Source organism: Malus domestica, chromosome 15, assembly GCF_042453785.1.
Source record: "Malus domestica chromosome 15, GDT2T_hap1".
NCBI classification, from domain to species: Eukaryota; Viridiplantae; Streptophyta; class Magnoliopsida; order Rosales; family Rosaceae; genus Malus; species Malus domestica.
In genome coordinates this window covers 6,230,516-6,298,438 of record NC_091675.1, presented here as the reverse complement: position 1 = coordinate 6,298,438, position 67,923 = coordinate 6,230,516, and the positions used below count along the sequence as shown (strand labels likewise).

At 37.4% G+C, this 67,923-nt stretch overlaps 9 protein-coding genes and 1 long non-coding RNA gene across 22 annotated transcripts; 6 read left to right on the top strand and 4 right to left on the bottom strand.

Annotated features, from left to right (window-relative positions):
• Positions 1-8,593: 8,593 nt before the first annotated feature.
• LOC103431484 (casein kinase 1-like protein HD16) lies at positions 8,594-15,039 on the top strand. Of its 5 annotated transcripts, none has more exons than XR_011576079.1 (20): positions 8,594-9,240; positions 9,760-9,870; positions 9,986-10,059; positions 10,164-10,233; positions 10,508-10,563; positions 10,703-10,774; positions 10,864-10,958; positions 11,060-11,123; positions 11,238-11,367; positions 11,448-11,666; positions 11,768-11,910; positions 12,000-12,174; positions 12,355-12,445; positions 12,567-12,724; positions 12,832-13,020; positions 13,114-13,321; positions 13,916-14,009; positions 14,086-14,154; positions 14,245-14,335; positions 14,766-15,039. XR_011576079.1 is itself a non-coding variant. In XM_029093542.2 (16 exons), the coding sequence occupies exons 1-16, from the start codon at positions 8,914-8,916 to the stop codon at positions 13,171-13,173; spliced, it is 2,034 nt and encodes a 677-aa protein (XP_028949375.1). In that variant the 5' UTR covers positions 8,594-8,913; the 3' UTR covers positions 13,174-13,729. The 5 variants fall into 5 exon arrangements, 1 of the variants encoding a protein (XP_028949375.1); XR_003768764.2 differs by having other exon boundaries at positions 14,086-14,158; XR_003768765.2 differs by having other exon boundaries at positions 13,822-14,009.
• A 279-nt stretch (positions 15,040-15,318) lies between these two features.
• On the bottom strand, positions 15,319-18,466 carry LOC103431725 (protein SAWADEE HOMEODOMAIN HOMOLOG 1-like). 2 transcript variants are annotated; one of them, XM_008369902.4, is made up of 9 exons: positions 18,234-18,466; positions 17,872-17,957; positions 17,726-17,771; positions 17,485-17,602; positions 17,096-17,162; positions 16,446-16,497; positions 16,129-16,272; positions 15,918-16,037; positions 15,319-15,835 (listed from the first exon to the last, which is right to left on the bottom strand). In XM_008369902.4, exons 1-9 carry the CDS (start codon positions 18,288-18,290, stop codon positions 15,791-15,793), a joined length of 735 nt encoding a protein of 244 aa, XP_008368124.3. In that variant the 5' UTR covers positions 18,291-18,466; the 3' UTR covers positions 15,319-15,790. The 2 variants fall into 2 exon arrangements, with proteins under 2 accessions (XP_008368124.3, XP_017186981.2); XM_017331492.3 differs by having other exon boundaries at positions 17,096-17,159.
• A 13,831-nt stretch (positions 18,467-32,297) lies between these two features.
• Positions 32,298-37,706, top strand: LOC103424699 (NADP-dependent malic enzyme). Of its 4 annotated transcripts, XM_070813630.1 has the most exons (21): positions 32,332-32,432; positions 32,663-32,819; positions 33,136-33,347; positions 34,067-34,187; positions 34,303-34,377; positions 34,501-34,652; positions 34,740-34,845; positions 35,001-35,066; positions 35,175-35,270; positions 35,394-35,465; positions 35,586-35,669; positions 35,752-35,850; positions 35,949-35,996; positions 36,092-36,145; positions 36,259-36,357; positions 36,437-36,526; positions 36,656-36,733; positions 36,857-36,931; positions 37,027-37,117; positions 37,202-37,330; positions 37,418-37,706. In XM_070813630.1, the coding sequence occupies exons 2-21, from the start codon at positions 32,790-32,792 to the stop codon at positions 37,504-37,506; spliced, it is 1,866 nt and encodes a 621-aa protein (XP_070669731.1). In that variant the 5' UTR covers positions 32,332-32,432; positions 32,663-32,789; the 3' UTR covers positions 37,507-37,706. The 4 variants fall into 4 exon arrangements, with proteins under 4 accessions (XP_008361018.2, XP_070669731.1, XP_070669733.1 ...); XM_008362796.4 differs by having other exon boundaries at positions 32,298-32,819; XM_070813632.1 differs by lacking the exons at positions 32,332-32,432; positions 32,663-32,819 and adding an exon at positions 32,908-32,984.
• A 228-nt stretch (positions 37,707-37,934) lies between these two features.
• On the bottom strand, positions 37,935-42,353 carry LOC103431314 (uncharacterized). Its single transcript, XM_008369460.4, has 10 exons — positions 42,048-42,353; positions 41,670-41,737; positions 41,497-41,574; positions 40,767-40,879; positions 40,600-40,665; positions 40,386-40,487; positions 39,722-40,274; positions 39,216-39,421; positions 38,947-39,110; positions 37,935-38,238 (listed from the first exon to the last, which is right to left on the bottom strand). The coding sequence occupies exons 1-10, from the start codon at positions 42,170-42,172 to the stop codon at positions 38,103-38,105; spliced, it is 1,611 nt and encodes a 536-aa protein (XP_008367682.2). The 5' UTR covers positions 42,173-42,353; the 3' UTR covers positions 37,935-38,102.
• A 523-nt stretch (positions 42,354-42,876) lies between these two features.
• Positions 42,877-48,279, top strand: LOC103431315 (tryptophan--tRNA ligase, chloroplastic/mitochondrial). 3 transcript variants are annotated; one of them, XM_070813629.1, is made up of 15 exons: positions 42,877-43,108; positions 43,192-43,347; positions 43,841-43,928; positions 44,027-44,068; positions 44,515-44,604; positions 44,689-44,811; positions 45,139-45,210; positions 45,405-45,517; positions 45,646-45,667; positions 45,767-45,832; positions 46,496-46,552; positions 46,681-46,727; positions 46,888-46,969; positions 47,186-47,275; positions 47,902-48,279. In XM_070813629.1, exons 1-15 carry the CDS (start codon positions 43,038-43,040, stop codon positions 47,926-47,928), a joined length of 1,146 nt encoding a protein of 381 aa, XP_070669730.1. In that variant the 5' UTR covers positions 42,877-43,037; the 3' UTR covers positions 47,929-48,279. The 3 variants fall into 3 exon arrangements, with proteins under 3 accessions (XP_070669730.1, XP_008367683.2, XP_017186678.2); XM_008369461.4 differs by having other exon boundaries at positions 42,925-43,108; positions 47,847-48,279; XM_017331189.3 differs by having other exon boundaries at positions 42,928-43,108; positions 43,189-43,347; positions 47,847-48,279.
• A 3,144-nt stretch (positions 48,280-51,423) lies between these two features.
• Positions 51,424-53,725, top strand: LOC114821633 (histidine-containing phosphotransfer protein 4-like). The gene is made up of 6 exons (XM_029094582.2): positions 51,424-51,682; positions 52,528-52,661; positions 52,772-52,840; positions 52,933-53,004; positions 53,099-53,171; positions 53,385-53,725. The coding sequence occupies exons 1-6, from the start codon at positions 51,623-51,625 to the stop codon at positions 53,418-53,420; spliced, it is 444 nt and encodes a 147-aa protein (XP_028950415.2). The 5' UTR covers positions 51,424-51,622; the 3' UTR covers positions 53,421-53,725.
• Positions 53,726-55,750: 2,025 nt separating this feature from the next.
• On the top strand, positions 55,751-58,514 carry LOC103415456 (auxin-responsive protein IAA2-like). 2 transcript variants are annotated; one of them, XM_029094552.2, is made up of 5 exons: positions 55,751-56,670; positions 57,022-57,314; positions 57,472-57,619; positions 57,962-58,026; positions 58,231-58,514. In XM_029094552.2, exons 1-5 carry the CDS (start codon positions 56,360-56,362, stop codon positions 58,287-58,289), a joined length of 876 nt encoding a protein of 291 aa, XP_028950385.1. In that variant the 5' UTR covers positions 55,751-56,359; the 3' UTR covers positions 58,290-58,514. The 2 variants fall into 2 exon arrangements, with proteins under 2 accessions (XP_028950385.1, XP_028950384.1); XM_029094551.2 differs by having other exon boundaries at positions 55,784-56,670; positions 57,022-57,326.
• Positions 58,515-58,934: 420 nt separating this feature from the next.
• Positions 58,935-60,074, top strand: LOC139192159 (uncharacterized). Its single transcript, XR_011576078.1, has 2 exons — positions 58,935-59,278; positions 59,794-60,074. It is a non-coding gene; the product is annotated as an uncharacterized lncRNA (long non-coding RNA).
• A 963-nt stretch (positions 60,075-61,037) lies between these two features.
• Positions 61,038-63,880, bottom strand: LOC114821762 (putative disease resistance RPP13-like protein 1). Of its 2 annotated transcripts, none has more exons than XM_029095064.2 (3): positions 61,935-63,880; positions 61,634-61,698; positions 61,038-61,431 (listed from the first exon to the last, which is right to left on the bottom strand). In XM_029095064.2, exon 1 carries the CDS (start codon positions 63,769-63,771, stop codon positions 62,656-62,658), a length of 1,116 nt encoding a protein of 371 aa, XP_028950897.1. In that variant the 5' UTR covers positions 63,772-63,880; the 3' UTR covers positions 61,038-61,431; positions 61,634-61,698; positions 61,935-62,655. The 2 variants fall into 2 exon arrangements, with proteins under 2 accessions (XP_028950897.1, XP_028950896.1); XM_029095063.2 differs by having other exon boundaries at positions 61,634-61,701; positions 61,935-63,878.
• On the bottom strand, positions 62,006-62,554 carry LOC139191653 (putative disease resistance protein RGA4). Its single transcript, XM_070812638.1, has one exon. The coding sequence runs from the start codon at positions 62,552-62,554 to the stop codon at positions 62,006-62,008; it is 549 nt and encodes a 182-aa protein (XP_070668739.1).
• Positions 63,881-67,923: the final 4,043 nt, after the last annotated feature.

Below are 67,923 nucleotides of genomic sequence, written 5' to 3'. Positions count from 1 at the left end.
TGTTCCATCCACATAACCAATTCTTTGCAGGGGTTTTCAAAAACAAGGGAAATAAACAATGAGGTCTACAACGTTTTTGTGGGAAATGGGAGCAAGGTGGCTGTGGAGTCTGTGGGCAGTGTTAAATTAGTTTTAGCATTGGGTTTTGTTTTGTTTTTTAGTCCAGTTTTATATGTACCTTCAATGCGAATGAGTTTAATTTCAGCATAGTTAGTTGAGTCAGGAATCATTTTTGTTGGAGACAATGAAAGTGTAAAATTTTTCCATTCGAATAATAAGAACACCTTGCTTGGAAGTGCTTTTCTCAAAACTGATATGTGGCAAATGGATTGTAGCTATTACAATGAGTGTTTTAATGTGTCATTGAACAATTCTAAAAGCAACATAACTTCTGAAAAATCATCAATACTTTGGCATAAAAGGCTGGGACATATTTCAAAAGAAAGAATGTTAGCACTTTCACAACAGCTTTTGTTGCCACAGCTAGATTTCAGTGATTTTAAGGAGTGTGTTGACTGTTTTAAGGGAAAGCTCACGAATACCAGAAAGTTGGGTTCGAATAGAAGTCAACACTTGCTAGAAATAATTCACACTGATATTTGTGGACCATTTCCGAATAAAACAATCTGTGGGAACAGTTATTACATAACTTTTATTGATGATTTTTCAAGGTTTTCATATGTGTTTTTTATTTCTGATAAGTCTTTGGCATTTGACTGTTTTAAAATTTTTCATTTGGAGGTTGAAAAACAACTTGAAAAACGAATTAAGATTGTGAGATCCGATAGAGGTGGTGAGTATTTTGGCAGGTATACTGAAACTGGACAGCACAAGGGACCTTTTGCGACTTACCTTGAACAAAATGGCATTGTTGCCCAGTATACAACCCCTGGCACTCTACATCAAAATGGAGTAGCAGAAAGAAAGAACAGGACTCTCAAGGATATGGTTCGATCAATGCTTGCACACTCACAATTGTCGATTTTTCTTTGGGGAGAAGCTTTGAAAACTGCTAATTATATCCTGAACCGTGTTCCAAGCAAGTCAGTGAAGTTAGTACCTTTTGAGTGTTGGACAGGGAGGAAACCTAGCTTTAATCATTTCCATGTGTGGGGGTGTAAAGCTGAGGCCAGGTTCTATAACCCTAATGAAAAGAAGTTGGATCCAAGAACGACTAGCTGTTGGTTTATTGGTTATCCAGATAAATCCAAAGGATTCAGATTCTACTGTCCCAATTCTAGCACACGCATTATGGAAACTAATAATGCAAAATTTGTTGAAGAGGGTTCCATTTGTACATCAGCTCGACTAGCATCTGAGTTTGAAGAAACCATAAGTCCTTCATTATTTGATCCGCAAAACAACACTGTCGACGTCACTGAGATACCACAACCACTGCTGCTCAAAAGTGACACACACAATTTTCAAGAGGCTGAGACAGTGCTTCCAGATCACAATGATGAAAACGTGATGCTCCCAACTGAAAATGCTGTGGTCTCGCCTTCTGTTGTCATCAATGAGGCAGCAGATGTATTCGTCCTGGTACCAAATGAGGTTCAACAAGATGCACAACATATAAGGCGCTCTCAAAGAACACGAAAGGCAAAAATTTCCTCAGACTTTGTATACCTCAATGAGGCTGAGCATAATGTAGGCGATGAGGATGATCCTATTTCTTTCAATCAAGCGGTTTCAAGTGCTCGGTCCAAACTATGGTATGCAGCTATGGAAGAAGAGCTGCATTCCATGCACAAGAATGATGTATGGACCTTAGTTCCCAATGATCAGCAAGTAACTAAAGTAATAGGCTGCAAATGGGTTTACAAAACAAAAAGGGATTCTCATGGACAAGTTGACAAACATAAAGCAAGACTAGTGGCTAAAGGGTTTACGCAGAGAGAAGGATTTGATTACAATGAAGCCTTCTCTCCTGTATCTACCAAGGATTCGATGCGAGTTCTTTTAGCTCTCACTGCACACTTTGATCTTGAACTTCATCAGATGGATGTCAAGACTGCTTTCCTCAATGGAGACTTGGAGGAAGACATATACATGGCACAACCACCAGGATTTGTTGAAAGGGGGAAGGAATCATTGGTCTGCAAATTGAACAAGTCCATTTATGGGCTAAAACAGGCTTCAAGACAGTGGAACAAGAAGTTTGATCAAGTCATAATGGCAGCAGGTTTTCAAGAGAACAAGATGGATGAATGTGTGTATTTAAAGGTCAGTGATTCTAAGTTCATATTCTTGGTCTTATATGTCGATGATATACTATTGGCAAGTTCGGATATATCATTGTTACATGCAACCAAGAAACTGTTAACAGAAAGTTTTGATATGAAAGATTTGGGAGAAGCTCAGTTTGTGCTTGGTATTGAGATAATACGAGATCGTAGCAAAAGGGTTCTTGGTCTTTCTCAGAAACAATACATCGATAGAGTCATCAAAAGATATAACATGGAGAAGTGCTCTAGTGGCGAATTACCTATTGGGAAAGGGGATAAAATGAGTACTGAACAAAGTCCCAAAAATGAGTTGGAAAAGGAAAGCATGAAGGACAAGCCCTATGCGTCTTTAGTTGGCAGTTTAATGTATGCTCAAGTATGCACTAGGCCTGACTTAGCATTTGCAGTGAGTGTACTAGGAAGATTTCAATCAAATCCTGGCACATCTCATTGGATTGCAGCCAAGAAAGTTCTCAGGTATTTGAAGAGGACAAGGGATTATATGCTGACTTATAGCTATGTTGATAACCTGCAGCTGGTGGCATACACAGATTCGGACTTAGCTGGATGCGTGGATGACAGAAAATCAACTAACGGTTATATTTTCTTACTTGCGGGTGGAGCTGTCTCATGGAAAAGCACAAAACAAGGCTCTATTGCATCCTCCATTATGGAAGCTGAGTTTATTGGATGTTATGCAGCGACCAAACAAGCTATTTGGTTAAGAAATATGGTGAAAGAACTGAGGATTGTTGACAACATTGAGAAACCATTAAGAATATATTGTGACAACAAGGCTTCAGTGTTCTTCTCAAAGAACAACAAAAGGTCGTTGGCTTGCAGGCTGATGGATATAAAGTATCTAAAGGTTAGAGATGAAGTGAGAAAGGGGACGGTGGACATTCAACATATCAACACTGAGTTGATGATAGCTGATCCTATGACAAAGGCTTTATCAGTGGGAGTCTTTAAGCGGCATGTCTACAACATGGGCGTTAGAGAGACTTTTGATTCAGTTAATGAGTGGGAGTAAGCACTCGATTAATTGATAACCGTTTCTTTCAGATTTATTTTGGATTGTGATTTGGATATTGTATTGAGAATTAATATTTGAAGTTTCTTTGACAGATAATTTTGTACTGATAAATGAATCAGTTTGTGTTGTGAGGAACTGGAATTTTGACTGCCAGTTCTAGACATCATGATCTCTTTAGTAACACAGTGCTCTTAAGTTAAGTGTGTATGTGATCATGGAGGAAAAATACAGTTTCACTTGTATTTTTATTTCCTTGGTTCTGCATTTGATTCAAGAGTGACAGGTTGTTTTAAAAGGACATGGTTGCAAGCCTGAAAGGACTCTAGTGATCACCATGTATATTTATTTCGTTAAGGGGTTCGCATTGCCATTCAAGTGGGAGAATGTAAAACATTTGTGAATGGACAATGAGTTGTGCTGAAAATCTTTGAGAAAGTAGTTGACTTGGTAATCAAGTCAAATGAAATCTTTATTCTCGGAAACCTTAAAAGAATGAATATATTTGGAGTTCTAATTGTTTGCAATCAGTTTCGGGACCTTTTACTAAGAGAATATATATATAAGAGTCATGATGGGACTCTGATTGTTTAGAGGATATCAGGTGGATATCCTTTCCGTTAATAGGGGGGATTCGATAAAAACCCTAGATATAAAACCAAGAAGCAGTCCCTGCTTCCATACTGTTCGAATCACAATACTACAGACCTATTTTGTTAGTAGAATTCATAAAGGAGGTATTGGAAGTAGAAGATTACTTCATCCCTGCACCAGAAGCATAATGGCGACAGGTAAGTTTTCACGGCTAAAAGCATGCACAACGATAATGCCATGCAACGTGTATATAATGACATAACCTGCATATTGTTCTTATTGTAACCCTAATAGCATGCTGTTGGTTCCTTGGGTCTTCTTACATGAACAAAATATATAGTGCTGGAGTTAATTTTTCTAACAGAAATGAATCGTTACCTTCAGAACGAAAGGTATAGGAATCCTGCTGAAGTCGAGCAGTGGACTGATTTCTCTCCATATTTGTAAGGGCTACATCATTATAAAAGCAATCCATATCTAAAAGTTTGTCCATATAATTAGACATGTTTTTGGACCTACCTTATGAATATCCATAGACTTGAGAAGAAGGACAACACCATCAACAGGGACTTTGGATATTTGTTGTAAGGAAAAGTCAAGGTATTTGTTTACAATACACCGCGGGTGAATACAAGGAGGTAACAGTGGCCAGGCCCAGTTCTTCCAGCCCTTCCTTTATGTTGGTCAGCTGATGCCTTACTGATACACTGTATTTAATATGTTTCCATGTGCCATTTGACGAATTGTAGTCCTTCACTTTATCTTTTCCTGTATCGACAACGTACTTTATCCCATCTATAAGGAGGTTTCAGCCACATTAGTGGCCACAACTACACGAGATTGCTCTTCTGGAGGCAGCCTAGCGTAAAGAGGGAGAACATGCAGTGGCCCAGTTTTCCCCACGCTACGATTGGATTGGTTAGAATAAGCCTCTAGATCATCAGTATCTTGGCACAATGCATCCCCATCATCGTCTTCCTCACCATAATTTTCTAGCTCACTCTTCGTATCTGAATCATACGAATAAAACCCCAACTCATCATCCTCGTCTCGTCTGTCTCGCACTGATCTTCTTCAAACGCTTCACAAATATCCGTTTCAATATTTGTTCCCTCAACAGAAAGTGATCTTTTCATAATCAGTTTTGAAGCTCTGCGTAGCTTTCGACACAAGGACTCTACTCTCTGCCCAGTGACAACGAAAAGTATTCCCCCCGGTGGCAGCCTCTTTTGAATTTTCAAGACCTTTGATATGCTTGTTTAACACAAGGCTTTTCTGTATCGGTTCTCATTTCTAAGTGAACGGTTACCTTAAATTGTCTGGTTTCAAATTCTAAGATAGGAGGGTCGCAAAACAGTTCTGACGAAGTCTTCCACTCGCAACGTAGCACTCATCAACACAAGCTTTAATGGAAAAATCTGATCTCCGGGACTTAACAGTTTTTCCCGAGCTCATCAACTTTTGCTGGTTTTTATATTCCTTCTGTAATCACATGGAAGTGAGTACAAAAAACGGGGTTATCAACCTTGATTAATGTAACATTTAGTAATAATAACCACACTTGATGTCACCTGACGCGGCGACACGCTATGCTAACACGTGAAAGCATTCGCATAAGAATGTCTGTGGTATAGCTCCGAACATGAACTTCATCAAGATTTATAACGGAGTATTTCTTCAACAGAAAAGCACTCTGCACAGTAAGAAGAAACATAACACAAAGAAGACAATAATGATACCTTTTTTGGTGTAAAATACATAATCAACACAAATAATCCAGCATAAATATAAACCTGAATAGCGTAGAAATTAGTTATTTGATGCTAAAATGTTCAAATCATGACATGGATTAAACCATATCATTTGCCTAAAAAACCTTGAGTTCTCATACTAATATTCCGTCGGTCATGAATTTGATGGAGCAACATTTACTCATCCTGGTGTCATGCCGAACTTGAAAGCCAACCTCTTTACCTAAATGTTGTCCAAGTTCAAACTCGCCTAGAAGTCGCATAGACTGCAACATGGCGAGGTTGAGTAAACACCGATCATACCACTCTGGGCACAAGAGTAGCTCAAACCAAACCCATCTTCATAAGGCACGAAAAATAATCAATCACATAATTAGTAATAATAATTAATGTACAATTAGAACAAGAATGAACACCAAAAAATTAACCCACCTGAGGAACTTGGGTCGTTTTTTCACATCCGGCCAGTCTCTCCACGTATAATAACAGTTACAGTGGAATTTTTGTTAATCGCCTCCATGATCTCCTGCTCCATCATTACTATTGGAAGCTTTTTTCTTGCCTGTGATCAACTTCATTAGGTCTTGATACATGTACTGTAGTTGGGGAAATTAGAGACCTTGATGCAGAAAAATCTGATGCCCTGCTGATGTCTAGTAAAATTTGTCCATCAAGTTTCGTTTACAATTTTTCGTTTTAAGGAAACTTCTTTGAGTAAATTGGAGTGTTAGCCCTTAAATTTGAATCCAAGTTTCAATTTGCTCTCGAAATTATGTTTTTGGATTCAATAGTGCACTAAAGAGCCGTCCGTTTGCATTAACACTAAGGACTGACTGCACTAGAATTTCCGTCAGTTTGCTCATATGGCGTGCGTATAGAATCCACAATTTCGTTAATGTGCATGCTACTCGAGTTCAAAATTAAGAAAGAAATAAGCATTCTAATTCTTCTACAGAAGGCATATATGTATTACAACAAACGCCAAGTAATCTGAAGCCAAGGAACAAACATGGAGCAACAAAAATTGACAAACAAATATAGAGAGCCACATCAAGTGAACAAACTTAATTGGCAACCAGTACCAATATCCAAAATAGTTGCATGTCTGGGTTTTAGGGTTTAGGGTTTTAGCCAAAAAAACTTGGGAGTTTGATTCCACCCTTCAAAAAGGCATGGAGTTTTGCCATTAGATGGGTTTCGGCTGAGGGCGGTTGTCAGGATGAGAGAGTTCGGGCGGAGAGGGTGGGTTGCGTGCGTAGATGGCTTATTTTTGTTGTGGAGAAGATTAAACCCAGATAATAATTTAGAGATGCAGTTTACCCTCTGCTTTAGCGGGGTTTGGGTTGGTTTGGTTTTCAGTTTGAATTGTGTATCAAACCACACCATATAATTGTCTAAATTTCAAACCAAAATGGCTTAAAACCGACGCAATTGGTACACCTATATTGTGATTTGTTTCGGTTCTGTAGCTACACCTATTACCAATTTAAAATTTCAAAAAAATTTATAATTATATATATAAAATAATTTCCGTCATGCTGTCAATCTCAAAACTTAAATTTACAATTGGCTTATTATACTAACATCTCACAAATTGTTGAATAAACTTCACATACTTAATACACCCCACATTTGTTTTTTCAATAAAAAATTAAAATACCGACTGAAATTTTGACAAAATATGCCACTTGGGATTTAAAGCATATGTTGATTGTTTTCAATTCCACCATTAAAACCAATGTCGTTTGTTTTTAATATTTGGTGGTCATTTTAGATGTTTAATTCTTCATGTAATCCTTGTGATCCCTAAAAGATGAATACGAACATAGAAACTTGAATAACGTAGCAAAAGTAAGATTAAATAATTATCAATATTGTCAGAATCACTAAAACAATAAAAAAAATTGAAGTCTTACCTCATGTGAAGTTTCCGAAACATCGATTTCGTGTTTCATTCGTCAAAAATAATTTTTCTCAATCAACGTGTTTGTAGTTTCATTGGTTAGGGTTTTGTTCAACAATGGAGGGTCGAAGAGATTTTGATAGCTAAAGAAGATAAATAATACGTAAAAAGTGATTTGGAGTGTATTTAGAATTTTTATTTATTTTTTAACTTGATAAGGTCAAAATTGTCATTACATCATAGGATAAATAAGTCATTTAATATTAAATTTTAATATATGATGCATTCAACATTTTGTGGAGTGCTAATATAAAATACCTTTACAATTTCATAACTTTAAAATATCTAATCACATTTCTTCTAAATATTACTTGTATTTTATACATTTCATTATAAGCGATTTGGTCCGATTGATATAAATCGCACCTAAATTGCTTTTTCTTGTTTGATTCGGTTTTTATAAACCGAAATGAAAAAAAATAAATCAAACCAGGTTTTGTTTGGTTGGTTTTCAGGGTTTCAGTTTGTTTGTCGAACCTTAGTTTTCTTAAGAAAATTAAGATCATATGATTGATATTATATTGTAAGCTCAAACTTTTGGTCACATTCAATTTTCCAAAAATGAAAGAGTCCGTTACACCTTCTGCAAAGTGGAGCACGTGATCTCTTTGCAATTTGTTATGCAATTTTAAATTGTAATTTTCCATGATATATTAACATTATCCAAAAAAGAATATAAAACATAAACCCAAATGAATACAAGCATACTCTCCAGATCCTCGATGTAAAGATTTCAGAAATCCTCCAATTACTTCCGTTATCGTATATTATGTGGTCAGTTTTCGTCAAGTACTGTTTATATTCAAATTTAAATAAAAAAATTTACAATAATTTATGATCTCACGATGTATAATAAATAGATGTGATTGAAGAATCCCTAAAATCCTCATAAAGAGAATCTGGAGAAGATCCTCGGTTCCATTTCTTATCCAAAGAAAGAAAAGAAAAAAAAGTTAGTTGAACACCATTTTTTAATCATAATATATTAATATTATTAACAAAAAAATACAAAAAAAAAATATAAACAAATTTACAAATTTACCTCTCCGTCTGTTCATATTTTCTCCGTCTCTTTCTCTGCTTTCTGAAAAATCGAGAATCCCCTTCTTCTCCTTCCTCCTTTTCCATTTGATTTCCCTCCACAGATCCCAAAATTCCCTTCTCCAAACCCTAATTTTCTCTCTCTACACTATCTGTTTCGCTCTCTCTCTCTCTCTCTCTCTCTCTCTCTCTCTCAGCATCCACACTGATCGATTTCATCCGCCGATGGTTTTACAAGCTTCATGAATCTTCCCGATAAGGCGCGCTTCTCGCTCTTCATGGACCACCGCCACCGACCTTACCATGCCTGAGCTGCGTCCACGCAGAAACCCAGACCCGATCACCAAGACCCAGCCTCGGAGGGCGACTGTACGGACTCGGCGGAACAAGAAGAATAGTAATAATAATCAGAAGCAGAAAAAGAATAATAATAAAAAACAAAAGAAGGCAGCTGGTGCCCGCAAGCGGAGGTGGGCCGAGGGCGGTCCGGTGATTGAAACGAGGTCGTTTAAGGAAGACATAGAGGAGGAGGCAAGTGAGAGAGCAATGGACGAGTACGATAGTGGCGGCCACAGTGGCGATAAGGGCCTTGCAGCTGACGACGAGGGCGCAGCTCCCATTCCCGAGAAGGTCACTCTTTTTTATTTTTTCACCGCGTGCATTTCATTTCACTTTATTTTTTTAGAAAAATTAATTTATTTTTCGATATTGGGCTTTTGTTTGGATGATGTGTGGGATGAGGAAGGTGAAAAAGGGAGAAACTTTTTGTGTATTTTGTTTGTTCCATTCAAAGTCCCAGTCTTTAGTTCCATTTTTAAATTATAGAATATGAGGTTGAAGAAAATTTTAAAATTTTTGTTTTATAGTAATGTTATTGTTTATTCATAATCTACTAACTTTGAGGAAGGTCTTGAAAGTCTTGCATTCGGCGTTTTCCCGTGTTCTTACTTCCAGTTGGGATTGGGAGAATGTGGTGTGTTTTTCATTTACTTAAATGGGCAGTGAACTGTTTGTGAGTGGGGGGCGTGGCAGGAAAGTGCAGTTTTCTTCTTAATAACGTGTGTGTCACGCCGTCAGCTGTGAACTATTTGATTAGCATTTCGTCGTATTCTTTGAAAATTTTGCTCGTTCTTGATTATTTGACAACAGGTCCAGGTTGGTGGTTCCCCAGTGTACAAAATAGAGAAGAAATTGGGGAAAGGAGGCTTTGGTCAAGTATATGTTGGTCGACGGATGGGGGCTGGTCCTGGAGCTGTTGAGGTGTGCAATCATCTTTTCTTATGGCTTAACATCATTGCATAATCTGTTTTCTGGAAAGAAAAAACAAGAAACAAGTGTTCTGTCGGATTTGTATTAACATATTTGTTTCATCTAGGTTGCATTGAAATTTGAGCATAGAAGTAGCAAAGGATGTAATTATGGCCCACCTTATGAATGGCAGATTTACAAGTAAGAGGCTTCTGTCTTCTCTTGTGATATGTTTGTTGAATAGATATCACTTTCTCACCCACCGTCTTGTATTTTGACTCTCACTTTATCTTCTGTCTACACAGTGCACTTGGCGGTAGTCATGGGGTGCCAAGAGTTCACTATAAGGGTCGGCAAGCTGACTACTATATCATGGTATGAGTTGTTTGCTCAAATTTCATTGTAAATGTAGTTTCTAATTACCATAAAAGGTCGTACCCAGTGCACAAGGCTCCCGCTTTACGCAGGGTCTGGGAGAGGTGAATGTCGGCTAGCCTTACCCCCATTTTATGGAGAGGCTGCTCCCAAGTCTCGAACCCGAGACCTACCGCTCATGGACGAAGGCACTTGCCATCGCACCAAGTGCGACCTCTGTAGTTTCTAATTACCATAGTTTCAGAATTATAAATCAACCCTCCTCTGTATACAGGTGATGGATATGCTCGGACCTAGTTTGTGGGATGTCTGGAATAACAGCTCACACACGTAAGTTTTTCCTGTCTTTATAATGAAAAAAGTTAACCCTGTCTTTATAAAGAAATAGATTTTCATTTTTCACCTTAGTATTTGCTTGCAACACTTAACATTGTCTGCCTATCTGACATTCCTACCTTTTAAATTTCAGGATGTCAATTGAAATGGTTGCATGTATTGCCATTGAGGCAATATCCATATTGGAGAAGATGCACTCTAGAGGGTGATAATTTTGTTTCAGAATTTCTTTCAGTATAATTATTAAAGGCAATTTACCTGGTTTTATAACCTCTCTGATGATGTTGATGGCAGATATGTACATGGGGATGTGAAACCTGAGAACTTTTTGCTTGGCCCCCCTGGAACTGTCGAGGATAAGAAGCTGTTTCTTGTTGACCTTGGATTAGGTAAGTCATTGTTATAGAATCTCCTTACTTACAGCTGAAATTACTTGTCAGGGTAATTTACCAAATGCCTTGTCGTCTCACTACCTGTTTATACATGACAGCCACCAGGTGGCGAGATTCGACTGGCCTGCATGTCGACTATGATCAACGTCCAGATGTTTTCAGGTGAAATAAACATTGGTTAATTATTTGACCATAACTATGACGATCTTTGCAAGTAATCCAAAAAAAAACAAAATGATTTTACTCATTGATATACCGATCGTTAATGTGCTGCAGGGGAACGGTGCGATATGCAAGTGTGCATGCTCATCTTGGTAGAACTGGTAGCAGGAGGGATGACTTGGAATCTCTAGCTTACACACTGATATTTCTTCTTCGTGGTCGGTTGCCATGGCAAGGATATCAGGTTCATAATTTCAAAAATTTGTGTAGGCTTGTATCTAATTATGTATACCAACTTAACACAAAAACACAATATTTTTTTAGGGAGAAAATAAAGGTTTTCTTGTCTGCAAGAAAAAGATGGCCACTTCCCCAGAAACTTTGTGTTGCTTCTGCCCTCAGCCATTCCGACAATTTGTTGAGTATGTGGTGAATTTGAAGTTTGATGAAGAACCAAACTATGCAAAGTACATATCCCTTTTTGATGGAATTGTTGGCCCAAACCCAGATGTCAGGCCAATAAATACTGATGGTGCTCAGAAGGTACTTTGAATGTCTTGCATCTGTGTAGAGTATATTTTATGGATGTTAGTTATAGGTCTTCTTTTGGAGTTCATCTAACTTATATCTCTTGCATTGGAAAGCTTATATGCCAAGTTGGACAAAAGAGAGCAAGATTGACCTTGGAGGAAGAGGATGATGAGCAACCAAAGAAGAAGATTCGTATGGGGATGCCTGCAACCCAATGGATTAGTGTATACAATGCTCGTATGCCTATGAAGCAAAGGTATATCCTTAGGTTTATACACTAAATGTATAAATTTAATTCAAGTTTGACCTATAAGTGAACTAAGTTTATGTTTTCATTTGTTGTAGATATCACTATAATGTTGCAGATGTGAGGCTCTCCCAACACATTGAGAAAGGAAATGAAGATGGGTTATTTATTAGCAGTGTAGCTTCCAGTTCAAATCTTTGGGCTCTTATCATGGATGCTGGCACTGGCTTCAGTGCCCAAGTTTATGAACTCTCTTCATATTTTCTGCATAAGGTTTGTGATCCATTATATCAAGAAGAGCTGTCTATTGACGTTGAAACTTAGTTTGCACAAGCATCGTTGTTTATTTGTGTGGATTTTTTTCTCTTTTAGATTACGGTACATGGGGGAGGGTTATGACTATTTCTTGTTTAAATGAACACATCAATCATACTATTTATCTCTGTTTTGAAGGAATGGATTATGGAGCAGTGGGACAAGAATTACTATATCAGCACGATAGCAGGAGCAAACAATGGAAGCTCTTTAGTTGTAATGTCTAAAGGTTAGTCTAAGCATCTGTGATTCTGTATATCTACCTTGCCAATCTAATTGTGCATCATTGATTCTGTACAGTTACATTGCCAATCTAATTGTCTTAACTAGTCCTCTTTTGCGTCATATAGGGACCCAATACTTACAGCAGTCCTATAAAGTCAGCGATTCATTTCCTTTCAAGTGGATTAATAAGAAATGGCGGGAAGGATTTCATGTTACTGCAATGGCAACTGCTGGGAGTAGATGGGCTATTGTTATGTCCCGTGGTGCCGGATTTTCTGACCAGGTTTTATTGGGATTTCCAGATATCAGCTCTATTGATGTACCCTTTTGGTGTTGGAGAAAAACCATCTCATAATTGTGTTTTGCCTCCCTTGACGTGAACTATTTCAGGTTGTGGAACTAGATTTTCTGTATCCAAGCGAAGGCATTCATCGAAGGTGGGATAATGGCTACCGCATCACGTCAACTGCAGCAACTTGGGATCAGGCAGCTTTTGTCCTTAGTGTTCCAAGGAGAAAACTGGCAGATGAAACTCAAGAGACGCTTCGGACTTCTGCTTTTCCTAGTACACACGTTAAGGTGGAATATTTGATTAATCATTTTTTTTGTACTTGCCTTTTCCTTTTCATTCTTATTTCTGGAAGCTCAAGTTTCTATGTGGCAAATTTGCAGGAGAAATGGGGAAAGAACCTTTATATTGCATCTATTTGCTACGGTAGAACTGTCTCATGAACAGCCAAGCTTATGTTGAGATGCCACTGATGGAATTCTGATAATTCACCTTTATGAACAACAAGCCTGCGTTTACCATTTAGTGCCTGTTCAGAAGCAAAAGATCCTCTCACGGGAAATTGATTGGTCTTGGCATTTGGGAGTTGATGTACGCTAAACTCTTTTTATTGCCACCATAACATAGCATCTGTTACAAGTACTTGTGCACTGTCTTTCAATCTTTTGAGCTTATTATATATCTCACTGGGAAGTTGTTTATTCCCTCCCATTGTGAAAAAGTTTGTGTATTGCCAAGCAATAATTCCTTGGGTGAAGGCATGTGCACAAGCCTTGTTTTGATTATTGATAGAATTTGGGAACGTGCAGCTATGACTAGCTGTGGTTTTTGATATTCTCAGCCCTTCAGTATGTACTTGGTTTTTTTTATTTTGTTTCCCCTTTTCTTTTGAGGGGGTGAGCTTCTTTGTGGACTTCAAGATGAGATGTCCCAATTTGACCGTTAAACAGAAAGCAGTTGTATACTTCAAAGCATCAGTGTGTAATGGTTTCTTAGTCATCTTAGTTTTTGGTTAATCTTAATCACTTTCCAAGTGCTTGTATCCTTTGATTTATAACCACTGATTGTGTATCCTGACCTCTTCTTATCAGTACATTACACATAGAAGTTGTGCAACATGACTATGCTGCATTTCCAGTGAATAAATGGGTATTACAGGTTAAATAGTTGATAATTTTGGTCAAGGTCTTTGAAGCAGAACTGCAGTAGGGAAGGTTATATTGCACCAATGTATGAAGTAAGACCTATGATGCCGATAAAGAACCCATCTTTCCCATTGGTAAGTTGTATGTCAGATTTTGTGCAAATTTCTCTCTTGCGGTTTATATTATGATTTCCCGTGTCTGATTTTGTAGCTATAATGTCTCGCTATCAATTGGCATTCATAATTTGTTAGAAGCACTTGGTTGTTTGTGTGTACTCAAGTTAGTAAGGATTCTCCTCACTTGTCTCCTTTATTTTACTTTTGTAATTGTTTTATACGATGTAAACAGTTGTCTTTGTGTTTCTAATAGATATAAGGTGAGCTGCATGCGAGACTTTGTGGTTCATGCATATCCATCCATGATGCTGCTATTGGAGGAAGTGCGAGTTTTCAAACACAAGGTAAGCCATTTTTCTTTAAATAACATCCCAACACTCAACCCCCGACCTGCCCTGGTAACTGTTGTTAAACTTCAATGGCATGCTGCTTTTTATCATGTGTGAACATCTTTTTGATGCATTTCTAGTTTACTTGCCTAAATGAGCCTGTAAGTTGGTTAAATGGTACGTCGTAGGAAACTTAATAATGGTAGGTGCTAGAAGGAAAGTAGTTAAACGTAAGCAAACAGATTAAGAGCCAGAAAAATGAATGCTGCACCCATGACCATGCTTTTGCTTATGCCGAAAAGCATTGGTCATTTTTTCGACCAAAAAGACAAAGCATCTTGTTGATAATTCATGTGTTATTGTTTCCAATGTGCATGCGAGTATATAAGAAAATTGTGGTTCACTCATACAAGAAATGAACGGTGAAGATTGGTTTCTTTTTCAGCTGCAGATGTAAAGCGATCTTAGCCCAGAGCACGGCATTGCTGTGCTGATTTTTCCGGATTGAACTGGTGGGACTGATTGTGCCAATTTCCGCCAGGTCATGATTTGGAAATTTCAGAAGACGAATCCATGATGAACTCGAGGCATGTTGGTTGCAGGGGATCTGTTTTGTTTAAAAACTATTGTCGAATTTAATCAGATTTAACCAATGTCGAAAGTGAAGGATTTCAGCGGTTGCTGTCGTCGTTTGAACTAAATCATCTCTTGAAAAGTTAGTAGTCGCATTTTCAACATAACCGACCTTTAAACAATCCTCCGCGCAGGACATTCCAGTGATGGTCTTGTTGCTAGAAATCCGTTCTAGGCGCCGCCAATGGTCTTTTCAGTGTTTTGAGCAGAGCAATAGCGTTAGTAAGTTAGACAAACAGTTGTTAAGGGAGGGGCGGTGGGAGATTGAACCCGCATCAGGATTATTTTCGTTTTTTCCAGTAGAAAAACTCGGTATGTCTTGAAAGTCAGTCGCTTATGAAACTTAAAATAAATGATCAGACGACTTCCAAATGCCAGAAGATGTTATGAATCTCAGCAGACAACACTCTCAAAGAGCACAAGTCGGATGGTTTTCTAATTGCATAGAAACAGAAACAGAACTTGGGATTTACACCACAATGTGTTACCACACCCATTTTCTCACACAGCACCCAAAAATGTACGTCACGGATTGACCCCGTTCTCTATACCCGTATTCGTACACATGGTAGAACCCTAGATTACCAAAGGGTTACAGTGATCCATCAAAGCCACAACCTCGGAGACTCGCAGACATCAACTCCCCTGCACATTAATGGGTTCTGGTGATCCATCAAATCCACAAGCAACAGACTGCCATATATCGACTACCCAGTATGCATTGTCTCTCTTGCAAAGTGCCCATGCCCGTTCATGCCCTCCCACAGCTCGAGTACAAAAAAGCTTGACAAAATTGAGCTGGCGTTAAGGGAAAAACTTGGACAACGCACGAAACATCTAATGTTTTGGCCGCCGACACAATCTCCTCAAATGAACTCGTTCCTGGATGATATTAAGCATCATCAGATCACGGTTATACGTCTTAAGACTGAATTGAAAAAGGAAAAAGATTAGCAATACTTGCCTCGCTGTTGTCATGATTATAGCGGATTGAGAAAAGACACCTGCAGCCCCTTACATCGTGCATTTTCCTTTGAATATCTGTAATATGGGCATCGTAGTAGATTGCTTGATCTCTCCTCTCCTAATAATAACCAACCACCAAAATGTAAAAGCCTACCAACTTGAAAGATATGACGGTAAGGTTATTACCAGAATAGATTTTTGAAATTTACCAGGAAGCAGAGGACATGATCTCCAACCTTCAATGTATGACATTCTGAATGCTCCAGTGGTACTGAGCGCTCCCTCACAGCTTTTTTTACATTAACCCACTCATCCTCTTCGGCTCCAAATCCAACAAATTTGACACGAACTTCCTTTAATAAATGACAAAAGTCACTTAATGAATTTATGTATGTTGTACACTGTTAAATCCAAGAGGTCTCCAACTCTCCAGTTAGATTTATAAGTACTCAAAATTCAGACAAACATGTAAATCAGAAGCAATCAGTACATGAATAGAGCAATAAGTTATGACTTAAATACTTACAGTTTCCCCCGTACTAGGGAATCTGTGAGCAAGGAACTTTTCAACATCATACCTGCGGCAAAGTAATATAAGAGATTCAGAGAGAGGACAAGGGCTGAGGGGGTTGGAGGAAAAGGATAGAAAGCATCTCATGATCAAAACATGTTGAGGTTCACATTCAATTAAAGCGTACAGATATAGTATTACCAACGAGAGATGACACTTAGAGAAAGAATTACGTTTGGATAGCTATTTTACACTAGAAAAAGGACTTTTGAGGTGAAGCTATACTGAAGTCAAAAGGGGTCAGGGGCATTGAAACTATACTGAAGTCTTCATTATATTTTCAAACTTTGTACTATATGTTGCCTTAATAATGCAGTTGCTGAAGGGACTTCAAGGCATTAAACCTGTACCATTGCAGGTTAGTTAGGTGCGCATGATCATTTATTCCTTACAGCCTTAATCAAATGCCTCATATCAATCTTCCCATGATTTGTAAGAAATGGCAAGTTTTCTAAGCACGCCAAATTAGGCACAAGGTTTTGCAATAAAAGATGCCAATAAGATAAAAGTTATAGAAGCAATAACAACAAACTGAAGCATCCAACAAGAAAAAACGTAAAGGGACCAAGAAATTCAATGACAAAGTCATCCTTGTTTGTACTAACCATGCCCCATCTTTTGACGACCTTGCCTCAAATTCCAACTCTGATACGTCTGGGATCTCTTCTTCTGCTTTCAAATGGACATTTGTCAATTATTTACAAATGATATTATGTGACAGACAAACAGTTCAAATAACTTCTTATATATGACATTTAGTCGCTGGTTGATAACAGAAAGAAAAAATTCTAAACAACTACGGTATATAACCAGCGGCACAGTTCAAAAAGTTCAATAATCTTGGTTGGCTGGTCATTCACTATTTTTCTAATTTTGCATATAATGAAATGAGTTCACCGTACAACAATCAGATATAACCAGTTTTCAAAAGCCTTACAAGCTTGCATAGTACTACAGCCTAGACATAAAAGCATCAAGCACTTGTGAGAAGCACCTTTAGGTTTTTGAGAACTTTTGCATGCCTTATTTGAAGGGCAATGTCCCTGTTCCTCGGAGAGATTTCTGGATATGTTTGATGACTCTTTCACCCTATTCTCGAACCAACTTTGTACCTAAGAGAATTGCAACAATGAGCGTTTTAGAAATGATTAATCAAGGCCACCTTATGGTAAAAAACAACAGCAACTACAGATGGAATCAAATGAAGAGCAAAAAAAGAGATAAATATGTTTAACCTCAGTCCATTTTACGATAGGTTTCCCAGCACGACCGGCGGAGCGACTGAATACAAATAACAAACCAAAGTAGGAGTTAGACCAACTATTACTCGAAAAGTAGTAATCAGTATGATATGAAAGTGTAAGCTTGAAATTAAACTCACTTAAAACTTTTTGCAGTACTTTGACAGAACTCTCGTTCCAGCACCTGTTCTCCTAATTCCCTCGTCAATCTCTCCATTTTTTCAGTCTACGCGCAATCACAAAAACCGAAAAACCAAAGTAAGTTCATCAGATAATCCCCAAATTACGAATTCAAAATGCTAAACGAACACTAATGCAGTGCTAATCACATTAAGCGTGCTATATTTTCAAAAGAACACCTCAGAAGCTTTGGCTAACATCAAAATCCACACTTATATTATCAATAAAATCACAATAACCAAGCAATACCCAATTGAATTTAACCAAAAATAAATCAAATTAAGAGAAATTAGGGAAAAGGAGGAGAATCTGCCTCCATTACCTCGGCCTTCGTAAAGCCGATGAAAATCTCTCTGTTTCTGGGACGAAGACCGTCCATTTACTCTCTCTCTCTCTCTCTGTGAAACCCTAGCTTTGCGGAATTTGATTGCTTTCCCACTCTCCCGTTTCTCTCTGTAAAACCCTAGAAATTGGAAAGTGGCTTTTCTGATTCTGATTTTTTATTTTTTTGTCTTGTCAAAGTGAAAAGGAAAACAGTATCTCTCTCTCTCTCTCCTAATCAGGTGTTTGTCAGGAATATATGGGTTTCTGACAGGCCCAACTCAATCCCCAGCCCAGAAGTGGTGTTCACCTCCTCGTCCATTTCGTGAGTCTCGTTTTTTCAGGCCTCTTTTTGTTTTTAGTTTTTTATTTAGCTTATGATTAGCTAGGTCTCTTAATACTCGATTTTAGTTTTATTTTGTTCTATATAACTCGAAAGTCATCATTTTACTACTTGAAATTTAAATTTCGCTTCACATTGTCTTAGATCTATTAATTTCTTATGTGAACTTGATTTGGGTGCGTCAGGCTAATCAACTTTTGTTTTATTTTTTTTTCATCTCTTTAATTTCTTTTAAACTTAATATTTTATGATTTTTTAATGTTAACGCATAATGGAGATTTATAATCAAATTTATTGCACATGTGACATAGTCTTATTGGGTGTTGGGTCCTACATTTGTTTTAGAAAGCAACCTTTTAAGTTTCAAGAAGAAGAAAAAGTCTACAAGTTAAAGTGAAACAAATTTTAAGTTTCAGAGAGTAAAGTAGTGACTTTTGAGTTATAAAGGGCAAAATGGAGTTTTCAGGAGGTGTAGCTAAAAATAAGCCTTTTTATTTTAATCTTGTTCTTCGAGATAAGAATGGATGAAGGAGGGTGATGTGAGAAAGGTGACGAAGTATGAGCGAAAACAAAAATTTAGAAGTGAGAATAATCTAATTTTTCAATTTGTAATTATTATTTTTTTTTGTCTTTTTGTCTCACCGTCATTCATACATATTCTCTTGTATCTCTAATTTTCTCCTATGCGTTTTTCACTATCACGAACACAAAATATAAAAACAAAAAAGCAAAAACAAAATAGTTAAGTAAATATGCAAGAGAATGTGGCAAACGTCACACATTCTAGTTTGGTGGGCTAAAATATGAAGAGCAAGTATGAGAAATATATTATTACTCACATCCTGCTTGTTGGGTGGTTTTAAATTTATCTGCATAATTTATTAAAAGCCTACCAACTTAGACAAGATGTACAAGTTTTTCACACACACACATATATATATATATATATATATTTTGGTCGCATAACCATATAGTTTATATTACAAAGGATTCACTTGACAACAATGGCGGATTTATGAATATTTTTCTAAGTGAGCAGGGTATAAAAGTTTGGTGCGATGTTTCTACTTAAGTTTTTTATTTTTTATTTTTTGTCAAACAGGGTATAAAAGTTTGGTGAGATGTTTCTGCTTAAGTTTTTTATTTTTTATTTTTTGTCAAACTGCTTAAGTTTTTTATTGGGTGAAATGAGTTTGAAATAGGGGAGAAAAGCCGAAAATGATGAATGGTTAAAGGAGATATGCAATTCTCCATCCCTGCACAATCCTGTGTTGCCCAACTATTGAACGAGCAAAATCCAATTTAATAGTGAGATTTTTTAAGTCCATCCACCCTTGGCACCAATGGCAGAGCCATGATTTTTAAATAACGAGGTCATGATTTCGACAAAAAACTTTATTGAACCATTTTGTCGAGCACTTAATATTGAACATGTCCATTTTTGCCAACATCTGCATAAGGCTTATGCCAACATCTGTCAACAACTATTATGATACTTAAAGACTTGTCAAGGGTGGTTACAATAAATTGTAGAGTACTGTTGAAGACTGATAAAACTTGTCAACTGATGCATTTCATCAAACATTTGGTGAGTACAATAAAGTCACTCGCAAGAAGAGAGAACAGGAAGACATGGATGGTAGAAAAAAATAGAAGTTGAAGAGAAGTTTGTAATTTAGTTTGTCTTACCTGTTTATAAATTAATTCAAACACAATACACATACAAATATGTGTGGATTGTTAAAATTATTAACGGACAACCAATAACTCTATTTTGGCTCTGCCACTACTTTTTTTTTTTTTGGTCAAGGGCTCTGCCACTACTTGCCATTGAATAAATCCACCAAACATCCGCTCATGCTTGGGAACCTTGGGCTCATGGTCGGTAGTCAAAAAGTAAGTATATTATTTTATGAAAGTCCTTATGCACATTTGAAAGATTATGAACTAGTAGCTCACGCTAAAAAAATTTGTTTAATAATTCGTACATTATTCAAGGGTTAAAGTCCTAATCAGTGGTTAGTGCCAAACAAATTAATACTTTCATGCTTTTACGTGCAAATAACAAAGAACCCTATTAATTAAAATATATTTTGCAGCAGGTGAATATAAGATAACCACAACAAATTTGGGGATTTGATACTTTTTGTCTTTGTTACCAGAAAATAATAATATATACAACCATAGCCATCAACCGTTGTACATTGTTGATACTTGGTAACATGTTAATAGTGATTAGTGACGCACATATAAACATTAGAATATTGGGAACTTTAACGAAAAGCTCACGGTAATGTTTACTTTAATGAAAAATCATATTTTTACGCTAAAAAGTTAATTCTGATACTATTTATTTTATCCTTATCGTTAAAACTCAAAGTTTTCAAACCATTTTTTCTTAGAATTTTATATTATATTACTTATGCGTTTACCAATAAACGCCGTATTTGGTTTCCAATTATATATGTGGTAGCAAAGTTAATAAGATTTTTTCTTAATTCGTTGCGTTTCGAACTCCCTAATATAAAATTTTAAAATTTAACTCCATGTCGTTTTACTTGACTAAGAAGTAGGGCTTAGGATAGGAGGACGAAGTCATAAGATTTTTATTATTATATTAAGGGAATGAGAGGCTTAGAAATTATTATAATAATTTAAGAGGGATAAATTTTGAACTCAAGATGTATAGATGAAAACTCAATATCTACTACGATATTATATTACATGCAAATTCATAAGAATTGACAAAGCTTAATTTGTGGGTAGTTCGGATGTTAGGCAACAACTATTTTAAGGATGTTAGCTACCATTCATCATTCATGTTCATACGGGCATGTGCTTGAGTTTGGTGTTAGGTGCGATCGATGCCAATTTTACAGTTGAATTTATTGGAGTTTGTACAAAAAATTAGAGCATGGTTCTTGGATTTTGGTTTAATTAGAGTTATGATCCATGAATTAAAAATTGGTTTTGAACTTGTCTTAGTATGAGTAACGGTACTTTTAAGTAACACTGTTAAAATTTTCATTCAAAATAATGGGTTCAAATGGGCAAATAAGGGATGAAAGTTATAACAAAATTATCCAAAATTACCATTGATTCACACTGTGATAAATTATATACCCAATACCCACAAATTTTTAGTTTCAAATCTAAAGCTCCAATTCGACTAAAATTTAAAAACCAATGCTTTAATTTTCTCGAGTCACATATAAAGTTGCGCACATTATCTTAACGATGTGTCATCCAAGACAAAATCACAAAGGTTTGAGACAAGGTAGTGTAGGCTCTTGAAATCTCCTCAACCCGATGAGGTGGTTTTTGTTGTGGCCTATATTTAGTATAGAGGTGCGGCAAAGAGAAGAAAGAGAGATTGGAGAATATACTTGAGGAATTGTGTGTTAATTCCCCAGTCCTTGTGCCTTTATTTACAGTAATAAGGAGGAGAGAAACTTGCTCTCCAAGTAATACAAAGTATATTAGGAAAGATCTTCTAGATACCAAAGGATTCCTACTTTATATGTACTTATGATTTACACAATCATATATTGATAAGAACATATGTCACAACACTCCCCCTTGAGTGTGCAAATACTTAAGTAGATGGCGCATCAGACCTTCAGGCAAATGTAGAAGCAGTGGATGAAGTCGTCTCGTCTAGTCAGCACAAGTAGCAAATGCGAGTCTCAAAACAAACAGAAGAATGTATGGGTGGTAAAACTCACAAAACCTCGCTATGGTAAAACCCAAGGTGGGAGAAAAACCCATAGGCTAAGGAGAAAAGTGAGAAGTTGCATTAAATCAAAACTATATGTCTTCTGGAAGCAAGTAGAAGAGCTCACAAGAGTATGACCAGCCCAGGATAGGTGCCTCGTTAAAACCTAGTTAGGTAGCAAAAACCCATTGGGAAAAATGCTCCTAATCATAGGGGAAAAAAGTACATTAAAGTCAAGTGAGTATACTTATGAATACTTTTCCTGAGTTTGACAAAACTTCCAAATGAAACTATAAGCATCGCAAGTGAGAAAGTTACGCATACCAATTCCTTGGACAAGTTTCTGGAAGGGTAGACTTCAGCAGTGACGTCGTGTAGAGGTTGGCAAGGATGTAAGATACCAGACTGTTTGACTTCAATCTTCTGATGCTCATGCTGATGTAGACACAATATGCTTGGTGTTGACTTGTTGGATGGATCATTGTTGGGACTTAACAATGGATGAAAATCGCAAGGATTTTAAATATGTTCAACAAGAATTCTCGACCATATCTTTCACGTGATAAGATACAGTGAGTCTTGGAACGATTCAAAGGTTTTGCAATAAAAGGTCTATCTGGTTAACCTCCAAGATATTGCGGTGTTCCTTAATGGTAAAGACTTAACCATTCGGGAACGTACCTTGTGCGGTCATATAGATGGTCTGATTCAGCAAATCCCACAAGGTAGGCATCATTCCAAAGATCAAGAGGGTGTGATCTATTCTGAGATGCATATGGATAGATAAGCCCAAATTCGTAGTAACGGAAAAACGTCTTTAACACCAAATTTAGTGGTGACATGTAAGCGCAGTGCTGCTTTATGCCAAAAGATTATCAGCACATAAGATGTCTGATTCTAGTGCATTTGAGCTAAGTACAACAAATGTCAATGGTACTTAGATATGGTTGTCCCACGTTCCAATATGAAACCTTATGCTCTATACCCTCCGTAAAGGTCTCATTTACATCTAGCATACAGACGATCAGGGTATACTCAGATGTAACACCTTCTGGGTCTAGTTTGAGTGGTGGACCAGAATACCATTAGAACTAGCTCGAAACTTTAGGTCAAGGTAATGTCGAGTTCTCCTAAGATCATTCATCTTAAAGTTCGACTTTAGGTGTGAGTTAGTAGTCTCAACTCTAGCAATTTCGGATTTTATACACGCAGGGGCATATATCCCTAGCTGATCAAATATTCACTTAGACGGGTATACTACATCTGCCCGGATAGTTTTGCATCCGTAAAGTGACGGCCTCTTGAAAACCAAGAAAGTGTTCTTGTGGTCTAGAACTATTTGAATCAGTACATATAAGTTCTTTGGAAACTCCATGTATGTTCGTATCGGGATCCCAGAGATACCACAACCACGTTTATAATGCTACAATCAATCACATGGTGTATGAGAGAAACCTTACGCCACAAGGCGTCATATCGCACTATTTCATTCTTCTCATTTGTCATTAATTAATTCTTCTAGTTGACCAATCAGTTCTACGTTGACAATAGTCAACGAAATGAGGTTCATTATCGTCGCTTTTCATTTATATTTGTACTAACCATATAAATGAAACATCATATATGATAATCTCATTCCAATTCCATATCTCATCCAAACTAGTATATTGGACCAAAAACTTCAGGTCTCGAGAGTAATCTGGATTTAATGTCATGAGATGAAAAGGATTGAGACAGCAATCGAGGGGTGGATTCATTCATGCTATGTTCTTCCACTTTTGGGGAAGTGAATCCTCGAACCGAGTGATCTACCATGCTTATGGCGTAGGATAAATTGATTGGTTAGCCGCCAATGTACGAAGGTCGACCATAATAGTGGCGTTCCTGCTTCTGGGATGAAGGTTCGTCGTACATTTGGTACATTCTTCTTTGCATGCACATTTGCAACTAGTATCTATGATCTTGTCACTTTTAATAGATCAGAGGAAGTGTCTGGTTATACTCTGACGAACTAAATTGGGATCGATATGAGACATAGTGAGGACGTCCACGATAATTTACATCGTTCTTTTAGGAACGTTGACTTTCTTATCTCCCCCTAACGACGGGAATACTGTCTCATAAAAGTGACAATCCGCAAAACGAGCGGTAAAGAGATCGTCTGTTAAAGGTTCTTAGTAGCGAATATTAGAAGGAGAATCATAACCGACATAAATTTCCATCATTCTCTGAGGACTCATTTTTCTTTTGTGCGTAAGGGCGGCGCAAAATGGCACATAGACCACACAACCAAAGATGCGCAGATTCGATATGTCAGGTTTGAATCTAGTAACCAACTGACACGTGCTTATAAGGTTGGGTCGTGACGGCCCTCAGGCTGACCAACATGGTTGCTTGCAATATTGTATGGCCCTAAGTAGAGATTAAGAACTTGGTACGTATGACCAATTGATCACGCAATCATTTGAAGGCGTTTAATGAATGCTTCTGCTGGGTCATTCTGGGTATGAACATGGGACTGGATGTTCAACTTCAAAACCCAACCGACATGCAATATCCATCAAAAGTTAAAGTTTTCGATGTAAATTCTCCAACTTATCAAATCAAATAAATTTGATTAGATAATCAGGGTGGTGAGCCCTAAGCTTGTTAATCTGAGCTACCAGTGTGGAGAATGCAATTTGTGGACAACAGCCACAAGTGTGACCAACGTGTAGAAGCATCAACCAATACTATAAAGTATCTAAATGGTTTGTAGGGTGGTTGAATCAGTCCACTAATGTCCCATTCTTTAATCCTTTGTAGAAAGATAGAGGGTGCTAAGGTATGATACGCGTCTAGGTATAATGTCTTTACTTCTGGTAAAATGATGTCCAAAACGACACATCACAGACCATCCTAGATATCCCAAACGTACATTCATAGCGAAAAATCCTTAGGAATCGCGGGCTTCTGGCCGGCCACATAGTAGGCCTGAATGGGTGTAATCCACTCGTTAAGCGTTCCATCTTCTCTAGAATATGCATTTGGCTATATTCATAGGAAGTGCAATATGGTAATATGCCAAGGAATTTTACTACATTTTCTACATTGGTTTTAATATGGTAATAATACTCTCGAAGATCCTTAAAGCTCAAAAAGGGCGTTCTTCCGGAACGAATGAGTATAAGGCTTCCCTTTATGGTAAAATTAGTACCATTTGACAATATAGGACAATGCCATGCCCCACAATCAGGTTGGATAAGTCTAAAAGGTTGTCAGGGGATGATTAGGTATAAAGTTAGTATAGAACCAGACAACTAACTTCCCCATAAAACATACCTAAGCATGAGTTAACATGTGGTAATTTCGTTAATTAACTCTTATTCGAGAACAATAATGACATTCAAACACCAATCTTAAATCCGAGAATAGAATAAATTATTCACAAAATAAACCAAAAAGACAAGGGGGTTCGGCCAATAGGCCTTCCATGTCAAATTTCGCTCTTTCAAGTATGTTAGGTGGAGCAAAATTAGTCTCACAAATTGACTATGGGAATAGTACTCCTCAACAATATTGGTAGAGGCACATACAAGTGCATAACCAATGATCTGTTCCGTCAAAAAGGAATTAGATTTTGCAGGGTTGAGGTTCGGGAATACTATCCTTTTAAGTTTTTAGGTGGACGAGAAAGGTTTTCTTCCAGTCAAAATTCGATCGGATATAAACTTCAGAATTGTACCTATTCATGGACGTAAAGGTTTCAATCATGTTTTGCTTCAGGCAAGAATTTATCTTTGCATGATTGGAAACGGTCCATAACGAGTTGAAAAGCCATGGAGTCCTCGGTAGTGAGGTACTTCCATTTGATATGCTTCAGACATAAACCTTTAAATAAAGATCATGGCGGATGCTTATTCAGCTTTTCCACACCATAACTAGCTACAATGATTTCACAATTAGTCATAGTCAAGCAGGGTGTCACGTCTTGTATCCACATAAAGTAGTTTCTTATTCGAAAACTTCCAAATCAGTGAAATCGAACTTGTTACGGTTCGACAATACGCTGAATGGCGGAAACAAGAATGTGATTGGTGTTTAAGGAAATAAAATTTCCATAAACATCAAATTTAGAACATTTAGGTTCTAAGACATGGTTTGGTTTAAACGGATTTAAGCATGGAAAATTTCGGGTCTTAACATGAGTGTTGCACGTTAAGGAACTTCAGGTTTCTATGGCACTTTTCCGAAACTTCGGGTTCGGAAGTATGAACTCTAGGTTCGTAATACCTGCAGACAAACGCAATATATACAAGACATAATATATAAAGCAAAAGAAAACAAATATATTAATAGTGGGTAGCTTCGAGACCCTTTGTGTGAAAGTTTAGGGTAACGGCCTTAAAAGTATGGAGTTTCAAGTCCAAAAATATTATTTTAATTGGTTGGGTTGAGGGCCAGCGAGAAAAGTTGGGTTAACAAAACTCAAACCCAAGTATGGATTAAGAAAGAAAAAGCAAAAACTAAATCCCGATAATAAGGTTTAAGGTTTCATATGGGCTAAAATAAATAGGCCCGAAAAGAAAAATATTTTTCTCACACATGGATTGGACTACAGGTCCATTGGGAGAAAACGAGTGGGTTGGAAAAGGCACAAAACAGGTGGGAAAACCAAACTGGGCTTACCGCCACTTTTGATTTTTTTTTTGTTGGGTCTGCTGCCAAGACCTGGCCCAAAGGATTAAGGGCCCAAAAAAATATGAACCAAGTTAGGCCTAAAATGTGGGCTGAGGGTCGAACTGGGTGTGCTGCTGTCAGCGAGACAAGGAACGATTTTCGAACAAAATCGAATAGGGTTTCGATGGGGAAGGGTTCCAAATATCTGGGGAGTAAGAAATCTCGAACTTCATTGAGATTTCGAAGGAAAACTCGACGGGCTCTCATCGGGAACGACGATGTGGGATTGAGGGACGACTGCCAGTCGTCGGAATGAGCCACGAGACAACCTGAGAAAAATCGATTTCACCGTGTTCTGGTAAAAATCGATGGTGAGGTAGGCTGCAGGCCATCTAGACGGCGATCTAATCTCAGGGAGTTTGGAACAGTGAACGGCTTGGCGCGGCTCCAATGCGAGTTGGGTACTCAAGCGCTAGGCTTTTGGGTCGGACCAAACAGATTTGTCATGTTTCTAGGCCCAAATTGGAGCCGGCTTGGCTCAGTGCATGATGCACGCTGGTCATATGAAATCAAGGCCTAGTCAAAGACAGACTAGGTTTTCAAGCCCAATACGAATACTAGGGTTTCAACATTCTTTTTTCTTTCCTTTTTCTTCCTTATTCACACATATTCAATTCACATAATAGCAATATTATGGATATAATGCATAAACAATATATGTAGAATTTAAAATTCGTAAAGCGTAAAATTTGGTCATGCATTATGGTGAAGGTTCATGCAATCAAGGCTGAAAAAAATATCGAGATAAACACCGTTGTTTTAGAAGAACTTGGATTTCGTTGTGAACAGGTTTGTAGGAGTTCTTTCTTCAATTTTTGGCTTTCATCTTCAAGCTTGTATCATGTTCAACGTAAGAAGAAAAATAAATTGAATCAACAAAAGTATATGAATTCAATAAAATCAAAATTTAACCAATTAAAAATAATTGAAACGTAATACTCCCATGATTGAAGACAAATAAATTCTCTTTAGCACATCATGAAGAGCGTGCTGATAACGTGTTGCGGCCTATATTTAGTAGAGAGGTGCGTCAAAGGGAAGAGAGAGAGATTGAGAATAGACTTAAGGAATTGTGTGTTAATTCCCTAGTCCTTGTGCATTTATTTATAGTAATAAGGAGGAGATAAACTTGCTCTCCAAGTAATACAAAGTATATTAGGAAAGATTTTATAGATCCCAAATGATTCCTACTTTATCTCCACTTAGGATTTACACAATCACGTCATATTGATAAGAACATATGTCACAACAATTTTTTTATTTTGATTGGAATTTACACAACGACTTGGAGCAGCTTCAAACCGTAGAGATTGGAGTGGGTACAATATTCTCATGCAGCATAAAACTTTTGACCTGCTTCAAAAAGAAAAAGAAAAAAAAAACTTTTGATCTTTGAACGACGGACTGATCAAGTCACGAGTGACCCAAAATTAGCAGTCTAAGTCATATTTTTACGTGTTGGAGTAGGTATATGTGAAAATAAAAGGATTTTCTATGTTCATACTTGCCGGTGTTACCAACTTGGGTTCTCAAGTGCGCAGTCGGTTTTGGATCAGACTGTATCATAATCACGAAATATTTTTTTTGTGTGTTCAGAATGTGAGTCGGTACATTATAGATCATTATACAAGTGGAGATGATAATATATTTTTTAGTATTTCTCTACTTGTATGATGACATGTAGTAACTAACTCATGTTTTGAGTACAAGAAAAATCTCTCCATAATCACGTGGTGTTATAATAAATATATGCCTCGTTTGATGTTTATAATTAATTTGATTTGAATAAATCATTAGATTCAATAAATGTTGAATTAAAAAAAAGGGTTAGTTTAGATTTTTTATTTTTGATTAAAGTCCCTATCCTACTACATAAATGATATAATAATAAAAGAGATGCAATAATACAAATTACTTATGGGTTTTGATAAAAAAAATATAATTGCTTATGGGCGTATTCTAAATTATTTAAAAAATGGGATTTTTTTTTATTTTTATAAAATAAGTACATTTATATAATAAAATTGGCTACATTTTACATATAAAAAATTGATTCATTTACATAAAAACGTGGGTACATTTCTATATAGAAAACATTGGGCACATTTTATATTAAAAAAAACAATGGTACATTTTAGATTAAAAAATAAATAGATTTTACATTAAAAAATGGGTACATTTTACATAACAAATGGTACTTACAAAAAAAAATAGGGATACATTTTACATATAATAAGTGGTACATTTGTTAAAAAAAAAATGGGTACATTATAAATAAATTATGGGTACAAATAAAAGGTTAAAAAAATTATGAGTACAAATAAAAGTTTAAAAAAATAAGGGACAAAAAGAAATTAATATATGGGTACAAATTAAAATTTAAAAGAAAATTGGTACAATTTAAAAAATGGTTGCAAATTAAAAATGGGTACAAACTAGAAGATAAAAAGTTTAGCCATAAATATAATATATCAAATGTAACGTTTCTAACACTAAATGAATATATTTAAAAATAAAACTTAATTATCTTGACATGTAAATATTTTGTTTTTGAATAATTAATGACGTTTATTAAAACTGAATGATTTTGATTAAAATTTGAAAATGAATAAAGTTTTAATCAATGAAGTAGACAAAATAAGAATGAGAACTTAATTTATCAAAAAAAAAAAAACTCATTTGCTTATGTTATAAGGTAAAAGATGCATTAAAAACATTCGGCACTCCTAATCCTCACTAAAATGGACTCACAGGATCAGCTTTATTCATAATTAATCTATTTTCCATCTTCAATTTGGATAAAATATGCAAGTTAACGTACATCTCGTCGTTCAAAATTCATTAAAACTAGTTAGTTATCAAAACCAAGTCAATTCGAAACACAAAACGAGACTTTATGTTATAATACGCATTTTTAAGTGTACTGATTACACTCTACTGGACAAATACAATACAGTAATTTCTTGTTAAAATGAGATTCTTCAAATGTGATTTGCAAATGATTGCATGAGTACGGCATATGATAAAAACAAATAAGCAAATAACTTAATTAAATAATTAAAATTCAGGTCTCGGTCAAACTCCACAAATGAAGGTGCTCGTCGTTCACGATTACGAGCTTTGGTCCAAAGGCACGACAGCTTGACGTGGACTTCATACAGATATAGCTTCACCAGTCACCACCTCAGAAAGTCAGAACGCAAATGTCTACATATAGTTATATACACGCATAACATATTCACCCACTTGCACAAAGAATTTTAGACTTAACTAGTAGTTGGGGATGAATTTTAGATCTATATTTCACGCGGTACGTCCTATGTTCGATTTCTATTGTTAGTCAATCGCATGATGATGGCCATGGGAAGATTGAAATGTCTGTGTGAGTCCTCCCAGTCTCTAGAAGGATAGACTGCCGTGACGAAACCACCAGCTAATTCATTTTCTTTTTTTAAAAAAAAAACCTAGAACACCGTGATATTATTCTTTCACTCAAATTATATTATGCGTATTTGTTTTCAATAATATTCTTTTTTTTTCGGTAACAATAGTATTTGTTTTCCCATAATATTATATCTAAGCAAAAAATATATATATCATTTAATTATATTATAACACATCAGGTGATACATTATATATATATATATATTAACAAACGATATTATCTACGCTAAAGGGGGGTTAGAAAGTAGTTAAGTCTTACAATGAGCTAGCAATAATGCGATTCAAATTCACATTTGGTGAGAATCGAACCTAAAACCTCTTACTTACAAGTAAACAAGAATACCACCAGACTTTAGTACTAAGTGGCAAGTATACATTATATTAGATATAGCAAATCAACTAATTGAATTGTTAATAGGTACTCATAAATACCCATTTAGTTTGATTTCATCCCACATCATTATCACCACAACCTCATATTTACATTACGATAATATCAAATTAAGCAGATTTTAACAAGTATTCATTAACAGTTTAATGAGTTGATTTGCCACATTTACATTATATAACATTTATTCTCCGTATGAATACGAGAAATTCTTTTCTCATTTACCCACAAAGAACGCTGGAAAGTATTTTTCTCTTTCTTTTAAAGAGGAGTAATTTAACTACTACCAAGACTCACTCAATTTCGATAAAGTAAATTTTTTTCCTTTTGTTGAATGATTCTAAATCTTGTTTGAAAATGAAAAATTTAAGGAATGAAAAAGGTTGAAGAAAGTAGACATTACGCGGAGAAAATAATGGCATATGGTGATCAAATCATGAAGAAAAAGTGACGAGCGTTATGGTAAAGTAGTAGGAGAATGACTTATATTGAATGGATTCACAGTTACGGGATTTTTTTTTTGTCCAATAATGTATTGTTATGTGTAAAATTTTCTTCATATGACAATGTACTATTGGATCAAAATGCCACGTAATAGTAAATGAATTCCATGTAAGTTGTTGTCAGTTGATAGGAGCCAAATCAATCAATAGTAGTCACGGATGACCAGTTTCTGACAATTAACTCATGTGAGTTGCAAACTTCATATGAGAATCAAACGCGTTTATGACGTATCCACGCACAATTGATCATAGCAAATATCTTTGTAGGACATGTAACGCTTAAGTTTCTATGAAACAACTTGTCACAGCTAATTATGTGGTTAGGTCAAATATAAGGCCATGTGTTAACACGAACGTGACGTTTGAAAAATAACATATTGTAGTAGGGTCAAATTTCTCATATGGGAAATCAGTTGATTTGGGAAAGGGATCCTCTCCATATCACTTTCTCCTAATCTACCAAATCAGTGGATTTGTGCCATTGAAATTTGATCTAACAACTACAAACAAAGGCCGCTTTAAAAGTTATAATAACTGCAGCCATTGAGTCAAATTTCAATGACACAAATCCACTAATTTAGTGGATTCCGTTGATTTGTGTGTATATAGAGAGAGAGAACTTTTATATAATAAAAATCACAAATTGTAAATATAATAAGTGACAAGGAAAAAAGGGTTAGTGGCTGCCAAAAGATATTGATTTTGTTAGTGGCTGCGATTTCACAAAAATGGTGGGATCTCGTTTGGTCCCAGCCAACATTGAAGATGCAGAATTGATAGCACATGAAATTAAATGGAAAAAATCAATCAAAATAATGCAATTTTGTTTTTGGAAGCACAACCAAAATGATAATTATAATAATAATAATTATATGGTGGGAATTAATAAATTAAATGAGTAGTTGGGACAAATTAGTTGTGCACAAAGGTAACTCTCGTTACTTTATATTAGCGTTCAACTAATGATATTCACCAACAAAAGCTAAAAGCAGCCCTAACAAAATCCTAATTTAGTAGTTGATCAAATTACGTATCGAACAAACATGATGTCAAAAATCATTTCGTCGACAGTGATCAGAGCTTTTTTGGTTGATGATTTATTAAGTATATATAGGCATCTTGTTATTGTGTAATTTCTACTTATGTAGTGTTTAATTATCATTATATCATATCATAGAATCACCTGTATTAAAGAGTGTGTTAGTCAAATAAATCATTACTTTATTGTTTAGTGAGAATTTAGCAATGAAATGAGTTTGAGGTGTGGTTGTAAGCTGTATAATTTGACGTGTTATAATTTTGTTTTCATATAAAAAAGGAAGGATAATTATTTTTTTTTATCGAAAAAAATGGATTTGATTGGGAAGAAAGGAATCCACTTTTCTCTGCCTACAAAGTCTGTGGAGAAGGAGGAGACATAGTAATATTTGGCAGACCCCTCCAATATGATGTCGCTGAAGAGACACAGTTTTCTGGTATATACACACCCCTTTAAAAAATTATCAAAATATGTTGAATTTTTTATTATTATTATGGCATGCTTAGTTGAATAATGCAGCACACGTTGGTAGACCCTGTTCTTCTCTTTGACAACGAAGCCTACCTTATTTTCAAAAACCCTCTGTAATTCCACAAAGGGAGTAAGACCCAAATCCCACCTTTTATACTCCTATAAAACGCAGGTTTTGGGTTCCTGTTTTGCAAAACACAAGAAAGTCTGCATCTTTTGCCTGTTTTCTGGGTTGTTTTTATTTTCTGGGTTTCATTGGAGGACTGCATTGCGTTTTGCAGAGAAGGATATTGGTGGGTTTTGGATTTAGAGATCGGAAAAAGGTCGGAGCTTTGATGGGGAGCGTAGTGGAGGAGATAAGGAACGGTGGTGGCCACTCAGTGGTGGATGTGGAAAGTAAGGTTGGCTTTGGTGGAGGTATTGAGGACGTGTACGGTGAGGATTGTGCCACGGAAGATCAGGTTCTCACACCATGGACTGCCTCGGTTGCTAGGTAACATACACACACAGCTTCTTTTTTCCATGTTATGAATTTTTGTCTGCAATTGAGTGCATAATTCCTTTTTTTTTTTGTCCTATGCAAGTTCTAATTTTATTGTAGTTTTGTCTAAATTTCCCTCCTCCTTTTCCCAGGAAATTTTGTGCTTTGAGGCTCATTTTAGTTAATTTTCCAGCAAGTATCAAATGGCTGAACCTTTTTTAATTGTTTTATTTAATCAAACTATGTTTAGTTTCAGTCAGAAAATTTTCCAAATTATTCTTTTCTTGGTACGAGGGTGAGCCTTGGCGCAACGAAAATGTTGCTTCTTTGTGACCGAAAGGTCACAGGTTCGAGTCATGGAAAAAGCTTCTTTGCAAAGTAATAGTAAGACTACGTAACCCTCGCAAGGCGGGAGCTTTATTGGCTAGGGATCGCCTTTTTTATTCTTTTCTTGTTTGGTTATTTGAGATAATCTGATTTTATGATTTTCTCCTTTTCTAAGTTTCCCAAGCTATCCACTTTGGATCAAGTTCGAATCTCTCTTTCCGTAGTTTAGATTACGTTAAGAGTATGCTGGAATTAAAAAAAACTTAGCTTTAAAATGGTTTTCTCTTTTCATTCCATACTTGCTGAAACCATGTTTCTAGTTAATGAATCAATTCCCAGAAAGTTGGAAATGCAGAATTTGATTTATTTTTTAATGCATCTTCTGCAATCTAAATATGTTACAGTGGATACACATTGCTGCGTGATCCGCACTACAACAAAGGACTTGCCTTCACAGAGAAGGAGAGAGATGCGCATTACTTGCGCGGCCTTCTGCCTCCAGCCGTCCTGACTCAGGAGCTTCAGGTTTGCAAAACGACCTTTCCTCAAACTTCATTTTCATCCTTTTCTTTCATTTTCAATGATTCCTTTTCGTTGTTTCATCTTCGGCTAAACTTCGTGTCATAATTTCGCTCATCAGGAGAAGAAGTTGATGCAAAATCTTCGCCAATATGAAGTTCCGTTGCATAGGTACATTGCAATGATGGATCTTCAGGTAATTTATTGCTTTACAAGCTTTATACCAGTGGATCATTGTAAATTGCAACTGTTATCAAACAGGTTCGTTGGCATTAATTTTCGCTTATTTTTCTGGCATCGTTCTTGTTTTATTACGCAGGAGAGAAATGAAGGACTGTTTTATAAGCTTTTGATTGATAATGTTGAGGAGCTGCTTCCTGTCGTGTACACGCCAACAGTTGGTGAGGCTTGCCAAAAATATGGGAGCATTTTCAGGCATCCACAGGGTCTTTATATCAGTTTGAAAGAGAAGTACGACCATCTGATAACGTTTTTACTTCATCTCTCATGATTAGTTGCATACCTGTCAAGCATATATTGAACGATAAAATTTTTCAGGGGAAAGATCCTTGAAGTACTAAAGAACTGGCCACAGAGGGGTATTCAAGTTATTGTCGTGACTGATGGTGAGCGTATTTTGGGGCTCGGGGATCTTGGCTGCCAGGTATTTGATGCAGATTCTACTCAGTCGTTATGTGTATATACTATGTTGGAACTGTTCCGTTTAACGCATGTACATATTTCGCTTGGAATTGTTACCTTTGTCTTTGGTTGAATCACTGTCACCTTAATTGACATGAATGTTCCGAAATTTTTCAGGGCATGGGGATTCCTGTTGGAAAGCTCTCTTTGTATACTGCACTCGGAGGAGTTCCTCCTTCAGCCGTAAGCATCTCCACACTGCTGCCCCCTTTCTTTGAGTTCAACAACACAAGCAACAGAAATTTTTGCCTATACTTCCAGCAAGTTTAAAATCTGTGTTTTTGTTTACAGTGCTTGCCTATAACCATCGATGTTGGCACAAACAACGAGAAGTTGCTGAATGATGAGTTTTACATTGGGCTAAAGCAAAGGAGAGCAACTGGACAGGTTAAATATTGTTTTTTTTTTCACCTTGTATCTTGTGTTTTACTTTCACAGTTGTTTCAAGTTTTAACTATGTGAAATACACAGTCTGTAAAATTGAGGTGGTCTTTTACCTTTATGATATAGGAATATGCAGAGCTTCTCGAAGAATTCATGACTGCAGTTAAGCAGAACTACGGAGAGAAAGTCCTAGTTCAGGTAGGTAGAAGTCTTTCTAATCTTTCATGTTATTCAGTTTATGGAAATTCTGAGTTCTGTCCTTCTGGTTTCGTCATTCTCTGAATATTGTTTGCTATCTGTTACTTGTTTCTTCTGTAGTTCGAAGATTTTGCAAACCACAATGCATTTGAACTGCTGTCTAAATACAGCAAGACTCACCTTGTCTTCAATGATGACATTCAGGTAACACATTAGACATTCTTTTCACAGTTAGTAATCTTGCTTCCAGGATGTTTACAAACTATTTTCCTTCAATTTGGTTCAGGGAACAGCATCTGTGGTCTTAGCAGGGCTCATCGCTTCCTTGAAATTACTTGGCGGAACATTAGGTGACCATACTTTCTTATTTCTTGGTGCTGGAGAGGTGAGGCTCGAAAACTACTCAGGCTGAGAGTCTGTATGTTCATAAAATGCACTGGTTTTTGGATGCTGTTTTTAACTTTTCCTTCTTGGCTACTGAAGGCTGGAACCGGTATAGCAGAGCTTATAGCTCTTGAGATATCAAAAAAGGTATTAACTTGCTTACCTCAACTCTGCCTCCTCTCCCCGAAAACAGTTTCTTTGGTTAAGAATTTGTGTTTAACTATGTGTCTACATCTTGGCAGACCGGCGCTCCATTGGAAGAAGCCCGCAAGAAGATTTGGCTTGTGGATTCTAAGGTACTTAAAATCTGATTGAATTCTTCCTTTCGATTATAAGCGTTTACTTAGTTTTCTTTTCCTGTTCTTATATGTTGGCTTTGGTTTTAACTGGGGAAACATATTCGTTGCAGGGATTGATTGTTAAATCTCGCCTAGGATCACTTCAACACTTTAAGCAGCCTTGGGCTCATGATCATGAACCCATAAAGCAACTTGTAGATGCCGTGAAGGTGCGAAATATACTTTAATATCACAATATCTTTCAATAGTTTCTCCTCCTGTTATCTTACACATTCCCTAATTCATCAGGCAATCAAGCCAACAGTGCTGATCGGAACATCTGGTGTGGGAAAACAATTCACGAAGGACGTTGTTGAGACCATGGCATCCTTGAATGAGGTTCACTCTCTCTCACTCACTCTCTCTCTCTCTCTCTCTCTCTCTCTCTCTCTCTCTCTCTCTCTCTCTCTCTCTCTCTCATATACGATGATCAACGCAAGTGACATTGATCTGGTGATTGGCATGCAGAAACCACTTATCCTTGCTCTTTCCAACCCAACATCGCAAGCTGAGTGTACTGCTGAAGAAGCTTACACATGGACCAAGGTAATCAATACGCTCTTTCTTTCCTTCCCTTCCTCTTTTCTCTAAGTTTCGTTTGGGTTATAATGCGGCTATATAAACCAGCAGAACCCTGTTTAACAATCATATCGTTTTTCTCATACGAAGGGTCGAGCAATTTTCGGTAGTGGAAGCCCATTTGACCCTGTCGAATACGAGAACAAACTCCTAGTGCCTGGCCAGGTTTGTACCTTCCAGCTCAAGTAACTTTTTGTTGTGAATCACTCTCTTCGTTTGAAGACAATAGGATCTTACTTTCCCCTAACCATGTCATTCAGGCAAACAATGCCTACATATTCCCCGGTTTTGGCTTGGGATTGATCATGGCTGGTGCCATTCGCGTACACGATGACATGCTTCTGGCAGCCTGTAAGTACTCGAACGACAAGTTTCAAATCAACGCTCATCTTTGTTATTTGTGAAAATCCTCTCATCATTTTGATTTCGCAACAGCTGAAGCTCTGGCTATGCAAGTTTCCGAGGAACACTACGCCAAAGGATTGATCTACCCACCATTTACCAACATCAGAAAGATATCAGCCAACATTGCTGCTAAAGTCGCTGCTAAGGTCTATGAACTCGGTGAGTTTCTTTCTCACAAGTCATACTCGGAACAAGCACTGTCTAGTAACACAATTTACTGAAGCTCGTATTCGATTTGGTTTTCAGGTCTGGCTTCTAATCTGCCTCGACCCAAGGATCTCGTCAAGTATGCCGAGAGTTGCATGTACAGCCCGCGCTACAGAAGCTACCGTTGAATACGCAGTGTTCGCAGCCTGCAACTTCTATCAACTACCATTTTTTTCCCACAAATAATTTGTATTCAGTTTGGTCCTATCTTTACTCCACTAGAAAGATTGTAATTTTCGTTTTGCCAAAAAAAAAAAAAAAAAAGCAAAAATCGATTGTACCTGTTCTTTGAAGGCTCAAGTTTTATATAACATCAATTTTAATATCATGATACCAAAACAACTTTTGAGATTGTCAGAATCACTTCTGAGAAGAGCACCACTGTTACGTGACTTTATGGGATAAGTGCTTTCCTCGGAAGTGATTCTGGCCCTTTGGGAGTCGCTTCCAGACGGGCCCTTGTCTTTTAGAACAAGAACTCCGTTTTTTGAGGAACAATTTTCTTTACCGAGTGCAAGTTGCAGCATGCTTTCAACTGGAAAACTAAATGCCTGACTGAGCTCAGAATGAAAATACTTATCCCACATGCAATACTCGGCAACCTCATCAAGTTTTACATCGAATAATTCACAGATAGGCAGAAGGGGCTATACAAATCGTATTCGTTACACGGTAACATGAAAATTCAGAGAAGCAATTACAAATTTGAGACATATTAGACTTACTAGTGCAGGTCATCAGAAACTTGGGAACTTCGAATCCCCCAAAAATATTTCGGCTTCAAATTCTTTTTTGTGGCTGTAAAGAGCCAACCCATATGGGTTTCGCAGCCCGCACAGTTTGTTATTGTCCACGCATACCTGCAATACCGAGCAAACTCGCAACTTAGCAACTCCATAATACTACAATTCTTATGTCACATTCAAATCAGAGAATGATCAAGCTTTTACGAAGCCTATCTTAAACTAACTTGCTATAAAGTGACAGAAATGCCAGAGATATCCAAAGGGTGTGAATAATATAATCAAACATTTGGCTTAAATTTGCTATCATTGCAGCTAGAAAACGATTTAATTCATACCTGATAAGTTCTAGTCGTTCCATATAAAATAAGGAAAACTAATGAAAAGGGCTTGAAAACTTTGAGTTTTAATGATAAGGACAAAATAAAGGGTAAAGTGAATAGTAACAGGATTGACTTTTTAGTGTTAAAATGTGGTTTTTCGTTAAAGTGAACAGTACCGGGTGCTTTTCGTTAAAGTTCCCTATAAAATATGATCATGATATACCTTTTTTTTTTTTTGTTTGTTTTAAAAATTACGAACTTCCAACATATTGTGAGATGGATAGCTTCGAATCCCTATAATTCTCTTTTCACACGTAGACTCTAAAGAAGTTTATTAGTATGTACTTGAAAACCATTAAGGGGCCAAATCAAGACACACTAATCAGTGGCCTTAATGACGATCAGTGTACTAAAAAGTTGATGAAAATGCACAAGAATTGGCGTTCTTCAAAATAGTAAATTGATCAGAGAATCTGAAGAATATTAAGGTACAAGTCCATACCCAGGAAACCAGCTGTATTCACTCGTTGGTGGTCCTATAAGTGCCAAGCCATTTGCTTTGTAGAAAGTCATTATCTCATGAACGTGGCCACCTGGGTTCACGTAAGCACCAAGAGGACCTTCACTTGACATCACCAGCATATTACTCCGCCTGGCAATGATAGTCTGCATTGTATACCCAAAACATGAGTAAATAAAACACACAACGGGTAAAGGATATGTACTTTTGAATGCAAGCACACGTGCAGTGTTCTGAAGTAAGTACAGTACCTGACATGTTTTACACCGAATAAGATCAAAACTCTGAAGCAACTCAATTTCTCTACGCAACCTATATGAAATGCCATCAATCTCCAAAAGCTCCTGCCTTGTGGATTCTGAGACGGGGATTTTACTAGCGATATAAAATGACAAAAGATCAGGCTTCTTCACAAGACGATCCATGCTTGGTGCCCCAACTATCTCTTTCCACATATCTGCAATACCAGAAATTGACAAAACTCTGTAAAGCTGAATCCTCAAACATGACAGCACACAAGCAATTCTAAGATTGTTTCAAACAATTCTAATAATTCTAAGATTGTTTCACATCCATTATAAAATTAATCAAGAAACTGCAACGAAATGTTTTCAGTTAATAATAACATATAAAACTTAATATGTAACTGCCTGATCCTTTTTCATTTTTAGTTCTAGACAGTGGTAATATCTTCTAACATATTAAGGATCACAACTTTTCAAACATCAGGTGTGAACCCAAAGTAAAAGTCAAATACCTGCTGCTCTTTGAGCAAGACAATAGGAGTCGTACATGCGGTATACCCAATGGGGCCAGAATGCTCTTGGAACTCTACGAAACTGATTTAAGTCCGTATTTCTCCAACATTTATTTGGCTCTTTCTGTTTGCAGGATTGCATGTCTGACATGGAACTGCTTGCCAAATCAGCATTACTAATCTCAGGGCATGAATGCAATGAATCTGAAGAATCAGAGTCTTTTGATTGCAATTGTAAATGTGATTTCTCATCATCACTGCTTGAAGTTGTTGATTCTTCCATTGTATCAGATCCAGAATAGGAACCAATTGCAGATTGGTGAACTTCTCTCTCAGTCAATGACAATGCACTCTCAAAGCTTTCATCCGAATTTGTCTCTGCATCATTGTCCACATCCATAGATCCATTTGACTCTGCACGAGAATCATTTAAAGGCAGTTTAACTGAGAAATTATGGCCTCTTGGATTACTAAATGGTGCCAAATCTCCGAATGCATCCCGTGGGGCCCTCAATGGTATATCTTCCTGGATGATTTGGACTTCTCCACATGGCTGACAGATGAAAATTTCACACCAAGTAAGACACTAAATATATGAATATGACCAAATAAAAACAAAAGGTTACCAAATGAACATCTCTCTCAAACATAAAAAAATTCTAACCGCTCCTTCCACATCAATCCAACGGCGTCTTAGACGAAATCTCTGTTGGCCACGAGTTACCACATTCAGTGAGCCATCTTCTAATCGCCGATATTGCCGAATCTATAAAAAAGAAATATAAATAGTTGATTAACCCAGCAGTTATAAATGAAATAGCATAGGTGACACAACTTAACAGTTTCTACTTATGAGCAGTAGAATACACTTAATATACCTCTGCGGTTGTCCCAACATTCGCAAACCTTATTCTTCCATTATCAGGATCTCTGAATACCCGAATCTGAACAAAAAATTTCAGGGTAAAGTACAATGAAACAATACATAATGAAATCCAATGCAGGGGCAAAACAAGTCATTACTTGTCACAAGGAGTTCACCTACCACGCCAATGGTATAAGGAGCATCAACTTGGGTTAGTGCTCTCTCAATAGATAGTACAAAATTCGGTTGAATAACTCTTAAGGGAAGGGTTGCTTCTGGGAAGAGGACAACTCCTGCATATTAGATAAAACCAAGTTCTCTTTAACATAAAAAAAGTAGTTTATACTTTATACAAACATAAAAGAATATGAGGAAAATGATAACAAAAACAAGACCAACAGCAGGCTTCACTTTGATTCTCTTCTATTTCTCATTCATTCCACTTGCTCATTAGGAAAAAAAAAAAAAAGGTTTAGGGCTAGCAGTTACTTGATTCTATTGATTTTTTTAGATAATTTTACCAAGCAACTAAATACTTAAGACACAATGACGTTAAGAAAAAAAGGCTCTTGTAACATGATAACATCTGTCCAGAACAATTTTATTGATATAGAGCATTCAAATGACAGTCTTTCTTTTTTATCATCTAACAATAATCTCGAAAATGATTGCTCTGTGCTTACAATATGCTAGTGATCTAACTGTCTCTCAACCTCCTATTATTCCATCGTACGTTCAGTTTTTTCCTTAAAAAAAATTTCTTCACTGCCAAAATGGCTATACGACTTTGCACCACATGGCTACCTGTGGCTAATGCAGTTATGCTAAAATGCCAAGCATATTCAACAGCTACCAAGAGGAGAAACCGAGGTTTGAAATCATTTATCAATCAAATGCAAAATGATAGTACCTTCGAGATAGAAAATAGGGAGCTTCAAGACGGCGCCCCCATCAAGAAAAGCCACCCTGTGATGAGTGTCTTCAACCTCTGTTTCAATTAAAGTGTAACTAAACATCAACACTTTGAATGGAAAATTGGGAACAAATAAGTATAAAAATGGAAGTAAAAGACCAAATGCCTACCACCAAGATACGTATGCAACGAAGCCAAACAGGTATCGAAGGCATAATCATCGGACGTGCGGCGACCACTTCTCTCAAACAACAAATCAATGGGATAATCAAATAAAAACACAAAATTTCATCTCAATCAGACTGTTATTCCTCATGGAAAATTCCAAAATAATGTATTGATCACACTATATGTATAAAAAAAAGTGTAACAAATTATATATAATCAACTAACAACACTGATATGACGAAAATTCAAATAAAAACATAAAATACCAAAATTGAGTTTGCTACTCGTCACATAAAAAATTCGAAACCCTAGTTCCCAAATTAATCAAACAAATTGAAATTCTGACGAGTTAGAGGAGAAATGGGGGAAATGATGATTACGTAGCGTCGCGGTCGTCGCCGGAAGAGTCGTCGTCGACCTCTTCGACCTGCAGTTCTTCGAGATCGAGTTGCCGGATCTCCTCCATCTGCCGCTGCTCTCGCGCCAGAATTCGATCGTAGTCCATCTCTATCGCACTGTGGGAATTGGGTTTGGCTCGTTAGGGTTTTTTGCTTGGAAGAATTGAGAAGTTTGGAGCGACTATGTCTTTTTCTCCCACTCTTCTGAAATTCCCAGTTAAGCTGCTTCACTGATCTTGAACACTTTTTTTCTTCACGCCGTCGGTGCCGACGTGTCACCCACATAATATTTAGTATGACGGTCTATTTATATTTTTTTCGTAAATAAAAAAATTTAATTTTTATTAAAAACGAATTTAAACAATGTTGTTGTTAGGGCTGGTTTGGTATTGTTGTACTTAAAAAAAAACTGTTGTAAGAATAAACGGTTGTGCTGTGAGAATAAGCGGCTGTGAAATAAATTAGCAAAGTGTTTGGTAAACTTTTTTGTAAAAATGTTTTTGGAAAAAAAAACAGTCTGATAGTGGATCTTTTCATTAAAGGAGTACTGTAGCTCTGTGTGCTTTGAAAAAAAACCAGTTTTCCAAAGCTACAAATAGCAGCTTCAGCTTTTTCCTTTGATTTCAGCTTATTCTTACAGCAGCTTCCAAAATAAGTTTTTTTTTTCAGTTTACCAAACACCTAAACCCCTCCTAGCTTTTTTCTATAGATGTTTTTTTTTAACACCTTACTCCCAAACTACCCCTTAATCTGAGAATAATATCATTTGTTAAAAATATAGGGCCAAAAAAACATTAATTTTCGTAAAAAATGAAAGAATCCCCGTTAACCTGGTCACGCCGTCAGTGGGTCTCTCTGAAATTTCGTCTGGCAGCCGTTAAACCCTCTTATCAGCAGTTGGTTGTGGCCCCCATAGAAAACAGCTCGCCGGATAAAATTTTCGAAGCCGCGAAAATCAAAGGAAAGGCCATCATGGGTCGCCTAGTCCTCTCCCACTTCCTCACCGTCTCCACCGCCTCTTCTCCTCGCCTCGCATCTTCCCTGTACTCTCTCTCTCTCTCTCTCTCTTCAATTTCCTCTTCTACTGTTCATTCGCACTTTCAAGTGATGATTTTTCTTGAAGCAGGTGTGCTGGTGGATTTCGAATCCGGCAATGGAAAGCGCATACTTCAATTCCGCAGATTCGGCATCAAAGCGCGCGAAACGCCAGCGGTTTTCGGTGCTGCTGCAGCGTTTCGCTCTCGCAGCCCGCTGCTCCGGAGACTTCTCCCAGCTCTGTAAAGTAATCCTTACTATTATTTGATTGTTGGTTATGTGCATTGTGGTTACAGATTGAGGATTTTACTTCTTTAATGTTCAAAGTTTTTGGCTTTTCGATTTACACACTCATGGGTTTTCATCTGTTTGATGGTGTTGAGAGTGTTTTTTTTTTAAAAGAGATGGTGTTGAGAGTGTGAATCCCGCAGCGGCGACTAAACCCTTGCTTAAATCCATGTACAGCTTCAAATGAGTGCAATTGTATTTCAATTGTTGTTTCTTAGAAAAAATTCACATTCTTTTGTTTGTTTCAATTTCGTTAATAGTATGTAAGTTCCATGCACTATTAAGTTTAAGCATGCTTATGTATACTTTCTTGTTTGCATTGATGCCAAATTCTTCACTGATGTAATTTGAAGTAGTTTTGTTTTTCAGGCATGCTCAAGGGCCTGTAGTTAACAAATATATCCAGTACTAATCGGATTTATATTCAATCTCATTGGATCTTTGATTTATAGGAAGAGGATAGTGTCTGGAGTCCAACCGACGGGTTCAATCCACCTAGGAAATTATCTTGGCGCCATAAGAAACTGGATTTTGCTACAGGTAGCACCAAATTGATTGCTTTGGAAAATATTGCTTTGCATATTGTATATATACACTATATGGTAAGCTAATATGCAATGACTCTTATTTTGTTGCAGAATACATACGATACTCTCTTTTTTATTGTGGACCTTCATGCGGTATGGCTTTCCAGTTATTTTAACTTTTTTTTTAATTTCCATTTTGGTTACTTCTGCACATGGTGCCATAGTTAGAGCAGAATCATTCCCTCTTTTTATCCATTGATGTATGTTTTTTGCAACATTCTATGTAGCATCCACAGAAATAACTTGCTGCTCATAAATTTAAACAAATAGAACAGCATGCATTGTCTTCCTTTTTGGGTTGTGGCTGTGAGAACTGTAAAGTTCTATCTTTTTTCTCTATTCTTTCTCTCTCTAAAGCATTCACGTTGTTAAGACTTGAATTTTCAAATTCATTCGCCAAAGTGTCCTGCTTTTTGGTTCAACATTTGTAGATATTTGAATTTATAGAGAAAGATTGAGGGTCAGGGTTTGTTTTCCTTCTTATAGAAGGGATAGGAATAATGAGTTTATCTTTAATGTTTCAAAGTTTTTGCTTACAGATTACATTACCGTATGATGCACAACAACTATCCAAGGCAACGAGGGATACAGCAGCTCTTTATTTGGCATGTGGAGTGGATACCTCCAAGGTCTAGTCAACTTTTAGTCCTTTGTGCTGTTGTTTAGAAGATTGTACTTTTGCTGAATATTTTACTTATGATTTGTATGTGCAGGCGTCTGTCTTTGTGCAGTCTCATGTTCGTGCCCATGCAGAAATGATGTGGCTTTTAAGTTCAGTCACACCTGTCGGTTGGCTAAACAGAATGATTCAGTTTAAAGAGAAATCACGCAAGGCGGTGCGTTTTTAGCTGTACGAAAGCTCCATCATGGTTCTGTATCTAATCAACTGAAAAGTGCTTTCAATGATGACATGCCTTACATATAATACATACTTATAATTGTTGTCCATTGTCTTTATCGGTCTCACCCTGTTCTTAACTTTGTAGTTTGACATATGCCTTGTACCATGCTGTGTAGATTGTCATTTGTCACTACTAATGTGCATTACATTTCAAATTGGGTTTCTTCATAGAAATAGCTTCAAATTGGTTATCATTACAGATGCTTACATGTTACTATCTACACTTGAAGTAAATCGCGTTGTTTTGTTTTGGCTATTGTAGGGGGACGAAAATGTTGGTGTTGGTCTTTTGACTTACCCTGTTTTGATGGCTTCTGATATTCTTTTATATCAGGTAAACTTCAAAACTTGCAGCTCTATAAAGGATATAAAATTTTATATCAGGTAAGAATTGAATTGCGAGTAAGGAGGTATAATAATCTGGAGCACTTAAAGCAGTGCTTTTTTGTGCACTTGTTGCACTATGCGTATGGTAGATTAATCATTAAACTATATGTTATTCTTATATTTCCCTGCATGCTTCTGTAGTCTGACTTTGTCCCAGTTGGTGAAGATCAAAAGCAACATTTGGAGTTGACACGTGAACTGGCTGAGCGTGTTAATCATTTATTTGGAGGAAGGAAATGGAAAAAATTGGGAGGGTGAGAAGCTATAGCACAACTTAAACTTACAAATATCCGTTTAACGTGTTCACCCTATCTCTGCATTGACTTCTTTACCAAAAGTCTCTGTGTAGAACTTGACCCTTAATATTTATATGTTGTTGCAGGCGAGGTGGTTCGATTTTTAAGGTAGATTTATTTATTTATTTATTTATTTTGTTGTTGTTGATAGCCCTTAACTTGAGCTCATCAATAACATAAGTAATACAAATGCCCTTTCTTTATTAGGTTCCTGAGGCTCTTATACCACCAGTTGGAGCTCGAGTGATGTCCCTAACTGATGGTCTTTCCAAGGTGATCTACGTTTTGAGTTCTCATATAATTACATAGTGCAGTATAATTTATATTATTTTCTGCTTAAATTATTATGTTATTGTGGTGAAAATACATATATTTTTGTAGCATCAAAGGAGAAAATGAGTAAAAAAATTGCAGGAAAAAATGTTAAGACCATCTACCAAAACCACTTGAAGTACTAAAGGGATGTGATAGGGATTTGTTTTTATAGTTTTCAATGCTTTCCAGTAGAAGAATGGAAAATAGAAACGAGGACTTCCAAATACTCCCATATTATATCCTGCTATAATTTCTTTTTGTACAGATTTTTCAAATGACCAATATAATTGTGTAACATAAGTTTCTAAAGTATACCAATTACTTGACGATATGAACAAATTCATCATCTTACAATTTCCGTTTGCCTTGTTACTATTATTATCATAACATCTCAAAGTAGTATGTAAGAATGAGATCCTTGAATATCAGAATTAAAAAATGTAGGGTAAACGGAACACATGATCGAAATTCCAGCTATTCCCTAATTGGACTCTTATGACTAGTTCCCACCTATTTGTAGGCATGTGTTAAGTATGCTTTAACTTCTAAGTATTATCATCAGTTATATGAAGAAGAGTCTTCTTCTTATGCTTACTGACATTTTTGGTTTCATTGTCATAGATGTCCAAATCTGCACCTTCTGACCAGTCCCGAATCAATCTTCTGGACCCAAAAGATGTGAGAAACACAAATTTATCTTTCTCATGGAAAGTTCGTTAGGCCTCCTATTTTTCGTTTCCTATTCTATTCCAGTTTTGTTTTAGTTTTCTCATCAACTTGATCTAACTGTCTTCATTGTTCTGTAGGTCATATCAAACAAAATAAAGAGGTGCAAGACTGACTCATTTTCAGGGTGAATACCTATCCTCATCACTTCAAGCTTGTCTTTAGATGTTATCCTTCATTGATATTAATGTAGTGTTGGAGTCATAGTTCTGTTTTGTTATTTGTTTATTGATAGGTCTGATAAACTAATCTATGTTGTTTTTTGTTTCATATGGTAATTCTTGTAGTATGGAATTTGATAATCCTGAAAGGCCTGAGTGCAACAACCTTCTGTCAATATATCAGCTCGTTTCGGAAAAGACAAAAGAGGTAATAAATTTCATTTGAGTTTTCATTAGGTTAATGCCTTTGATTATACATAGATGCATATACATAAACTTCTGCTCGTGAAAATTTGAGTACCATATGGAAATGACTGACAACTTGTTAGTTAAGAAAATTACTGTTATTTCTCCAAAAACAAAAAGAAAGAACATTACTAGGAGGTTTGAGATATCTTACCGTGGTAAACCTTTATTGTTGCAGGAAGTTGCACAAGAATGCCGAGACATGAACTGGGGCACTTTCAAATCAGTCCTATCTGATGCGTTGATTGATCATCTGCATCCTATCCAGGTTTCAATATCCACTTCTCATCCTTTTTGATCGGTCATGTTTTCAGGACGGTTAATATGCATTATTATGCCTATTGATGGGAGCTCGTTTTCTTTCTATTGGTTGGTACAGTGCATATATTATCCTTCTACACTAGTGATAGTGCATGCTTAATGTTTTTCATAGTTTGGGTTGGAACTGCCATCATGCATTAGGTGTTTGATTCTATGCTTTATGTGAACCATCTGTGCAGGTATGTAGTTTCCTGTTTTCCCATCTCTTCATAAATTGAAAACAAAAATCTCCATGTACTTCCAAAGGCATGTTTATGCTTTTTAAGCGACAATCATTAACCCCGACTCAGCTATACTCCTGACACGATTGGCTTTTAGTTATTAGGAAATGGATTTTATTGCAAGGGATGCACAACTGCAAATTTATGTGAATGAGTTGGCAGGGAATATAGTAGTGATTGTTGTTAATTGTTATGCATCAAGTCTGGTTATATTTCTTCGTGTGTGTATATTTCGTAATCTGCTTTATGTCTGCACCTTTGTATTGTTCGTCAAAGATATATTTTCTGCTTTTGCAGGTTCGCTACGAGGAAATCATTTCTGACTCAGCTTATTTGGATGGAATTTTGGCAGAAGGTGCTAAGACAGCTGCAGGTATAGCTGATAATACTCTCAATAATGCCTACCAGGCTATGGGATTCTTGCGGAGATGAGCGGAACCCATGCTGCTGGAAGAATTCATTTGAAAGGACCAGTAAGATAGAAACTTTAAAGTTAACTTTGGAGAATGGATGACCCACAAATTATTTTTTGGAGCAAAACAACCAACCATAAGCATATTCTTGATGAGTGAAAACTGAAAAGATATTTTAATGGGAAGGCCTCGAATATTTAATTGTTGCAGTTGCCACCATCCAGATAGGTATTTTTTTTCATGTATTACTTATATTATTCCGTGAATTGGTAGTTTACCCCACTTTAAAATGTAATGTAATGTGATTAGTTCGTAAATTATTATGTGATTTGTTCGTTCTTACAGTAGAATTTTAATCCGCGTAGAATCATCAAACCGTTATTAATTAGTTGTTCCACATCTTTCCACAATCTCCTCTTGTTAGCAATGTATTAAAAGGTGGGGGCGTGGCCAAGGCGTCCAATGGATAGCCCAGCTTAGGTGCCTCACGGAACCTAAAATTTTAATATATATTATATATATGAGTATATTTATAACAATATAATACTTTGTAAAAACAAATATAACTATAACTAAATCAAAGATAGTATCATCTTCTTTATTACTAAGTCTAGTTGTACTTAGAAACTATGTCATATAGTCTCAAAATGTTATAATTACTTATTTTATTGTAAGCAATTACAGAGAACTTCAAGGAAAATAAGGATGAATGGTCACAATTATAGGAAAATTACAAGCAAAATAAAGGCTGAATGTTGCAATTATAAGTAATTTAAAAGGAAATAAAGGCTGAGTGAAGTAGTTATAGGGTATTTAAAATGATATAAAGCAATAATTATGGGAATTAAAGGAAAGTAAAGGGTTGAGTGGAGTATTTATAGGGCATTTAAAATGAAATAAATGGGGTGGAGTATTTATAGGGTATTTAAAATGAAATAAATGGCAAAAAATAAAGGGTTGAGTGGAATATCTACAGGGCATTTAAAATTAAATAAAGGACTAGAACGGCAAAAAACATATCAGAAAACTTGGATTTTGAAGAAAAAACGCCCATATGAACACCCCGGATGCCCTGAGGCACGCCTCCGCTGCCTAGACGTGCTCCAGCAAAGCCTTCTGCCCACTCCCTCAAAACAAAGGCGGGAACACTGATACCCAGCCTTAGAGGCCGCCTAGGCGCACCCTGAGGCCAGCCTTTGAAAACACTGCTTGTTAGTGATGTGATAATTATTCAATTTTACTTGCTGAGTGATGATCACATTTCTCCAAATGTGTGCTGCTCTTAGACCTGGTGAAGCTGATTCTGGTGCTTTATATTTCTCTAGTTTTGATTAGTAAATTTGATTTTCGGAAGCTCGTATATTTCTTTAGAAGCTTAAGGTTTATCATGATTCTTATCGGCACAGTAGATAGCGATAGAGAGAATATAAATCCTTCCAATGATTGGAACAACCATAAATTCATATTCTCATCCCATTTATCCATCCACCCATGGCCTTGTTTTCTTTACAAAAGAAGAGCAGCTGTGAGCCGGTGACCACGCATTGACAGTAACGCTGACAAAGACAGTGAAAGGTCAATGGCAGTGGCACTCTCTAAAATCTTCATCTTTTTCCTCCCACCTCTCTCAGTCTCTCTTGTTATGTGGCAAGAGAATAAAGGTATGCGTCTCCTCTCTGCTCATCTTTCTCCCCTTTTAACATTTTCGTGATAATTGCAGAGACGTAGAAAGACGCGACAAGGACCACCGCGACGCTGCCTGCAAATTCGAAAAGGTTTATTCTCATCTCAATCATTGTTACTGTATGCTTTCTTGGTTACATTATACTATATTCATCTACTTGATCCCTATTTGCATATACCTTTAGAATACTAAGCTTATATTACTAAGTGCCTTGTAAAATAAGCTAGAGGTTCTTCCTTTGGGCTGCTAAGAGAAAGTTTGTGTCATCCTCTTATATGGTCTGCTGCAAATTTGTGTTTTGGCATCCCTTTATTTGATCATTGATTTGTCCCTCCTAGGCTTTACGTACGTTGTGGTATTAGTGGTGTTGTATTTCTCTTCACCTGTAAGTGGGAAATCTCCTATTCAACTCACTTTGACGGTGAATACCTAATTATTAGCCAACTCATTGTGTGACTTATATTGAAATTCTCAACTCCTAAAGTGGATCATATATTTTCACACACACACATATGGATGAAGAACAAATTGATTTGCCTTTGCTTGGCATGCTAAATATATTGGATAATTACAAAGATGATATGTGCCCAGAGTGACACGGCTCTCATAGACATCCCTCACCGTCGGCCTATTGTTTAGAAGAGAAATGCTAAGAGCAATCACTCATGCTAAACTGAGCGACTTTTGAACTTTCATACATTATGGGATGATGGATCACTTGTATTAGCAACTGGAAATTGCCAACTCGTGCATGGATGATTGTCCTTAGCAATGCTCGAAGCAGAATGAAGATGAGAGAGAGAGAGATAGAAGAATAAGCACTTGGGGAACTTGGTGAGTATATGTGCCAAGCCAACCACCACCAAGTAGAAAATAAAATCTTCAAAATCTTAAATCGTCTCACATGTGGAAAAGTGGGGAGGTATTTTTGTGCATTTGTGAGACGTTCATTTGGCTTTGCGATCACAATCTCGACGTCCTTAAGAGGAAAGAAAGATTCTAGGATTTGTTCCAAAGTTGGATCGTATGTGCTATGTGGGACAACAAAGCAGGAAGCGCAAGCGGGATGTGTGCTCTCTAACGGGCAATGCCTGTGTGACACACTTTCTCAACAGGACCATATATATGTCGTGTGGAACAAAGTTTTTTTCTCGTTTGATTTGATTTTTCGGACGTTAATATAATTTATGCTAAATTTATGAGGAATGGTGGTTCCCATTATTGGGATTGTAGTATTCCTGAATTCTTATTTAATATTTTCGCCGAAAATATAAACATTTGAATTAGAATTTAATAAAGTGTTTCCTATTTGACAAAAAAATATATATGGGAGTTTTTTTTTTTAAATTTTTATATGTAATTTATATGGAAGTTATTTGAAAACAATTTAATCTTTAGAAATTTAGTCACAAATAAAGCAAGTTTTATTCGCTGAAGAGTGTACGCTCCCCTCCAAAGATAACGAAATTGTCGAACTTGCCAACTTAGTGTTGTAGGGTTTTTCTTTAGTTTCCTCTGTTTGTTTTTCTTCACAATTAAAGATCTTTTCTTTTATCGCAAACAAGGAGAACAATCTTAAAAACACCAGCAAGTTTCAATCTAACGGTTAGCGCTCCTATGTTTTCATCCACGATTCAGTGAATTTGATTTCATTCGTTAAATGAAAAGACATTTATCGTTGTCTTCTATTTGCCTGCCAAAAGAGAGATAGTCATTACTCATTACTAGACCAAATTGGATAGAGAAGCCAAGATATTTTCACGTACCCCTCATAGATTTTTTTGTGTGCCTTTATTCACTCTCTACTCGACATGCTATAAATACGTTGGCTTGCCATGTTGCCATAATAAGGCATATCATTGAGTCATCTACTCTTACTCTACTCTAAAACGAGAGGTTTTTAGTGGGGGTTTTTTAGTCCAGTTTTTGCCTTTTTTCACATACGATTTCCAAGTTTTTCGTTTTAAACGAAGAAAATGGACAGAAACCAACTGCAGCGCCAGGTTGCCCTCAAGAGAAGCTTTCTATTTGAGCAGGTTATTAATTTGATCCTCTCTTCTTCTTTTTTTATTTTTTTTCTGTTTCAAACCCTATCTTTGGCCATTAAACATCTTGAAAATTGCATGGTGTATTCTCTACACCGATAACTTTTCGTGTTTCACCAAATGTGATGGTTTTGATATGTGGTTATTCGACTAATAAGGGTTTCCAATTTTTGTTTGGGAGGGGATTATTGGTCGGTAAATGCTAATTTTATTTAAAATCGACATGCTCTCAACTTTTGATGAATCGATCAATACATTTTCTTACGTATTTCATTTAATTTTCTCATAATTTTTATTTTTGTTACATTAGAGAATTTTGAGCTTTCAAACTTAGCCTACTTCTACCTATTTAGCCTACACCCACCCTCAACACTCCGCCAAACCTAGTGGCTTAATTTACAATCATTTTCCATTTAATACTTAATCGTTGAGGAGATGGGGTTCTATAAAGGGATCGTCCCTCTCTTTTGGTGTGGGTTTGAAAGTGACCTTTAGAAAGGCCCAAATATATTTGATGGATAAAGCGCCGAAGCCCAACATTTTAAATGTACAACAAACCCTAGCTATTTTGATCAGATTGATGGCAAAAATTCTCGGTATTGTTCATTTTAACGAAAAATCACATTTTTATATTAAAAAATCAATCATGGTACTATTCATTTTATTTTGTCTTTATCGTTAAAACTCAAAGTTTTCAAGCTTATTTCATTAGTTTTCCTTTATTTTTATCAGGGCATTGCATACCATATCTTTGAAACCATACCAGAAAAAAGAATGGTACGCTAGAACATGTTTAAAGACTTAACATTTACAATTATTTACTTGAATGTTTGCAGAGTTACCTCGATCCTCAGCAATTCGTTCAGCTGGAGGAATTGCAAGACGATGCAAATCCAAATTTTGTGGAGGAAATTGTGACTTTGTTCTACAAAGATTCAGCTAGACTGTTTCAAAAGATTGAGCAAGCACTGTAAGTAAATAGCACTCCCAATTATATACACCATATACATTCGTATTATCGAAACTAAGTATACCATGAGTAGCACTAAGATGAATGTATTTTCACACTGAATTATACAGGTACAGTAGGCCTATAGATTTTGCCAAGCTGGATGATTACATGCACCAGTTCAGGGGTAGTAGTTCAAGGTACCCAGTACTACTTGCTTTGATTGAAATTTAACTTGAATAAATATATTGTTTCTCCATTTATGTATTGATTAAAGGTAAATTTGTAACAGCATTGGAGCTATAAAAGTGAAGAATGAATGCTCCCAGTTTAAAGAATTTTGTTTGGCTGCTAATGCTGATGGGTAAAAACATACTTCATCTATTTGTAACCAATTTCCACCCCCCCCCCCCCATTTCTCTGCTTGCTGGGACCTCATTGTGATTGATTATATGCAGATGCGTCAGGGCCTTGGAGAGAGTGAAACAAGAACACCAGACCTTGAGGATTCACCTTGAAAATTATTTTCAGGTATTACTCTCTCTAGTTGTGTGCCTGGGGCAAGTAAAAACTTGCTTGTAAGAATTGAATAAATCGCCTCGATCTCTTTCTTCTCACTTATCACCCCAGGATATGAGCGGGGATACATCCTCGGGAAAGGGAAGTTAAGTAACTAGCTAGTAGTTGTAGTAGCTAGTTTTTCTTTTTCTCATCTATATGTGTGTGCGTTTTGTGCATCTGTAGTTGAGAAGGCAAGCAGGACTAGTACAGCGTGTCTAGTGCCACAGAATTGCCTGAAGATCCAAGTTGATAATATGGAGAAAAAGAGCTGTCATCACCACCATTTTATCATTTTCTGGCCGAGGGTTTTACCTTTAAAATATCAAGTTAAGCCGGAGTATTATGCAGTTTTTCAATTTTGGTTGGCCATAGAAGTTAAGTTATATGTGTTCCAATAAATATGGATCTTAATTAGCGTACCAATAATGCAGATGTAGATCTTCTATGGTTCACATGCTACTCTAAATTATGTATTATCTTGGCCCTTTTATGGGATTAATATATTTGCACTTCTGTTTTATAAATATATGCAAACACTCATGACTTGAAGGGAGTGCCGAGTCTCATTGGTATATATGATTTTTCAATGTCTTAGTCATTATGGAGAAGTAATATTCCAAGGCCTTCTACTTATCACGGTCACCATCATAGCAAATAATGTGCATATCATGAATACAAAGATGCAAGAATATATATGTATTATACTTCATATGTAAAGTTCTTTTTTACACAATATTTGGTTCTCGATAAAATATCACTTCTCAATCTTCTTCAACTGTAATTTTATTTAAGAAAGTGATTGATTATTTAGGATGCATAATCAACATTTAGGGCTTAAGTTTAATACTTTTTAGTCTCAATCTTCAAATTGGTTAATCATTTATGTTTTAACTTCTTCATCGTAAACATGACAAACTTAATATCTAACCTTCCTTTAAAACATCAACCGTATTAACACAAAAGATGAAAGTTAAATGAAATTGAACATAAGTGAAATTCTATTGACTCGCTCATCCTTCTAAAAAAAAGGAACGAAAAGTCCTGCACAAAGAAGATTCTTTGCTCGAACATATATATGAGTGCATCATTTATCAAGAGCATTGGTTTGGTATGTTGGATAGTTTGTTAGAGCGCAGAAAAACTTGCAATGATAACAACAATCAAGAAGGGTGAAGAATATGAAGAGAGCAGAAAGCAAAAAGAGCCTAAAGTGAAGTTGGGATTTGTCAAGATTGCTTGACCGATTGAGGGCAGTGATGATAATCTAAGTGGGATGTAGGGGTCCACCACTAGCCACCTCTTGTTATGGAAATTGCAAAAGGGTGGCCTTGCAAATGATGATCATCACGACTTTGCCCTATGTGCAACATTCATTGAACATTTGATCATAAGTTGCTTTCTTCCAAGAACAAACAAATTCAAAATTTAATGAAAAGCACAGTTCAAAAAATGGTGTAATCGAAGGTAGGCTTTCCCCACCAACCCAACCCATCAAATACAAGGCTATGCGCAAAAGAAAGAATGAGATATGTAATCGATTGTATATCTTTTGGTATTCATCTATCATGTCACGTATATGAGAAACAAATGCAAAAAATTAGTTAAGAATTTTTTGTGTAAAAGGCATAAATCTCTATATAAATAGTACAAAATGCAATTATGTGAGTCTTAAACCAGCTTAACCAGGTTGTTAAGATCTAAGTGTGACTATAATTAGCATGCAAGTATTTCTACAAGCACATGTTTGCGTGGCTTAGCTAGTGGAGTTGAAGGACCACTACTTTTTGGTAACTAGGAAGTCTTCTCCATGAATATACAAAATAGTGCTGTGGCTACTGCGGCATATATCTGACTGTTCCTTCAATTCTAATCCAAGTCAGTATCACTTGTGCTTCAATGTAGTAATGACCCCCATATCTTTATATCTGATAGGCACAACTTAAATTTAATTTTAATTAATTAAATACTCTTCCTAAATCCTCAACCCTATACAATCACGTATCTATCATTTTCTTTACGCGAACTAGTCAGACACATAATTATATTTCTCCCAAGTGTGAGCCTTGACAATCTTAAAACCTCCTTCATTAAATTTATATTAATCTAATTAAGTTGTGAAGTTGATTAAAGTTAACAAAACGGACGGTTGTGCATCCTCACCTGATTGATGTCATTTCGTCTATCAGCCAGGCTTATGTGGTATGCACTATGAGAAAAAGGGTAACAAAAAGACAACGCCTTGGCAAGTTGGGTGGCTCCCAGATGAAATTGTAGGCATGTGTTTTGTTTTCTCCCCCTTTTTCCATTTTCAAGGAAGAGAATAATAAGCAACAAAATTTTTTCTATGTTCTCAGAACACTGTCACATATTGTTATTATTTTGTTTAAATATAGTGCATGAGCGGTAGGTCTCGGGTTCGAGACTTGGGAGCAGCCTCTCCATAAATGGGGGTAAGGCTAGCCGACATTCACCTCTCTCAGACCCTGCGTAAAGCGGGAGCCTTGTGCACTGGGTACGACCTTTATAGTGCATGTATATTTTAATTTATCAATAATAGAAGTGAGACATCAACTATATCGCACATTCATGTCATAATATGAAAATTTCTCAATAACCAGACTCATCTCTCTCGCTATCTTTATCTCGCTCTCTCACCCACACCGCACATATAGGCACATTGAGTATGTTGAGCTGAATGCTGTCTCGGTCATTTGTCACAGTGTCATCTATATGTGACCGGCCACTTATTCCACCTACACGCTTGTTACTTGTTTTTAACACTATATTTTATATTTTTGAGTCTAAAATACCAGACAAGGAATCTTCCCAAACATTTTCCTTTTCTTGCATGTGCTCTGTTACTAGTCCAACCTGAGTCTCCAAAAAGCAAGTTATTGGAAGAATTTGCTATATATCTCCTTATCTAAAACCACTGTATTGTACTACTCATCTCCTTAGGATTCTCAAGGCTAGCTACTTAACAGTTTTTGGGTTCCTTTAGTAGATTTCCATGTTTCGCACAAACCCCAGATTTAAATTTCTTGAAGTTTTTGTTCTTTTACTTTGGAATTTGAAAAGTCTAGAGCTCGTTTCAGTTTTCAGTTTTCAATTTTCAAAATTTTGAGATTTGAAGAGGTTAACGTGGTCTATATATAGAAATGGTTAAGTTGTATAATATGATTTGTGAGAATAATGAAGAAGTGGTTGTGAGAGCAAATAAGAGAGGGTATGTTGCAGCTGAAGACAAAAAGCTGGAGCTGAGGCTGGGTCCTCCTGGAGGAGAAGATCGTCAGTCACTTCTCTCCCTTGGTTGCTGCAACAACAATATTCCTCATGAAGCCAAAAGAGCCTGTCATGAAGAGAAAAAAGAAGAGAGAAAGTGGTTGGCAAACAGTTCATCATCAAATCCTGCAGCTAGTGCTTCTGAACTTACGAATTCAGCTGCAGCTCGTGACTCTGATCAGAAAAGGTACAACTCTATATCTTTTCTTGCTTTATTTGCTTCAACTAAAGATGGTTTAGATGAGGGAATCAATCTTTTTGTACATATCAAACAATTGTCGTCTATGAGATTTGAACTCAGAGCTTCCTTCACCAAAATAGAGACCAAGTGCTCTAGATCAAATGGTCATGCAATAGGAATTTATCTTAAGCATGTGATCAGCTAATTAATGTAAAATTTATCATGTAGTAGCGTACAAAGTTGTTGAGTAGTTGACATGAAATTAGCTCTTGTTGTGGAGTTGAATGATTAAATATAGAGTCTAGAGATACTTCAGTAAATACCATACTAATTTTATTATTTTCTTTGCTACCCCAGTAAAAGCAGAATTGTACATGCTCCAGTTGTCGGGTGGCCTCCGATCCGTTCATCCAGGAAAAATCTTGCAAACAGATCATCATCATCAAGCTTCGCAAACCCGGCAGCTGATTCGGAGTCACCAAATGAAACTTCGAAGGAGGGAAATGGAAAATCTGATGGTACTACTTATTCCAAGCACCACATGTTTGTAAAGATCAACATGGAAGGAGTTCCCATCGGAAGAAAAATTAACCTCAAAGCCTATGATAGTTATGAGAAACTCTCTTTTGCCATATATGAACTCTTTCAAGGTCTTCTTGCAGGTTAATTTTTTATTTAATTTATTTTGTGTGTGTAGAAACTCAGCTCCTAGTACTAATTTGTTGATATTATTTACTAGATATTTTTTTGGTTTCACAACTGTGATTTATTAACTTGCTATTATTTTTTTTATATGTCAATATTTAGCTCAAAGAGTTTGTTGTGGCGTGGAGAAAGAAGACAAGAAGGGAGAGACCAAATCAAAAACTGAATCATTACATGGCAGTGGGGAATATACTCTACTCTATGAGGATAATGAAGGGGACAGGATGCTTGTTGGTGATGTCCCATGGAAGTAAGCATTACAATACTAACTTTACTAAATTATTGGTACTGATTAGTGAGAACTCAAGTATTATTTAGTTTATTAATGACTAAACTCTCATATTAAACATCCATAATTTAAACGAACAATCATTCAGTAATTAGCAAAACATAAAGCAATTAATTAGAAACATACATATTAGGGTAGTGCTATCCACACACCCTTTTTTTACTTTTCATGCATTCCTTGTGAGCGGTGTGTGGATAGCACCACCCACATAGTATTGTATATCTTGTAAAATTCAAAATTGTACCTGTTTCTGGAGATTTGTTTTGTGACATGGTTCTCATTTCTTCCTATTAACAATTGCAGCATGTTTGTATCCACGGCAAAGAGGCTTCGGGTATTGAAGAGCTCACAGCTTTCCACTCTACAACGTACGTGAAGCTTACTTATGTTCTCATAAAAAAATTTCTGTGTTAAGTTTTCATGGATAGCTTGATAGATTGGATTGCTATTCAAACTCGCTTTGAGCGACTCTATGCAACACATAACCAAGTCGAGTATGAGCCGCTCAAAGAGCGAGTCTGAATAGCAATTTAGCTTTAGAATATTTATAATGGAAGTTTGCCTGTTTTCAGTTTGTAGCAGTCCGCATGAAAAGACACCACTTGATTCTACAGTGGAAGTTGGAATCTGAAGGTGAGGCAGTTAAGTGGAGGAATTCCCATACATGCGATGATACGAAGCTCTACGTAGTTTAGGGGTTTCCATCAAGTTTTCTTTGCTTCTTTTCCTCCCTTTAATGGCCTAATTAAATCTTGTATATTAAGGATGTTGAAGATCTCTGTGATTTTGTGTTTTCTGTATCTCCTTTTCTTGTTGAAATATTCAGGTTTATAGCCCTTTGGGCATTTTGTAGAAACACCTTGTTCATAAGTCAATATAGGCCTACCGAACCCACACAAAAAAAATAAAATAAAATAAATTAAGAAAAAGAGCAGAGGTTAGGCTAGCACGAGCATGCCGTTTATTTATATTATAACATATATACTTTATAACCGACATGATGATGTTACGATCACAAACCTAACAAATTTCCGTCTATGACTCAACAATTTGGAGAAGTGAAAGATAATGATGTCACTTTGTAGTGGTATTATTTTCCACTTATAAATGAAAAGTCATAGTTTTGACTTCTATTAATAACAAGTTTGATATCACGTTATTATAGTTAATCCATTGTATGACCAATACTAAATCCCTCAACCAATTTTTTTTTATGGAAAAAACAGACCCAAATCCCCCACCCATGGTGTAATTATATCGCTAATAATTTAAAAAAAAAAACAAAAAGTGCCAAATAATGATTAGGGGGCTTAGTGAATTTCCGCTTAAGGCCAATGATGATTTTCATTTATGCTTTCACGGAAAGCGGGTGCGCAAATCGATGATACTTTTATGAATTTTTCAAAGTCCCAAATTATACTTCTGACTGTTTGGATGAGGAATTTTCAAGTCCTCAGCAATTTCAAAGTCCCCAGGTATTTCAAAGTCTCAGGATTGAGGTCAAGTTAGAAAAAATGGACCAAAATTGTTGTGTTTTCTCACTGATTCAGAGTCAGACATCTCTCCACTTGGTCTGGTTGTTGGTGTACCCTTCCACTCTCTAGGACTCTCATGGCACAGGTAAATATAATCTAGTGCTTGTTTCTTATCATCTTCATTCTTTCCCCTTCCCGTTTATTTCTAGGGTTTGATTTTGTTTATCCACTAATATCAGCGCATGATGTAGTTCTTTGGTCTCTTTTTTTCTCACTGTGTCTCTAAATATTCATGATACTCTTACATATTCACTGAATTCCGTAGGAACCATATATGTGTCAAACTCAATAGATTGGAGCATCGATCCCTAAATTACCCAATTGTAGCTTTGGTTTTTGTATTAGAAGTCCATCAAAATTAGTATATAAATTTGACAAAATATGGAACATTGACAGTGACAAAAATGTGGAGCATTGGTCGTGATGCCAATTTAGTGAGATTTTCTGTTTGACCGAATTACTTCATATAAAAGGTTCGCGGGCATTTCATATACTTACTTTTGATTGAAATTCTTACTGAATTGGCTAAACCAATGATCCACATTTTTTTCAAATTCATATACTAATTTTTATAAAGTAAGTTTGCCTGTTTTCAATCAGCATGAAAAGACACCACTTGATTCTACAATGGAAGTTGGAATTGGAAGATGAGGCAGTGGAGGAATTCCCATACATGTGATGATATGAAGCTCTGCATAATTTAGCGGTTTCCATCAAGTTTTCTTTGCTTTTTTTCTTCTTCTCTTTAATGGCCTAATTAAATCTTGTATGTTAAGGGTGTTGAAGTTCACTTTGATTTTATGTTTTCTGTATCTCCCTTTATTGTCGAATATTCAGGTTTATACCCTTCCGGGATTTTTTGTAAAAACAATTAAATCTAACACGCTTAGAGGAAGTACGACATGCAGTCGAAGCGAAAACAGTTGGGCTGATGGTGAAGAAAAATCTCGATTCATTGGCATTATACTGGGGACTATATCACCCGATATCCCAAGATGTGGATAAATCATTGGGGATGGTACCTAAACGCCAACAAGCTTCAATATCCGTTGGCCTAACTGGCTTATTGCTGCCGGCAATAGCTTGCATGTTGGAACAACTCGCACCCTTCACGCCACAACAATGTAAACATGCTGTAAATATTGTCGCATCCCGGTCCGGGATGGATCACTTTTCGGGCCCGTTTCACCACCGTAGCATGATATTATCCGTTTTGGGCTTACCATTCCCTTACGATTTTGTTTTTGGAAACTCACGAGCAACTTCCCAGTAGGTCATCCATCTTGGGAGTGCTCTGGCCTCCTTCTTGCTTGACTTCGGAGTTCCTACGGAACCCGAAACCAGTGAGCTCCCAAAAGGCCTAGGTAGAGATAAGAATATACATTTAAAGATCACTCCCCTAGACGATGTGGGATGTCACAATCCACCCCCTTAGGGGCCCGACATTCTTGTCGGCACAGTTCCGGCCAAGGATTAGCTCTGATACCATCACTTTCCGGGCCCGTTCCACCACCGTAGCATGATATTGTCTGTTTGGGCTTACCATTCCCTCACAGTTTTGTTTTTGGGAACTCACGAGCAACTTCCCAGTGGGTCACTCATCCTGGAAATGCTCCGGCCTCCTTTTCGCTTAACTTCGGAGTTCCTACGGAATCTGAAGCCAGTGAACTCCCAAAATGCCTCGTGCTCGTGCTAGGTAGGGATAAGAATATACATTTAAGGATCACTTCCCTGGATGATGTGGGATGTCACAAATATCCTCGACAGTTTGCAACCCACACAAAAATATGGAAAAGCTAGTTATAAATGGCTATATATCCAGGAACTGGATTTGCTGCTTGGGCTTTCCCAGAAAATGTAATTTCAGTTGAACTTGCGACTGGGAAAATTGTGAACATCTTCCAGCCCTGGGGAGTCTTCTGACACTCAAGACTTATGAACACAAGGTGTTTTTACAAAAATCCCACAAGGCTATAAACCTCAGTATTTCAAAAAGAAAAGGAGATACACAAAACACACAATCACAGTGCTCTTCAACATTCTTAATATATACAATATGTAATTAGGCCATTAAAGAGAGGGAAAAAAGCAAACAAAACTTGATGGAAACCCCAAAATTATGTAGAGCTTCGTATCATGGCATGTATGGGAATTCCTCCACTTAATAACTGCCTCATCTTACAATTCCAACTTCCATTGTAGAATCAAGTGGTGTCTTTTCATGCTGATTGCTACTAACTGAAAACAGGCAAACTTCCATTATAAACATTATGAAGCTAAATTGCTATTCAGACTCGCTCTTTGAGAGGGCGGCTCATACCCAAACTCGCTTACATGTTGCATAGAGTCTCTCAAAGCGAGTCTGAATAGCAATCCTTCAAACTAAAGGGCTCTAGCCATGAAACTTTGACACTTGTAAAAAATTTATGAGATCACGTACATTGTAGAGTGGAAAGCTGTGAGCTCTTTAATACCGGCTGCCTCTTGGCCGTGGATACAAACATGCTGCTGTTATCAATTGTACAATAATATCATGAGCCATGGTGACCAAACAATTGTACAATAATATCACGAGCCAGGGTGACCAATTACTTCAGTTTACACAAAAATAAAAAAGGCTTCTAATTAATTCTCTTGATTTTGTTAATTAGAGAATGATTTTTTGTTTTACAAAATAAGCAGTGTTCACCTATTCATTTATCATCCCATCAAAAAGAAGTACACAAGGAGGCATGGCTTACCATAATGATGAAAGCTTGTTCACGATAATGAAATGAAAGTTGCTCACTGAGAAGATGTTTGAAGCAACAGATCAGCTGCCAGATGTGCTCGCTTCACCGGACTGCCTGGCTTGAGGCGGTCCGATGAACTTATGTGGGACGTGGGCTATTTTCATCCAATCCTCACCACTACCTTGTTTACATCTTTCCTCAAGCTCCGGGCATTCTTGAATAGAGAGGTGTTGGAGCTTAGTGAGAATCTTGAAACCTGGTGGCAATACTTGTAAACCGGGGCAATCAGATATCGTCAAGGACCTAAGAGAATCAAGACCCTCAAACCATTCTGGCAAAGCAGTTAGATTGGGGCAGCTACCAATTTCGAGACAGTGCAGTGTTCCCACATTTTGTAACCCTTCTGGAAGAGAATCAAACCAAGGATTGCCCAGCAGGATCAAACTTCGAAGGGAGGAGAGGTGTTGAACACCTTCTGGAAAAGAACCAAGTTTTGGACAGAACATAATTGTCAAGTGCTCAAGCAACGCGAGCTTTTCCAAGCTTGATGACAGAGAAGTGAGATTAGTGCAGCTTTCAATGGACAAAGTTCGAAGTAAACTCAAACCTCCAATCCAACCATCCGGCATGGAGATTATACTGTGACAGTTACTAATCTCCAGTGACTCTAGAGCTTTGAGGTTTTGTAAAGTCTGAGGCAGAGAGAAGAGCTCTTCGCACCATCGAATGGTCAATGATTCAGAGCAGTAAGGTTTCTGATCTGCAAAGGCAGTGAACGAAGCTTGGGACAGGACAAGATCTTCAAAGAAGACAGACAAGCTGATGCAATGAACCCTTCTGGGAAAGTGAGTAGGCCTGGTATGTTTTCTAGAACAAGCACAGAAAGCAGACTTAAACTTCCTACAGACGTCAACGTTGGATTACAATCTTGCAGCTCTAGATGTTGAAGGGACTGAGGCGATGGAATATGTGCTAGCTTGGGACATCTTTTAACGGTTAATTTCCTCAGGCTCGGGAATGAATTTTCGCTATTTGTGCTTGACCACTCTTCCAAGTTGGGAAATTCACTGAGTCTTAGTTCTTCAAGTGATGAAAATCTTATGTCTGCACCATCACCGTAGAACTCTGTACCAATGCTCCTCACGCCATGCATCCCATGCAGATAAAGAGTCTTAAGCCGCAGAAGATTCCCAAGGGCTGGAAGATGTCTACAATTTTGGCAGTTCGCAATTTCAACTGCAATTACATATTCCGGGAGAGCCCAAGCAGCAAATCTAATTCCTGGATAGCCATTTATAACTAGCTTTTTTATATTTTTCGGTGGCTGTAAACTGTTGAGAATTTCTTCAGCACGTGTAACTTGGAATCCCACCATTGAAGCTTCTCGGCGTTTAGGTACTATCCCCAATGATTTGTCCACATCTTGGGACCTCCGCTGGTATGCTCCCCAGTATAATCCCAATGAATCGAGATTTTTCTTCATCATTAGCCGAGCTGTTTTCGCTTCCACTGCATTCCATACTGTCTCTAAGTGTGTTAGATTCAACTTGCCATAAAGATTTAATTGTTCCAGAGCACTAAGGTTCAAATTGTGAAAAGGATTTAATTGGTCCAGAGTTTTAAGGATATCAGATCTGCTGAAGCTAGCGACATACAATGGCAATGTCTGAAGTTGATGTAATCTTTCAATACCAGCAGGCATGTCAGTTAATTGTTCACATCCAGTTAGATTGAGATGTCTGAGGCAGGTCATCTTTCCCAAGAAAGGCAAATAGCGAAGATTGTAGCACCCAATTAAGTTTAAAGTCTGCAATGATACAAGCCCACTTGCCCTACGAGGAAGCATGTCGATAGGCGTGTAAGACAGGTCAAGATACCTCAAACATATCAAGTCACCCAATGCATCCGGCAAACTCGTAACATCACAACCATGATATGGGATACTTTTGCTTTTAACCCTGATGATATGAGATATTCTTGCTCTAGTATAGCTTGTTTACAGAGGTATTATCGGGGGGAAAGAAAGCTGAATATTTCGAAAGGCTTCGTTGGGAGTGCCCTCTCAGATAGGAGGAAGGGTTAAACATTTTTGCAGGTCTGCCTGTCCGTTGGGGATGGAGGTCGACATATATAGGAGTCTCCCTAACATCAAGTAATAATGCTATTCCTTTACCCTGCTTGGTCATAGCACGGTAGTGGGAGCTGCCAACTTCACATGTTTTAACTCTGTCAGAGCACTTTGAAAAAGTGGTCTGTGGTATCTGGAAAGCTGATGTTGCGTGTGAAGATTACAGACAAGCTTTATCCAAGGAGATCCAGCTCTTGAAGTTGGGAAAGTGGTGCCTCTTTGGTTTTTGAACAAGCAATCCTGTCAGGGATCTGGCTCTCGAGATTCAGAGAACGATGCCTCTTCGATTTTTGAGAAAGCAATCCTGCTGGGGGTCTGGCTCTCGAGATTTGGAGAGCGGTGTCTCTTCGATTTTTGAGAAAGTAATCATGTTGGGAGTCTGGCTCTCGAGATTCGGAGGGCGGTGCCTCTTCGATTTTGGAGCAAGCAATCTTGTTAGGAGTGTTTTCTCGAATGTGAGTAAAGGTTGGGCATGTTTGCTAGTCTACCTTGTCACGAAGCACAGAGGTTGACACACAGGGACTTTCCAATTATCCAGTAGTGGTACTGTTCCTTTACCCTCTCTTCGATTTTTGAGAAAGTAATCATGTTGGGAGTCTGGCTCTCGAGATTCGGAGGGCGGTGCCTCTTCGATTTTGGAGCAAGCAATCTTGTTGGGAGTGTTTTCTCGAATGTGAGTAAAGGTTGGGCATGTTTGCTAGTCTACCTTGCCACGAAGCACAGAGGTTGACACACCGGGACTTTCCAATTATCCAGCAGTGGTACTGTTTCTTTACCCTTGTGGGTAATAATATGGTAGCTAGACCTTCAAAATTTATGTGTCTAAACTTTGTTAGTGTTGTTTCTTTGCTATTCTTTTACCTTTCTTGGTCAGAGCGATGTAGTGGGAGCTGCAAGCTTCACGTGTCTCAACTTTGTCAGAGAACTTTGGCAAAGTTATCTATGGTACCCATGAGCTACTGTTGTGTGTGGGAAGTGGGTGATTGAACAGTACGATTCATGTGCTTTCTACTTCGCCAGAAATCTTCGACAGAATGCCCATAATTTCCGCAAAGCTGAGTGTGCGTGTGACAGGTGCTAACAAGGCTGGAAAAGTAGGTGTCTCTTCGATTTCTGAGATCGGCCCTCGTGGTCTCTGAGTAGCCCAGCTTTTGAGAAAGCAAGCCTCTTCGATTTCTGAGATCGGCCTTCGTGGTCTTTGAGCAGCCCAGCTTTTGAGAAAGCAAACGCCTCTTCGATTTCTGAGATCGACCCTCGTGGTCTCTGAGCAGCCCAGCTTTTGAGAAAGCAAACGCCTCTTCGATTTCTGAGCAGGCGTCTCTTCGATTTCTGAAGCTTCGTCGAGTGCAGATTTTTATAGGGGCTGACATTAAGTTCCCAAGCACACTTGAATATCCACAAGTAGAAGCTCCATTCTTGCACTTCTAAGATCTTGACTTGTCCGACCTCTTCTCTCTTCAACACCTTTGAAAATGTCTGGCCCCTCCGACCGTCGTTTTGACTTGAACCTTGTTGAAGAGGCAGCCCCGCCTTCTCCAGACAACATATGGCGCCCATCCTTCGTCTCCCCTACTGGTCCTCTTACCGTTGGGGATTCCGTGATGAAGAATGATATGACCGCTGCGGTCGTGGCCAGGAACCTTCTCACTCCCAAAGATAACAGACTACTTTCCAAACGGTCTGATGAGTTGGCTGTTAAGGATTCTCTGGCTCTCAGTGTTCAGTGTGCAGGTTCTGTGTCTAATATGGCCCAACGCCTATTTGCTCGAACCCGCCAAGTTGAATCATTGGCGGCTGAAGTGATGAATCTCAAACAGGAGATTAGACGGCTCAAGCATGAGAATAAACAGTTGCACCGACTCGCACATGACTATGCTACAAACATGAAGATGAAGCTTGACCAGATGAAGGAATCTGATGGTCAGGTTTTACTTGATCATCAGAGATTTGTGGGTTTGTTCCAAAGGCATTTATTGGCTTCGTCTTCTGGGGCTGTACCGCGTAATGAAGCTCCAAATGATCAACCTCTGATGCCTCCTCCTTCTAGGGTTCTGTCCAGTACTGAGGCTCCGAATGATCCCCCTCCGGTGCCTTCTCTTTCTGGGGCTCTACCGACTGCTGAGACTTCTCCTAAGCAACCTTTGTGAAGGCTCCCTCTTGTTTGTTTATTTTGACTCAAGTATATGTACATATTTGTAACTTATCGGGGATATCAATAAATAAGCTTTCCTTCATTTCAACGTATTGTGTTAAATACACCAAAACCTTCTTCGCTAAGTTCTTTGAATTTTCTTTTGTTGAAGCTTGTATGTTGAAGCTTTGTGAGTGGAGCATGTAGGTTGAGGTAATGTTCCCTTAATTTCCCGAGTGAGGAAAACTTCTCGGTTGGAGACTTGGAAAATCCAAGTCACTGAGTGGGATCGGCTATATGAATCTTAGAACGCGAGGCACCTACTTTTCCAGCCTTGTCAGCACCTGTCACACGCACACTCAGCTTTGCGGAAATTATGGGCATTCTGTCGAAGATTTCTGGCGAAGTAGAAAGCACATGAATCGTATTGTTCAATCACCCACTTCCCACACGCAACAGTAACTCATGGGTACCACAGATAACTTTGCCAAAGTTCTCTGACAAAGTTGAGACACGTGAAGCTTGCAGCTCCCGCTACATCGCTCTGACCAAGAAGGGTAAAAGAATTGCAAAGAAACAACACTAACAAAGTTTAGACACATAAATTTTGAAGGTCTAGCTACCATATTATTACCCACAAGGGTAAAGGAACAGTACCACTGCTGGATAATTGGAAAGTCCCGGTGTGTCAACCTCTGTGCTTCGTGGCAAGGTAGACTAGCAAACATGCCCAACCTTTACTCACATTCGAGAAAACACTCCCAACAGGATTGCTTACTCCAAAATCGAAGAGGCACCGCCCTCCGAATCTCGAGAGCCAGACTCCCAACATGATTACTTTCTCAAAAATCGAAGAGAGGGTAAAGGAACAGTACCACTGCTGGATAATTGAAAAGTCCATGTGTGTCAACCTTTGTGCTTCGTGGCAAGGTAGACTAGCAAACATGCCCAATCTTTACTCACATTCGAGAAAACACTCCCAACAAGATTGCTTGCTCCAAAATCGAAGAGGCACCGCCCTCCGAATCTCGAGAGCCAGACTCCCAACATGATTACTTTCTCAAAAATCGAAGAGAGGGTAAAGGAACAGTACCACTGCTGGTTAATTGGAAAGTCCCTGTGTGTCAACCTCTGTGCTTCATGGCAAGGTAGACTAGCAAACATGCCCAACCTTTACTCACATTCGAGAAAACACTCCCAACAAGATTGCTTGCTCCAAAATCGAAGAGGCACCGCCCTCCGAATCTCGAGAGCCAGACTCCCAACATGATTACTTTCTCAAAAATCGAAGAGACACCGCTTTCCGAATCTCGAGAGCCAGACCCCTAGCAGGATTGATTTCTCAAAAATCGAAGAGGCATCGTTCTCCGAATCTCGAGAGCCAGATCCCCGGCATGATTGATTGTTCGAAAACCGAAGAGGCACCACTTTCCCAACTTCAAGAGCTGGATCTCCTTGGATAAAGCTTGTCTGTAATCTTCACACGCAACATCAGCTTTCCAGATACCACAGACCACTTTTTTAAAGTGCTCTGACAGAGCTAAAACATGTGAAGCTGGCAGCTCCCACTACCAGGCTATGACCAAGCAGGGTAAAGGAATAGCATTATTACTTAATGTTAGGGAAACTCCTATATATGTCGACCTCCATCCCTAACGGACAGGCAAACCTGCAAAAATGCTCAACCCTTTCTCTTATCTGAGAGGGCACTCCCAACGAAGCCTTTCGAAATATTCAGC

Bases quoted from the DNA above. Each gene is read 5' to 3' on its own strand.
- LOC114821762 (XM_029095064.2), bottom strand. From the start codon at position 63,771: ATGCTTCCTCGTAGGGCAAGTGGGCTTGTATCATTGCAGACTTTAAAC.
- LOC103431314 (XM_008369460.4), bottom strand. From the start codon at position 42,172: ATGGACTACGATCGAATTCTGGCGCGAGAGCAGCGGCAGATGGAGGAG. The intron at 40,666-40,766 runs GTAGGTGAACTC...TTTTTTGTTCAG, and splicing joins CTCCTTATACCATTGGCGTG to ATTCGGGTATTCAGAGATCC. The intron at 40,275-40,385 runs GTTAGAATTTTT...TTCATCTGTCAG, and splicing joins GGATTGATGTGGAAGGAGCG to CCATGTGGAGAAGTCCAAAT.
- LOC103431725 (XM_008369902.4), bottom strand. From the start codon at position 18,290: ATGGACGGTCTTCGTCCCAGAAACAGAGAGATTTTCATCGGCTTTACG. The intron at 17,603-17,725 runs GTTAAACATATT...CAATTCTCTTAG, and splicing joins CTATCGTAAAATGGACTGAG to GTACAAAGTTGGTTCGAGAA. The intron at 15,836-15,917 runs GCAAGTATTGCT...AATATCATCCAG, and splicing joins ATAATCATGACAACAGCGAG to GAACGAGTTCATTTGAGGAG.
- LOC114821633 (XM_029094582.2), top strand. From the start codon at position 51,623: ATGGACAGAAACCAACTGCAGCGCCAGGTTGCCCTCAAGAGAAGCTTT. The intron at 52,662-52,771 runs GTAAGTAAATAG...TGAATTATACAG, and splicing joins CAAAAGATTGAGCAAGCACT to GTACAGTAGGCCTATAGATT. The intron at 52,841-52,932 runs GTACCCAGTACT...AATTTGTAACAG, and splicing joins TTCAGGGGTAGTAGTTCAAG to CATTGGAGCTATAAAAGTGA.
- LOC103431484 (XM_029093542.2), top strand. From the start codon at position 8,914: ATGCCTGAGCTGCGTCCACGCAGAAACCCAGACCCGATCACCAAGACC. The intron at 10,060-10,163 runs GTAAGAGGCTTC...CTGTCTACACAG, and splicing joins TATGAATGGCAGATTTACAA to TGCACTTGGCGGTAGTCATG. The intron at 10,775-10,863 runs GTGATAATTTTG...TGTTGATGGCAG, and splicing joins GAGAAGATGCACTCTAGAGG to ATATGTACATGGGGATGTGA.
- LOC139191653 (XM_070812638.1), bottom strand. From the start codon at position 62,554: ATGCCGGATGGTTGGATTGGAGGTTTGAGTTTACTTCGAACTTTGTCC.
- LOC103415456 (XM_029094551.2), top strand. From the start codon at position 56,360: ATGGTTAAGTTGTATAATATGATTTGTGAGAATAATGAAGAAGTGGTT. The intron at 57,327-57,471 runs GTTAATTTTTTA...GTCAATATTTAG, and splicing joins CTTTCAAGGTCTTCTTGCAG to CTCAAAGAGTTTGTTGTGGC. The intron at 57,620-57,961 runs GTAAGCATTACA...TAACAATTGCAG, and splicing joins GTTGGTGATGTCCCATGGAA to CATGTTTGTATCCACGGCAA.
- LOC103424699 (XM_008362796.4), top strand. From the start codon at position 32,790: ATGATGTCGCTGAAGAGACACAGTTTTCTG. The intron at 35,067-35,174 runs GTAAGCATCTCC...TTTTGTTTACAG, and splicing joins GAGGAGTTCCTCCTTCAGCC to TGCTTGCCTATAACCATCGA. The intron at 35,670-35,751 runs GTAACACATTAG...AATTTGGTTCAG, and splicing joins TCTTCAATGATGACATTCAG to GGAACAGCATCTGTGGTCTT.
- LOC103431315 (XM_017331189.3), top strand. From the start codon at position 43,038: ATGGGTCGCCTAGTCCTCTCCCACTTCCTCACCGTCTCCACCGCCTCT. The intron at 45,211-45,404 runs GTAAACTTCAAA...ATGCTTCTGTAG, and splicing joins CTGATATTCTTTTATATCAG to TCTGACTTTGTCCCAGTTGG. The intron at 47,276-47,846 runs GTTTCAATATCC...CTGCTTTTGCAG, and splicing joins ATCATCTGCATCCTATCCAG to GTTCGCTACGAGGAAATCAT.